At 45.6% G+C, this 72,089-nt stretch overlaps 2 pseudogenes; one reads left to right on the top strand and one right to left on the bottom strand.

Moving 5' to 3' along the window:
* Nucleotides 1–16,756: 16,756 nt before the first annotated feature.
* Nucleotides 16,757–46,388, bottom strand: LOC134381832 (selenide, water dikinase 2-like; annotated as a pseudogene).
* Nucleotides 46,389–63,446: 17,058 nt separating this feature from the next.
* On the top strand, nucleotides 63,447–64,582 carry LOC134381831 (olfactory receptor 6B1-like; annotated as a pseudogene).
* The last annotated feature ends 7,507 nt before the right edge of the window (nucleotides 64,583–72,089 follow it).

Genomic DNA, 72,089 nt, shown 5'->3' with positions numbered 1-72,089 from the left:
AAATCAATTATTTCTCAGGGAAATATAAGAAAATTATAAAGAGTTTCATAAAACAGAAAGAAAGTCCCAAAAAGGGATTCCCCAGAAAAGAGGGGTTGAAGCCATACAGTGAATGGCTTGTTTAGCTCTTGAATATCTCGTGGGATCAAAACATCAAGGCCAAATAGTTCTGCTTTATACTGTGCTGACATGGTGAGCATTTGTTAAAATTGTTTATTTATTTCAAAATAAAATGGAGGAGAGGAAGAAGGTAGGACATAGATAAAGCAAGATTTTCCATAAGTTAATAAATTGTTGCAGATGGTAGTTGGTACATGGGACTTCATTATACTTTCCTATTTCATTTAAAACATTCTACACTAACCTATTTTTAGATTTTAACTATGCTTTTTAATATATAATATAACATTTGAGAAGAAAGAATTTTTAAGAGTATATAACCTTTTTTATATTAATGCTCTATTAAAATCTAAATATATATATTGTTAAATTATAGACCAGTGAACACATTACTATGAGGAACTAAATTAAAGTTGGTCAGGTGTTCTGATTTCTTATGATGAAATGATCTGTGTATAATAGGGAAGAATATTGGGGCTGGCCGGTCAGCTCAGTTGGTTACAGCATGGTGCTGATGACACCAGGGTCCAGGGTTTGAGCCCTGCACCTGCCAGTCGCAAAAACAAACAAACAAACCAAAAAAACCAGTATTATGTAGGTGTATAACTAATAAAGGATTTTATCATCTATTAAGGAAGGTGGCGTAATGCCTGTGAATCAGGAAATACACCCCTTTGCTGCTCTCTCCCCTTCACAAAGACTAGCCAGAGCAGGGAAAGACAGAATTTTTAAAGTGTGGTCCATACTTCTATACCACTTAAAAAGTAAAATCTGGAGTAGATAGTCCATTATCTAGTTAAAAGCTTATGTATGCAACTTTGGATATAAAAAAAAATTTAATTCAGAGCCAAACTAGTAGTAAAGTGATCAGCTGCTGTTCATGAAAAATAAAAGTTTTTCGGAGCATAGTAGAAGGCTCAGGCAAACAAGAGATTTCTGATGGTAATGGTCCCAAATATGAGCAAATAGAGTTTCAAAAGGGTCCCAATTCATGTAAATACTAGAGGACAAACAGAAATGATATATATTCAATTTCACATCACTTTTATTACTGCCATATGAATCATCTCTAACTTTCTTCCTTTTCTGTAATGTCCAATATGCTTATAAAGGTCTTGTGTGTATGGTGAGTTCTGGTAAAAAAATGAAAAGACTAATTTCTATGTCTGAGTGAATGTGAGGCAGAAAACAAGAGATGACAAGCAGGTATAGAGTAGACATTTTGAATTTCACAGAAGGAAAAACTGAATGAAAAGTGACCAGAAGTGTAGTATTGTGTGTGAAATATTGTGGTTTAAGGTTTTGAGGGACTGGGTGCTGCTGATAAGTAGCATAGAACCAAGACAAACTACATAAATGAAAGACAAAATGTTCTCTTGAACTGTTTCAACTTTGCTATGGCAAGAGGTGGATGGTAGTTACCTACTGCTTTAAAACTATGAAGTTGGGATGATATAATATATGTAGGCGTGTCTGAATATAGTGTATCTCTTCCACTCCCAATTCCCATAAGCCCTTTGTATTGTAACAACATAAAATAAGTTTTTTCCTTGTTTTTAAAATTAAAAGAGGAAAGAAAGAAAAGCTGGTATAAAGACAGGAGTAAAATATAAACACCATCTATAAGTTGAACATCTTACTAGAAAGAAACACATTAAAAATTAACTACCTTTTCTCCATGCAATGTTTTAGAATGTTTGCAGCCTGCAAAGCAGGGAGAAAAATATTCAATATCATCTCTTCCACATACAGAAGAAGAGGATGAAGGTGAGCATTTACATTTCTCATTGCAAGGAGCTGTGAGGTTTCCCAACTGCCCTGTTCTGAAAAAACAAGATTGAATGTAATTACCATTGTTTTATAATGAATAATGTGTACGTCAAGGGATCAATGAGATCCATAAAAATATGCTTCTTGAAATAAGTTCCCTTGTAACAGGTTTACTGAGGTATAACTCATATACAATGAAGTATACATATTTAGATTGTGCAAGAATTTTAGGCTTCAAAAAGACAAATTTCCATGGAGGTATTTTATGTAAGCTGAGTGCAATTAAAACTAGGTCGATTCATACTGAATGTCATCTAGGCAAAACCCAAATACCTGATTCTTAATGTTTCAGGTTATTATTCTGTATCTAAACTTTATTTGTAGACTCATAAATAAATAATTTTTAAAAGTTAGAATTTGGAGTGGGTTATTGCTCTAGATTTATAGAATATGACAGGCAAATAAATCCAATAATGCATGGTTTTTATCACTATTTTAGGAATGTAATGGACATCTACATAGGGTGACCATATTCTTTTGTTTGCCTGGGACAGTCGCAGTTGGTGCCTTGTGTGCTGTCTTAATTATTAGTAGAATGTTTAACTCTCAAAAATGTCCAGGATTGAATGATAAATAATGTTTCCATTTGTTTTAAATTAGGTCACTAACCATTGTAGTAACATAATCACTAGATTTTGTGATAAACTGTCATACAAAAAAATAAATAAATCACAAACATTTAAGAAAAGATATAGTGAAAAGAAATCTAGACCAAGAATCAATAAACTCTAGATTTTAGTCTTGGATACACTCACTAAATAGCTATTTTCTTGATTTTTTGTTTATTATGTAAAGAAATTGGACTCAACAATTAGAAATGTTCTTTTCTAGAACTGGACATCACACTCTTACAAGTCTTTAATTCAAGTTTATGGGAAAACATTAGCAAGTAAGGAATTCAAAATCATAATAAGGATTTCATAGTCACATTATCTATAGTCAAGGTATATTGTCTCCAACCCCATATACAAATACTACGAACATTGTCCTTTGTGTTCATGCTTTGGAAACAATTTTAATGAAAAGCAATAAGTAAAATGAATTTGTTGTGTATTTTGCTTTTGACATCATACAGAGTAAAAAAATAAGAATTTTGGAAAAAACCTGGTGAATAAATGTTTGTGGCAAATCTCCTTCAAATTCTGTACTTCCCTCTTCCATACTAGAGATACCTGCTTTTTCACTTGGCACATGGCTGCCGAGAATAAGTACTTTTCCATACTAAACATGTAGTGTGGCCATATGTCTAAGACCTGGTCAACTATGTAAAGCAGCGTGTACTAGCTCTTACTGATTTCTTCCTTGTCATATAACAGCTGGAGAGGAGAAATAATGCTTTGATCCCTAACAGCCAGCCATCCTAATTCATGAAGCGATGGTAGTAATTAAAGCAACACACGGTACAGCAATAAGACTGAAAGAACATGGTTCTTTGATACCACACATACTCCAGCCTCTAACTTTCTGCAGCTTTCATGAAGAGACAAAAAAGCACAATGAAATTCTGTTATTCAAGCCAACCTTTTTTATTACTGTTACTTGTAGCCAAGCTAAATATGTTACACCTCTGAGAGTAGGAAAGATTGGTTATATCTAAGTGTGTTAGTCAGGGTTCTCTAGGGAGACAGAATCAATAATTATATGAGAGAGATTTATTAGGGAGATTAGCTCACGTGACTATGAAGAAATGTCCCACGATAGGCAGTCTATAGACTGGATGCCGCTAGCGTGACTTGGTCCAAGTCCAAAGGCCTCCAAACCAGGGAAGCTGATGGTGTCCTTGGTGTTAAGTTCTGGAACCCGAAAGCTGAAGAGTCTCGAGCTCTGATGTCCACGGACAGGAGAGAAGAGTGTATCCAGCTCCAGCAGATTGAGAGAGAGAGAGCTTCACCTCTTTCCTCTGTCTTTTGTTCTCTCCGGACCCCCAGTGGATTGGATGGTTCCCACACACATTGAGGGTGGGTCTTTCCCACCCAATCCAATCAGACTCTCATACTAATATCTGCTGGAAATACCCTCACCAACGCACCTAAAAAAATGGCTTTACCAGGTTTCTCAGCATTCCTTCATCTAACCAAGCTGACACCTAGAATTAACCTTCACACTAAGCATTACCACCTTTTTGTTCTATTGATGAAACATTGCAAGCATTCACAAAAGAATAGAGAATACAGAACACCCATATATCTAACCCCCAATTTTCTTAGATCTTAAGTAGAAAACCCCTGTGCACCTCTCCGCATCTCTTTTTTTGCTCTTCCACTCAACAGTAAATATTCTTCTGAATTTAATGTTATAGATTTGAATTTATGGTGCAAATTTAATGTAATCAAATATAACAATCTTTTTATTTTAAAGTTTTAGTGTTTTGTGTCTTCTTTAAGAAATCTTGTCCTATAGTAAGGTGAAAAAATTATTTTCCCTCTGTTTTTTCCTGAACGTTTAAAGTTTTATTTTCACTCTTTCATAAGCTGCAGTGAAACTGTCGTGCACTGTGAGAGGCTGGAATCTGTTGCTGTTGGTGCTGTTGTTTTTCCTGTTGGATTAGTCAATGCCCTGGCACTAGTTTTTGAAAAACTCAGGCATCCTCACAGATTTCTAAATTTTTTATTCTAAATTATTTTTTCTAAATTTTTCATAAGTCAAATTTCCAAGTTTTCGTGGATATATTTCTGGGCTCTTTGTTTTGAAGTCTTTGTTCGTCTCTACAATTAAGAATATACTGTCTTCATTGTTGTGTGCTTACAATAAATTTTAATATCAAGTAAGGAATTTCTCCACCTTGGTCTTCTTTTTAGGAAGTGTATTATTCACTCTTGGTCTTTTGCCCCTCCAAATGACTATGAAAAATAAGCTTTCAAGATCCATGAAAAATTCTATTAAGATTTTCATTAGAATTGCAAGAAATTTATAAGTTAATTTATAGAAAAGTGACGGCTTTATAATAGTTAGTCTTCCAATATATGAACATCCTGTAGCTTTTCATTTATTTAGGTATCACTTTATGCATATCAGTGAAGTTTTATTTTCCTTCATAAAGATTTTATACATCTTTCATAGTTTTATTTCTAGATACCTCATCATTATATTAATTTTCCATCAAAATTCTTTCATAAATATTATATTTTGTTCCCTTTGTTTGTTGCTAGAGTGAAGGAACAGTTCATGCTTATTTTGTGTTTTTGTATCCAGAGATTTTCAACTGATGTATTATTAATTCTCCAACTGTAGATTCTCATGAATTTTTTACAAGCAAAATTATATTTTTGGAGAATGAAAGTTTTCTCTTTCCAGTATTTATAACTTTGATGACCAATATGCGTGTTACTACAATGACTAAGCATTCAATATAAGGTTGAATAAAAGTAATAAAACTCATCTTCTTCCTATCGTTGAATTAGAAAGACTATGTTAAATAGAAGTGATGAGAGTGAGCATTCCCATCTTGTTCCAGATATTAAAGGAAAAGCTTTCACCCATCATCGAATGTGATGTTAGTTACGGGCTTGCTGTAAATGGCTTTTATTGTCTAGAGGTACATTTCTTGCCTAATTTGTTGAGCTTTTTCATTAAAAAATTTTATCAAATAATTTTTCTGCATCCTTAGAGATAATTTTATGGGTTTTGTCCTTCATTCTGTTAAGATGGTGTATCACATTTACTGATTTGCATATGTTAAACCATCCTTGCATTTCAGAGATATACTCCGCTTGATCACAGTGAATGATCCTTTTAATGTGCTGTTGAATTTAGTTTGCCAGTACTTTGTTAAGGATTTTTGCATAGGGGGTCATCAGGGATACTGGCCTGTAATTTTCTTTTCTGGTAGTGTCCTTTACTGGCTTTGGCATCAGGATTATGCTAGAATTATAAAATGAGTTTGAAAGTACTCCCTCTTCTTCAATTTTTTGGAAGAGTTTGAGAATAATTGGTGTTTGTTCTTTTTTAAATATTTGGTAGAATTCTGGTGTGAAGCCATCTGATCCTGGGCTGTTCTTTGACAGGAGACTTTTTATTGTTGATTCAGTTTTCTTACTCTTTATTGGTCTGTTCAGATTTTCTATTTGTTGGTATGTTGAATGTATCTAAGAATTCATCCATTTCTTCTAGGTTATCAGTTTTTTTGGTGTGTAATTGTTCATCATAGTCACTTATGATCCTTTGCATTTCTGTGGTATCAGTTGTAACATCTCTTTCATTTCTGACTTAATTTGACTCTTCTGTCTTTCCTTCTTAGTCTGGCTAAAGGTTTGTCAATTTTCTTTATCTTTTCAAAGAACCAATCCTTAAGTTTTGTTGACTTTAGTTTAGTTTCTACTGTCTTTCTATTCTCTATTTCTGCTCTGATCTTTATTTCCTTTCCTTCTACATACTTTGAGCTTAGTTTGTTCCTCTTTTTCTAGTTCCTTGAGGTGTACTGTTAAGTTGCTTATTTGATATCTTCTTTTTTGATATAGGCACTTATTGCTATAAGCTTGCCTCTTAGAACTTCTTTTGCTGCATCTCCTAAGTTTTGGTATGCTGTGTTTCCACTTTCATTTGTCTGAAAATATTTTTTAATTTCCCCCTTAATTTCTTCTTTGACCGTTGGTTGTTCAAGAACATGTTGCTTAGTTTCCATGTATTTGTAAATTTTCCAGAGTTCCTCCTGTTATTGATTTCTAGTTTTGTTCCATTATGGTTATAAAAATACTTGATGTGACTTCAGTCTTCTTAAAATTGTCAAGACTTGTTTTGTGGCCTAACAAATGATGTGTCCTGGAGAATGTTCTGTGTGCACTTAAGAAGAATGTGTATTCTACTGCTGTTGGACCAATTTTCTGTGTGTTTGTTAGGTCCATTTGGTCTAAGGTGTAGTTAAAGTTCACTGTTTCCTTATTGATTTTCTGTATGAGTGGTCAGTCCATTGTTGAAAGTGGAGTATTAAAATTCCCTATTATTATTGCATTTCAATCTATCTCACCTTTCATATCTGTTAATATTTGCTTTATACATTTAGGTGCTCCAATGTTGGGTGCATATATATTTAAAATTGTTAGACTCTCTTGATAAATTGAACACTTTATTATTATAGAAAGACCTTGTCTCTTTTCACTATTTTGTCTAAGTATAGCCACCCTTGCTCTGCTTTACTTATCATTCTCTTGGAATACCTTTTTCCATCCCTCACTCTATGTGTGTCCTTAAAGTTAATGTGATTCTCTTGTAGGCAGTTTATGAGTTGGATCTTGTTTGTTTTTTCTTTTTTCATCCATTTAGCTTCCCTGTGTTTTTGATTGGAAAATTTAAACTATTTGTATTTAGAGTAATTATTGATAGGTAAGGACTTACTACTGACATTTTGTTGATTTTTATTTGGCATATTGTAAGTAATATTTTAATTTTTATTAAGTTTTTGACTATTTTGTACTTTTTTTGATCCTTTCTTCCAATCTTGTTGTCTTTCTTTGTGATTTGTTGTATCTTTCTGTCTCTTTTTCTTTTAGTATATCTACCAAATGTTTTTTCTTTATGGTTACCATGAAATTTACATAAAACTTCTAATAGTCATAATATTCTGGTTTAAGCTAATAGCACCTTAACTTCAATTTCATACAAAGATTCTGCACTTACACTTCTCTCCCCTCACACATTTTTTTGCTGTTGATGTTGTACATCTATTTATATTGTGTATCTGTTAACCAATTCTTTATAGTAATAGTTGTTTTTAATACATTTATTTGTCTTTTAACTGTTAGAGTTACACACCATCTTTACAGTATTAGACTATTCTCAATTTGACTATTTATTTGCCTTATTTTTTTTCATATTGCTACTAATTGTCCTTTCATTTCAACATGAAGAATTTCCTTTAGCATTTCTTATAAGTCTGGTCTCATGGTGATGAACTCCCTCAGTTTTCCTTTGTCTTGTAATGTCTTTATCTCTCCTCCATTATCTCTTCTCCAAAGAACAGCTTTGAGGGGTGTGGTATCCTTGGTTGGAATTTTTTTTTTTCCTTTAGCACTTTGAATGTTATCCCACTCCCTAGTGGCTAGTCAAGTTTCCATTGAGAGGTCTCATGATAGCCTTATGAAAGCTCTTTTATATGTGGTAAATTTCTTCTCTCTTACTTCTTTCAGGACTCTGTCTGATTTTGACAATTTCATTAAAATGTATCTCAGGGTATTCCTTTTTGAATTGATCTTGCTTGGAGTTCTTTGTGATTCCTGAAACTGTACAAACATAACTCTCCCAAGATTTGGGAAGGTTTCAGACAGTATTCTTTTAGATAAGCTTTCTGCCCCATCTCTCTCTTCTCCATCTGGTACTTCCATAATTTATATATTCATACATTTGATGGTGTTCATATGTCCCTTGGGCTTTCATTACTCTTTTTCAGTCTTTTTTCTTTTTGCTCCTCTAATTGGGTAATTATAAAAGATCTGTCTTTGAATTCACTAATTGTTCTGGATGATTAAGTCTGCTGTTAAAATTCTCTATTGGGTTTTTCATTTCTGTCATTATATACTTCTGCTCCAGTTTTTTAATGGTTTGTATTTCTTTATATATATTATATAATAATCATAATAATTTCTTATATATATATATAAAGTCTCTGGTAAATCACATTGAAGTAGATAGATTTAAATATATATATATAGGGATATATAAAAAATATACAGTGACATATGTGTGTGTGTATATACATATACATATACATATATATAGTGTGTGTGATATTTTACCACTCCTCTTAAAATGTAGAAACCTTACAATCATATAGGTGATTTTACTTCCCCCTTTAAGTTATAGTTGTCACATGTATTGTATTTGCATTCCTCGAAAACCACACCAAAAAATGTTATAATTTTTGCTTTCAACAGTCATAAATATCTTAAACTTAAGGTGAAAAATTAGACTATTTACTCGTATATTTATTTCTTTTATTCTTCCCTCACCCTTCAAGTTCTAAGTTTTGCTTTTATAGGAGATGAAGAGATCAGACTGAAGAGATCCCTTTATCATTTCTTTTAGAGCTCTGTTTTGTCTCAGTTTGAGGACATGTTCTTGGTCTGACTGGTAATTTTTTTTAAAATACAAACTAACAACAACAACAAAAGAAACAAAAACAAACAAACAAAAATGCCTTTTCCTGAGACAATTTACAGTTTTGGGTGATATTATTTTTCTCTACTAGAAAGAGTGTTGTATGACCCCTCTGATCCAATTAGAGACCAAATTAACTCCCGGCTAGGCTACCATACTTTAGGAAAATCTTCATACCTAAGTCTTAGCTTTACGTAGATACAGTTGAGATCATGTAGTGTTCACCAGGGTTCTTCCACCCAGTACATTCTAACTCTTATCTACAGAGCATCACAATACTGCTGAAAGTCTTCTCTGCCTTTTATGAGTTTCTGCTTGATTTCACATTCCTAGTTTCATAATTCAAAAAACGTACTGACTACAAACCTAACAGACTGTTTTATTATTGTTATATTTTTCTTTTCTCTGATATTCTGGCATCTCTGTATCCTAATTTTTGTTTCTTTAGGCTCATGCATTTGTTAAAATATTAAAATATTTTGTTGGTTTCCTGTCATGTTACTAGATGCTTTTTGCCCAATGGAGTTTGCCCTTCTCCAAGACTTTGGCCTTTAAATTCATAGTTGCCCGAACAACTCTCTGATACCTTTGAAGAACTTTAAGCTTTGTTCAGTTTTTCTAATTGTTATAAGTGGGAGTACCAGTCTGCCATAAGCTACTTGGTTGTAGCTGGAAGTAGAAGTCTTATTCTCTTTACTTATTTTACTAGCTCAGTCCTTTGGTTTCCAATTCCAGTTTTTTCCCTGGTTTTTAATATCAATCTCTGCCCAGTTCTTTGAATTTTTGCACATCTTGCTTAAGGGAGATATTACCCATGTATACTTTCAAATACACTTCAGTTCCATTCTTTCATGTGTATTAGAAGGAAAACAAACTCATTCAGGGACACAAGGTAAGACTGACTTTGTACAGACAAGTAATACCATCTCCAGTCAGTATCCATTGTAATACAGAATTTTACTTCTAGATTCTGAATCATTTCAATGTGGTTTTTCTTTAGTACTTTATGAATGCATGAACAGCAATATACTATTATAACATTTGTGCCCTTAAAATGAAAGGTGAAACTATGCCTTATATATATTTTACATGTCCAATAATTTGAAGAATGATATAAACATATACAGGATACTGCATAAATAACTACTAGTTGACTGAGAAATATGCTGTTTGATTTTGATGTAAAAATCTATTACACAAGATTATATTTACCCATCATAATTTTCATTGATCCCAGCATATATCACTGGATCACAGCATACAAAAACTACAAACCAAAGCAGTATAAGTGATACAGTTGATGTAACTATTATAAATTTCTTAAGGCTTTTACAAGACAATTCTAACTGGGAAATGATGACACCTCCCAGAATCTGGCTAAGTGCTCCTCCTGGAATTAAAAAAAGTCCTAAAAAAAGGGAGGGAGAGAAAAACACAGTTAAAAAATAATCAGCTGATAGTATGGAAAATTCACACATTGATGCAATTTCCTCTGCTCTAAACATATAGCAAACATAGATTTAAGAGACAGAGAGAAACTTAAAATCATGATAATTATCTGAACAAACCTGAACAATAGGTTCAAAAGCAATTCAAACCTATGGAGTAGGGCTAATACTATAAGCCCACTGGACTCCAAGGCAGTGATGGTGAAGTGTTGCTACTACACAGTAATGGCACCTCAGACAAACCAGGAACTTAATCCACACAAAGCAGAAGACGGAAGCTGTCTTATTGATAGCTATTATTAGTTAGCTTCCTGGATTTATCATTCATCACTAGAGGCATGATTATAGTGAAAAGAGTTCACAGAGACTTGTTAACAAGAATTGAACCAACCCACCCATAGGCTCTCAGTGATCACTTATTGGATTGACTTGTCATTGTCGTCTAGTTATCCTTAGGGATCCTTTATAGCTAATGACCCTAAACAGGTCTGTCCTGTGAAAGCTCTACACTTCTGTCAGTGTTACTTCCTTTCTGAAGACAAAAACATCATTTTCAGGTGTCTGGCTGTTGGCTTTTTCCAGGTTCCAATACAGGCAGAATTCTGCCCCCACACCACATCCCTAAAGCATTTGAGCCATTAACTCAGTTTACTGGTTGGTATTCTCCACTCACTGCTATCTTCTAATCACTTATTTCTAAGGTGAAAACTTGGATGTCCTGTTACATGCAGTTTGTACTGTGTGGTAAACGACAGGGCTCTTCTGAGTCCATCTACCTGTGCTCGAATGCTGACTCCTTTACTTACCAGATGTATGACCTTAGGCACCATTTCCTCACTTGTTAAACAGGGGAAATAATGATACCTGGCTTGTGGGATTGTCATGAGGATTAGTTGTGATAATTCATGCTGCAAGTTTCACATAGTATCTGGCATATAGTAAATAATCGTTTTACATTTGAAAAAAAAGATGTGATTTTCTATTCAAGCGTGAGAGATGACAAAGTGACAAGCACAAGAAGAAGAGAAAGGAGGAGAAAAAGGATGAGAAGGATGCTGTGGATTGGATGTCCCCCCAGAGCTAACTGAGACTTAATCCCCACTGTGACAGTGTTAAGAGGGTGGGAAATCCTGGTATGGTAATTGAAAGGTGGGGCCTTTAAGAGGTGATCAGATTGTGAGGACCACTGTGAGTGGATTAATCTATTGATGGTTTAATGTTGGTCATGGGCATGGTCTGATGGCTTTAAAAGGAGAGCTCATGAGAAGCTCTCTCCCTCTCTAGCTCCACCATCTGCCGTGGGAGATCCTGCATTGCTGTCACCACCACCAAGGCCCTCACTAGATATGTTCCCTAGATTTGGGACTTCCCAGCCTCTGAAACTGTGAATAATAAATATTGTTGCTTTACAAATTACCCAGTTGCAGGTATTTCTGTTATAAGAGAAACAAACTAATACAGAGGAAAAGAAGAAATGTAGGTAGAAAGTAATCAGATGGAGCTAGCACAGTAAATTCATACATTGTTGCAATCACCTCTATTCCAAATAAACAGCAATGGTAGACTTAAATAAGAATACAGCAAGGGAAATATAAGACAAAAAAAAAAAAAAAACATTGACATCAGATTAAATTTATATAAGCACCTGACAAAGACTTGAAAAGAAGCAATTTTAGAATGCTCAAAAAGATAAATGACATAAAAATGAAATGTGCCATAAATGAAGAAGAAAAAATAAAAAGAGAAAGGATTGATACATGCAGATTAAAAAAACAATGAAAGAAGATCTGGATATTAAAAATATAATTGTTGAGATAAAAACTCAAATCTCAGAATAATCTTTAGACTGGAGGCAGTTGAAAGTAAATTAATGAATTGGCACCGTGTTATTCACACAGTAAGTAATATAAAAAAGAGTAAAAGAAGAATCATTAAAATAAGCAGTTAAAAGACAATGAGCACAGTGAAAACACCTGGTAAACACTACTTTAGCCAGGTGATCAAGGTCAAATTGAAAAGCAGTCAGTCATGCAGTAGTATGTCCCTTTTGATGTGATGTGATGAAAATGGCACTTTACTTCTATGATCTTCCTTCCAAATGCCATAACCCCAGTCTAATCACAGTAAAAACATCAGATATTTTCTGACAGAGAAACATCCTACAAAATACATGAGCAGTAGCCATCAAAACTGTAAGGTCACACGCAAAGAAAGGAAAAAATGAGAAAATGTCATAGCCAATAGGAGCCTAAGGAGACATGACAGTTAAATATAATGTGGTATCTTGAATATTCGAATAAGTTCCTGGAACAGAAAAAGACATTAGATAAAAATGAGAAAATCTGAATTAACTACTGACTTTAGTTAGTAATAATGTATTAATATTGGTTCACTTATTGCAAAAAATCTACCATATTAACATAAGATGTTAATAAGAGGGGAAACTGAGTGTGCAGCATATGGGAACTCTCTGTACTCTGCTCAAAATATTTCTGTAAATCTAAAACTGTTCTTTTAAAAAGTTGTTTTTAAAAAAGAAAAATATAATGAGAATAGAATAATAGGATCCGCAAAAAGTTTTATAACAGTAGAGTAAAATATAATGTAAAGAATACCAGAAAATAAATATTTGAAAAATTACAGCTGATAAGAAATTTACACAATTTAAGAAAGATTAGTCCTGGGAATAAAAATACACTGCAACTACTGAGAAGCATTTTAAAAAATTCATCTTTACACATAAGGAAACAAAGTAGGAAAATTGCATAATATCAAAAGTAAAGCAAAAATAGTAAAAGCTACTAGAGAACGTATTACGTGCAAAAGAATGATAATTATACTGAGAGCTAGTGTTTCACAAGATATAAAATTAATAAACTAGACCAAACACACACACACATATATACACAATCCTGAGGAGCTAGAGTAGTGGAGGAGTTAGAGCAGTTAAAATCTCCTAAATCAACCACGGGGGAAAGAATGAACAAAAAATTAGTACATTAAGAAAAGACAGGACGAGGGGAGGGCAGGGAGAGGAGCAGAAGCAAAATAAAAGTGTAAAGTGTAGTAAACAAAAAATACAAATAAGAAGTTAAATATTATTTAAATATATCAGAATTCCCAATAATGGTAAATGAACAAAGCTCAACTATTTTTTTAAATTAAGTTGGATATTTTTTAAAAGGAAAGATTGAAAATAAAATAGTGAAAAAATATGAACCACAATGTTGTATATCATAAATTATGTCTAGTGACAGTGTATAAAACAAATCATATAAAAACTTTCCAGATTTCAAGGAGAAATTTTAAAATCCATAAACAGAGTATTTTAATTCACCTTTCTCAGGAATAGAAACTTATCTTACAACACTATTACAGATACGGAAAGTATTAACAGATTTGAAAGATCACTTATTTTAAAAGAGAAACAAAAGCATATATTTTAGAAACTCAAAATCTCTTCTAAATTCATGGCTTAAAGAATACTATGATTATGAGAATTAAAGATACTTAGAATTGAATAATAATTAAAATAATTATAATAATTGTATCTAAATGTGTAGGATGCTACTAAAGAAAATCTTTAACTAATGATACCTCCATCATAAAGTTGTTAGGAGAGTTAAATGAGTTAATATTTAAGTGCTTGAACATCATCTGGACACAGAGTAAACACATGAGTGTGTATAAAAGGTAGACATTTATGGACAAAATAATTTGTTAGAAAGCAAAATTGGACAAATAGAGTTGGGGCAATATTTCCCAAGAAAATTTTGTGAGTTGGAACTGAATCAGGAGACTTCAGAGGAGTGAGCAACAAGCTGCAAGTAAGGACATCAGGAAGAAGCAAACCACATTTTATCCTAAACTCTCAGACATTAGGGGCACTAGATATCAATGAAGGCAAGGGTGAGGTAGAGTTGAAAACAAGAGGATTGGGTGGCAGTCTGCACAATGTTTGATCCTCATTTCTCATCTCCACCCATTTGCCATATGACTGCCCCTCTCCCCCTCAGCAGAAGACCTTAGGTTTATTTGGAGTTTGAACCAGACAACTGTACATTTGATAAAACCATGCATATCTTTGATCAGAAAACTGAGAGCCCGAGACTTCTTATCCATCTCAGCTAAGAAAATATTGGCTGTCAGGGTTACTGCCCCAGGCAGAAGACTGCAGGAATTGTGACTGAGAAAACTGTCGCAAGAGAAAAAAGTAGAAAACACTGAACACTGGGGGTTCAACAATTAAATAGTTGAGTCCTTGAAAGACCACCTTAAATACAAGACAACAGAGTTGAAAATCCAACAATGCACAGAACTTCCAATCAACTTTTAATGTAAATATTTTAATGGTGTACATAAAAGTACATGTATCATAACTGTACATGCTGATGAATTTTCAAAGCGAACATCCCTGTATAACCACCACCCAGGTCAAAAAACAAACATTAACAGAAATCCAGGGGTTTTTTCATGAACTTAGGATTTTATCTTTAAAATAGATCATAAAGTATGCCTAATACATTGTGGCTTCTTTGGTTCAACATGAGGTTTGAAAAATTCACCTATATTTTTACGTAACACACCTTAGATTGTGCCTTCTCATTGCTGAATATTCTAGTGATGCATATACGCCAACTTATTTATTCACTATGTTGTTGTGAACTGTGCTATTACTATAAAAATTCATGTAGACGTCTTTTTGTAAACACCTGCATATATGCTGAGTACAGTCTTCAGAGCAGAATTTATGTTGGGTTTATAACTAGGAGTGAAATTTCTTGGTAAGGGGATGTGTATATGTTCAGATTTTGTGGTACTGCCCAAAAGATTTGCAAAATGGTTAAACTAATTTATGCTCTTACCAGCAGTGGATAAAATGCCCATTGCTGCACACCTATGCCAACATGTATCTCTCCTTTTCATTTTAGCCATTCTGGGGAATAGGTAGCAGTATTGCACTATGGTTTTAATGTGCTTTTCTCTGAAAACTAATGAAGGTGAGCACGTCTTCATAAGAATAATGGCCAAGTTCTATCATGTTTTATAGAGTGCCTGTTCAAGCTTTTTGTCCACTTTTCAAACTGAATTACCTGCCTTTTCATTACTGTCTGATATTTTTACATATTGTCTACAAGTCCTTTTTAGAATATTTCTATATCTGAGGAGATTGTATTGTTTGCATTTTCACACATGCTATTTGATCTACAAGAGATTTTTATTTTAGTGTAATACCACTTATTTTTTCCCTTTATGGTTATGTGATTTGTGTTTTGTTTAAGAAATCTCTGTCTTCTCCAAGCCATGAAGATATTTTCCTATGCCTTATTTTTAAAAGTTTTATTGTTTTACCATTCACATTTGTATCTACAATCCATTTAGAATTGGTGTTTGTATATGTAGTGAGGTAGAAGTAAAACTTTACCTTTTTAAATAAGGACATCTAATTGACCCAATATCACTGTACTGCAATATTACCTTTGCCCCCAATCAGGTGACCTTAACTATGGGGCCCTCTATTCTGTGCCACTGATATTTATCTTTGTACCAGTCACGTCAGATGGTGGCAGGTGCTCCTTTCCCAGTCATTGGACAAACTGCTCAATTCTTGTCCATAGCAGGAAAGAGCCAGTACTTCAGAAAAATCTAATAAAGGGGCCGACCCTGTGGCGCACTCGGGAGAGTGCTGCACTGGGAGCGCAGCGACACTCCCGCCGCGGGTTCGGATCCTATATAGGAATGGTCAGTGTGCTCACTGGCTGAGTGCCGGTCACGAAAAAGACAAAAAAAAAAAAAAGAAAAACCTAATAGAGAATTTGACATTGCAACCTAAGATCTCTCTTAACAATTTAGATTTATCAACGGAATTCGTCCAAACTCATTTGCTTCTGATCTAAGTTGTTTTCATTTTGTCATTTTGTGTATGTGTGTAATTTTAACAAATAATCTCATTCCCTGTGCAGAAAGGAATCACCCAGTGCAAAGAAAAATCCCTCATACTGTAACAGCCTCATCTTGCTTTGGATGGAGGAAACAGGTTTCTCCACTGCTACCCAAGAGATGAGCAAACACCCCCCCAAAGTCCCTGGCCTTGGAATGTGCAGAGGCAGAATTTGATGGGCTGATTCAATCCACCTAGAAAGGGCAGCTGGAAGCACCATGCATGTGGCCTTCTCTGAAAATTTCTTGAAGTCAGCTCTTGAGAATCGTTCATGGTTGAGTGCAAAGATTCTCAGGTCCAAACAACTTTGGCTATTCCATCTCACGACCTAGGCTGAGAGGAGGTGCTGGATTGTCAGAAGCAAGAGCCGTTGTGGTGGCCCTAGTGGTAGGATCTGGATGACTCCAGGATTATCAAGGATCTAGGCTGTCTGGCTTCCTTTCCACAATGACCACAACCCATGCTTGGTGACCCTCTCCACACTCGGAAGATTCGATTTCAGAACAAACACGAGCCACGTGTTCTCTTGGCAGACAAAATCAGTAATCCCCAGAGGTTTCGGCTGAGGTTCCTTCAAGAAGTCCAAACCGCCCTGGCCTTGCCGATGGCAGCCATCCTGGCAAGGATCAGCAAGTCGTTAATGACAAGGAGCACTTCGTTTCTTTGTTGTTTCTCCAGGTTCTGAGAGTGTCCTAGAATGCCAAAGCCTGTGACATCTGTGGCGGCATGGGCATTTGATGCATGCATTCATCCAGCAGCAGCTCTGCATAGGGACCTCCCTGAGAGGCCAACTCCACCTCTTCCTGGAGACCACCATCTCCACCTTATTCCATTTCATCCAGGACCATCTGCCATCGGTGGACACTGACCACAACCTGGGTTCCTAAGGGCTTGGTTAACAGAAGCACGTCCCCAGCAACAGCACTGTCAGGAATTATGAATTCACGTGGCCAATGCACCACATGGCAGCTCCGCTGATGATGGCCCAGGGGTTGACCACCTTGCCCACCAGCCACTGCAGTCCCTCCTTCCTTGTCAGCATCTCAAGAGCCCTTGACCATGAGTGTGTTACCTCTTCTTGCTCCTCATCACTCAGACCCCGGCTGACACTGAGCACCATCAGCACATGTCACATCAGTAATGCCCACGGCAAAAGGCCACTCAGCTTACTGGCACAGCTCTGCTTCGCATTGTGTCAGGATCTTCTACCAGGGGGTCAAAGAAGTCTGTAGTCTGCACCAGGATGGCCCCCCTGCCTCAGGGGTGATGCACGAGTCCATCCCAGTGCTTGGGGCTGGGAAGGCTGGGATGGCAGGTCGGCTTCCTGGGCTGCCTCTTCTGGCCTCAACCGGGACCCAGCCTGTGGGGGCCACACGTCCGGATGCATCAGTCTGGCCAGGAGTTCGAGCAGCATCTGCTGGGGACCCTGCAGCCTCAGCCCTTCATGCATGAGAAGCCTCAGCTGCCAGCTCAGGCTGAGGCCCAGAGCTGGGGTCTCGAAGAGCAGTAGAAAGAAGTCCCAGCTCCAAGACCAGACCAGCAGCTGAGGAACCTGCTGCCACCATCGCCACCATCACCGTGGCCATCATGCCCACCCGGCAGATAGGGAGGAGAGGGCCTTTTACTTTCTACTTAGTTAACGTGAAGTAAGTCACATGTACCCACAGGTTCTCCCAGCATGACTCAAGCCCCACGATGCCCTACTGGCCTCCCTCTGCTATGGCTTTTTAAACCTTGCAATGTGTTATGATTTCTCACTCTTATAATTTATTTTGAACTTAGTTGAAAAAAAAAAAACATTTTGTGTTCTTTTACTTAAAGAGGTCCTCCAAAGTCTTCTCAATGTCAACTCTATGGCCCTGGCTGTGTGCTCAAGCTGTGTGGACATCCATCCAGGCACTGGGGACAGCATTGTTAGCCCAGCACACACACCTCTGCCCCTGGGTATTGCCAGCACCAGGGACAGAGCTGGCATTGGCTAACACCCAGTGAACATTGACCTAAACCCAGTTGCACCCTAAAAGAGTTGGCTTCTCAGGGGGGCCCAAGGCTGACCCCAGCAGCACCCAGGTCACAGGGTCAGGCTTTCAGAACCTCCCAAAACCCTTCAGACAAGCAAGGCGTCCACTCTGGCAACAGCAGCCCCTGCAGCATAGAATAATACAGAAGCCCCTCTCTCCAGGCCTCAGGAGGAGGGATGGGCCAGCATCCCACAGCCCAGCCCCCAAACAGCTCCCACTAGCCCATCCCATGTCCTGGAACACTTCCAAGGGACAACACTTACCATCTGAATGTTTCTGTCCCCAAAACTTCATATGTTGAAACCTAATCCCCAAGGTAATAGTCTTAGGAGGTGGGACCTTTGGGAGGTGACCAGGTCATGAGGGTGGGGCCCTCATGGTGGGATTAGTGCCCATATAAAGGAGGCTGATGGAGTCCATTTTCCCTGTTGGCCATGTGAGGACACAGCGAGAAGGCACTGCCTGTGAAGCAGAGAGTGAGTCCTTGCCAGACACCAAATCTCCAATGCCTTGATCTCGGACTTCAGCCTCCAGAACTGTGAGCAATAAATTTATGTTGTTTATGAGCCACCCAGGCTATGGCTGGTTACATAAATATATATTAAATTTTATAAAAATTAAGGAGCTTCAGGACTGATGTCTAATTGAACAAAAGAGCAAAACATGTACTGTGTAAAAAAGAGGGCATAATAGAGTTGTGGAAACAATAATTACATGAATTAGAATTTCATAGAGGGAGACTCTAGGGCAGGGTTTTTGCTAATTCTCAGCAGGGACTGATGATCACATTTGGCCCATGTCGGGGAATGAGAAACTGGGGAAGTATTGGTTGGTCACTCAGGGCTGGTGCTGGCGTGAGAGATCACAGAACTCAAGAAGCACTGACATGGTCGGTGTTTTCCACAGGACACTGTCTGTGTTCCGGGGATGAACATGGAGGATTGAGGAGCCAGGCCAAGCGGTCCTAAAAGTCAGAGTCAAATCTGCCTGAATCAAAGTCTTAGGAGATAATGTTTCCCCAGAGGGACAGGGCTGCTGATAGGTCCAAGATTTTTGCCACATTTGAAAGCTGCAGGACGTGGGTGCTAAAGCAGTGAGCTGAAACCTCCAAAGGTCACAAGTGGATTTGCCACAGTTGTTCATGCTTGACCAGTGACCTACTAGAATGTTCGTCCAAATCCCTGAAGGGCCGGCCCTGAGGAAAACAGAAGAAGAGATGGACGAGCCTCATGACAACTGAATGTGTGTAATTGGACTCAGAGGGGGACAGAGAGGGGAGAGAGAAGGGGGCAGAGAGAAGCCATCCCTGAAGATGTAAAAGCCACGAATTTTCCAAATTGAGTATAATATATCAATCCACAGATTAAAGAACCCCAAGTAGATCAGCAAACCCCAACTGGGAACAAAAGAGAAAAGAGGAGAAAATCATACTAAAGTCCATCATAGTTAAATTGCTAAAACAAAGCAAATAAAGTCAAATTTATTTTCTAAAGCAAATTCACACTCTTGCATGTCATTATTAAACAATAAATATCACAATATTCTAAAACTACTTCTTCGTCATAAGAAGGTAACAAAATAGTAACAAACCCAAGGTTCATAGGAGAATGGATGTACTAAACACAAAAAACGAAATCAAATTATCAGGGGAGGGGAAAATGACAGAATTGACAGACTAATAAACCTGAAAGCTGTTTATTTCAATAATAAAAACCGAACAAAAACCATGTATTCACTTTCACTGTTTATTTTAATGAAATAAATTTGACTCAAATAAAAATACACAAATGTGGGAGTGAAAAAAACATAAATGTAGATTCTGAAGAAACTATAAAAATAAGGATAATTATTAAAATAGACATTTCATAAATATGTTTGATACTTAATGAAAAAGAAAAATTTCTGGCCAAGTATAAATGATAAAACATTGCTAAGAACCCCCACCGGCCTGACCTGCCACTAAGGAGCCCCCTCGAATGGCCTGCCCTAAGGCTTCCTTGGCATGTTTGGTGCTGAGGGACCCCTGGCCTGTCCTGGCCTACCTCTAAGAGACCCCCTGGCCTGGCCTGGCCTGGCCTGCCCTCCCACTAAGAGTGCCCCTGGCCTTTCCTGGCCTACCACTATGGGCTGCCCTGGCCAGATCTGCTGCTAAGGACCCCACTGCCACTAAGAGCAGGCCTGTCCAGGCCTACACAAGAGACCCACTGGCCTGGCCTGCCTCAGGGCCCCTGTTTTAGTCCATTTTGTGTTGCTATAACAGAATACTTGGAACTGGGTAATTTATAAAGTAAAATGAAATTTATTGCTTGTAGTTTCTGAGGCTAGGAAGTACAATGTCCATCTGGTGGTGGCAACAGTGACCCAGGTGTCTCACATTGCAAGATGCAGGAAGCAGAGAAAGCAGAGACAGATTCCCATGTGCTCTTCTTTTAAAGCTCTCAGAACCATACATCTGACCACCATTTTTTTTTTTTCTTTTTTAAAAGATTACCGGTAAGGGGATCTTAACTTTGACTTGGTGTTGTCAGCACCACGCTCAGCCAGCGAGCTAACCAGCCATCCCTATATAGGATCCGAACCCGCGGCCTTGGTGTTATCAGCACCACACTCTCCCAAGTGAGCCACGAGCTGGCCCTTGACCACCATTTTTAATCAATACAATTGGACATGGTCTGCCCCTGGCCCCCCCAAATTCATGTCCTTTTCACATGCAAATACAGTCATTTCATCCCCACAGTCTTAACTTGTTTCAGCTCGAGTCCAAAGTTCAAAGGCCCATCTGTGAAATCAATACAATTTATCTATTTCCATGATACAATGGTGGGACAAACATAGGGTACATAGTCCCATTCCAAAAGGGACACATAGGCCAAAAGAAAGGGTATTGGGTTCTGATCAAGTCTAAAATCCAGCAGGGCAGGCATTAAATCTCAAAGATAGTGAATCATGTACCTTGAGTCCATGTCCTCTGCACGCTGGTGTGGGGGTTGGGTCCCTAAGTCCTCAGGAAGCTCTGCTCCTATGGCTTTCCTGGTTGCAGGCCACACTTCAGCAATCCCAGGCTGTCATACCACTCTGTAGCTCCACAGGTCTGGGGTCTCCATGGCAGTCCTGCTCTCATGGCCCCACTGGACATGGTGCTGATGGAGTTTCTCTGCTGCAACTCCGACCCCACGTTTCCACTTGGCATTGCTCTAGCAGAGGCTGTCTGCAGTGACTCTGTCCCAGTGACAGATCTCTCCCTGGGCCCCCAGACTTTTCCATACATCCTTTGAAATCTGGGTGGAGGCTCCCAAGCCTTCTGAGCTCTGGCATTCTGTGAGCCTGAAGACCTAACACCACGTGAACTCCACCAAGGCTTCTGGCTTGTATTTTCCAAAGCTGTGGGTCCAGCCACACCTGAGACCAATTTAGCCACAGCTGGAGCAGCGAAAGCAGCCAGGGTGCTGGTGCTAGAAGCAGTTTCCCAAGGTGGCCCTGAGCAGTGAGCCCTTGGAGGGCTCCTCAAGCCAGTTGCCCAAGACAATTTTTTCTCCCTAGATCTTTGGGCCTGAAATGGAAGAGATGGCCCCATAGCCTTCTGCAATGCCTTCAGGGCCTTTTTCTCCTTCTCTTGATAATCCCATTCTTTTGTGTTAATCTTCTTCGTACCATTGAATTTTCCTTCTGAAAATTCTCTCTTCTTCTCTACCACATGGCCAGGCTGCAAATTTTCCAAATCATGACACTCCACTTCCCTTTTAAGTTCTGCCTTTATGTCACGCCTTTGCTGCCATGACTCAGAGCAGGCTCTTACAAGTAGCCATGCAGCTCCCTTAATGCTTTGCTGCTTAGAAATGTCTTCCACCAAATACTCTGGTTCACAGCTCTTACGTTCCAACTTCCACACAGTCCTAGGGCATGGACACAATGCCGCCAAGTTCTTTGCCACTTCACAACAAGGGTGATCTTGGCCCCAGTTTCCAAAAAACTCCTTATTTCTATCAGAGACCTCCTTCGAATGGTCCTTACCGTCCATATTTCCATAAGCATTCTGCTCACCATCATTTAAACAGTCTCTAAGACATTCCAAATATTCCCTCCTCTTTTTGTCTTCTTCTGAGTCCTCCAAACTCTACCAAATTCTCAACACCCAGTTCTGAAGCCATTTTCACATTTTCAAGAGTCTGTTACAAGCAACAGCCCACTCCTGGAACCAATTTTCTGTGGCTATAACAGAATACTTGGCAGTAAGGGCCTCCATGGCCATGTCTACTATTCTGAGCCCCTTGCTGTTAACAGACCCCCTTCTGCTAAGGGCCTCGCTGGCCTGGCCTAGCATTAAGAGGCCCAGTGGCCTTGCCTGTCCCTAGGGTCCACTGCCCTGACCTACCTCTAGGGACCCTATAGGGTGGGCTGGCCTGCCATTATGGCTCCCTGGCCAAGCAGGCCTATCCCAAGTGCCCCCTAACCTGGCATGGCCTGCTCCTAGGGAAACCCTGGCCCTTCCTGGCCTTCTCCCAGAGATTTTCTAGCCTGGCCTGGGCTGTCACTAGGACACTGCTGGCCTGACCCAGCCTGGCTCAGAGCCAAGGACCCCCTGACCTCTCCTGGGCTGTCCAAGGGACCTGCTGGCCTGTCCTGGCCTGGCACTTTGGGCCACTTCTGTCCTGGCCTGATCTGCCACTAAGGGCACCCATGGCCTGACCTGATCCGAGGGCCCCTGTGCCCTCACCTGCCACTAAGGGCTTCCCTGGCCCCTAGGCTGCCAAGGGCCTCCTACTGCTATGGGCCAGCATGGCCTGGCCCACCCAAGGAACCCACAGGTTATTCTGCCATATGGCTCCCCTTTACTAGTCTGCCCCTAGCAGACCACACCACAAGGGCCACCCTGCCACTAAGTGCCCCACTTGACTGGCCTGTCCCTGGGCCACCTTGGCCTGTCTTGCTGCTAAGAGCTCCTTGGCTTACTTCTAAGAGATCACCTGGCATGGCTTGCCCTCCCACTAAGGGCCCTCTTTGAATGGCCTGGCCCAAGGTCCCCTTGGCCTGCTTACTGCTATGCCCCACCTGTCCTTGCCTGCCTGTGTGTAAGAGACCCCCTGGACTGGCATGGCCTGACATGGGGGTCTCTTTCAGGCAGGCCAGGTCAGGTCAGGACAGACCTGAGGCAGGCCCAACCAGTGGGTCTCTTCTCTACACCTGGTCAGGCTCACCCATAGCGGCAGTGGGGCCCTTAGCAGGCCTGGCCAGGGACCGTTAGTGGCAGGCCAGGAAAGTCCAGGGGCACCATTAGTAGCAGGACAGGCCAAGTGAGGCCAGGGTGTCTCTTAGAGGCAGGCCAGGCTGAGGGTGCCCTGGTGGAGGGGTCTTTCTTTCTTGGGGGCTCAAGGGGAGGTCAGGACAGGACCTCCTGCCTGTTAGTGGCAGGGCAGGCCAGGAGGGACATAGGAGGGCTAGAAGAAAGAAGGAAACATGAAAGAAAGGAAAGAGAGAGAGAGAGAGAGAGGGAAACAAAGGAAAGAGAGATAGAGAGAGAGAAACAGACCCCAAAGAAAGGAAGGAAAGAAGGAAGGAAAGGAAGGAAAGAAAGAATGAAGGAAAGAAACAAAGAAAGAGCCCCCCCAAAAAAAATAAAGAAGGAAGGATGCAAGGAAGGAAAGAAAGAAAGAAAAGGCAGGCAGGAAGGATGAAAAGAGCCACCCTAGTCACCCCTGGCCTGGACTGACCTGCCTCTAAGTAGGCCCCTGTTCTGGCCTGGCCTAGCCTGGCCTTCCAGTAAGGGCTCTCCTGGCCTGCTGTCCCCTAGGGCTCCAACGAAGGAAGGAAGGAAGGAAGAAAAGAAAGAAAGAAGAAAGAGAGAGAGAAAGAGAGAGAGAGGGAGAAAGAGAGACAGAGACAGAGACAGAGACAGAGAGAAAGAAAGAAAGAAAGTGAGAGAAAGAAGGAAAGAAGGAAGGAAACAGGAGGGGAAGGGAGGGTTAAGGGAAGGTTAAAGAAAGGTGAAGGGAGGGTTAAGGGAAAGTTACAGAAGGTTAGTGAAAGTTAAGGGAAGGTTAGCGAAGGTTAGCGAATGTTAGCAAAGGTTAGTGAAGGTTAGTGAAGAGAGGAGGGAAGGAGGAAGGAAGAAAAAGAAAGAAAGAGCCCCCCTAGGGTCCCCTTGGCCTGGCCTGGTCTTCCTCTAAGAGAGCCCCTGGCCTCACCTGTCCTGCCACTAAGGGCACCTCTGGCGTTTCCTGGCCTGCCACTAAGGGCTTCCCTGGCCAGGCCTTTTAATGGCCCCATTGCCACTAAGGGTGGGCCTAGCCAGGCCTGCCCTAGAGACCCACTGCCTCAGACCCACCCTGGCCTGGCCGGGACTATCCTTAGGATCCTGCAGGCCTGCCCTGGACTGGCACTATAGGCCTTTCTGGCCAAGCCTGGCCCAGATCCAAGGACCACGCTGGCCTGTCCTGGATTGTCCCCAGGGCCCTTCTGGCCTGTCCTGGCCAGGCACTATGAGCCACCTCTGTCCTGGCCTGGTGCTATGGGCACCCCTTCCAGGCCTTGCCTTCCACGAAGTGCTCCCATGGCCTGGCCTGACCTTAGGGCTCCTGTGCCCTCGCCTGCCACTAAGGGCTGCTCTGGCTCCTAGGCTGCCAAGGGCCTCCTACTACTATAGCCTCCTTGGCCTCGCCTGCCTGTGTGTAAGAGACCCCCTGGACTGGCATGGCCTGACATGGGGGTCTCTTTCAGGCAGGCCAGGTCAGGTCAGGACAGACCTGAGGCAGGCCCAACCAGTGGGTCTCTTCTCTACACCTGGTCAGGCTCACCCATAGCAGCAGTGGGGCCCTTAGCAGGCCTGGCCAGGGACTGTTAGTGGCAGGCCAGGAAAGTCCAGGGGCACCATTAGTAGCAGGACAGGCCAAGTGAGGCCAGGGTGTCTCTTAGAGGCAGGCCAGGCTGAGGGTGCCCTGGTGGGGGGGGGTCTTTCTTTCTTTCTTGGGGGCCCAAGGGGAGGTCAGGCCAGGGCCTCCTGCCTGTTAGTGGCAGGGCAGGCCAGGAGGGACAAAGGTGGGCTAGAAGAAGGAAACATGAAAGAAAGGAAAGAGAGAGAGACAGAAACAAAGGAAAGAGAGAGAGAGAGAGAAAGAGAGAACAGATCCCGAAGAAAGAAGGAAGGAAGGAAGGAAGGAAGGAAAGGAAGGAAAGAAGGAATGAAGGAAAGAAACAAAGAAAGAGCCCCCAAAGAAAAAAATAAAGAAGGATGCAAGGAAGGAAAGAAAGAAAGAAAAGGCAGGCAGGAAGGAAGAAAAGAGTCCCCCTAGTCCTCCCTGGTCTGGCCTGACCTGCCTCTAAGTAGCCCCCTGTTCTGGCCTGGCCTAGCCTGGCCTTCCAGTAAGGGCTCTCCTGGCCTGCTGTCCCCTAGGGCGAGAAGGTGAGAGAGAGAGAGAGAGAGAGAGAGAGAGAAATGTAGGGCCCCTAAATAAATAAAGAAGGAAAGAATGAAGGAAACAGGGGAGGGGAAGGGAAGATTAAGGGAAGGTTAGGGAAGGTTAGTGAAAGTTAAAGGAAGGTTAGGGAAGGTTAAGGGAAGGTTAGCGAATGTTAGCGAAGGTTAGCGAAGGTTAGTGAAGGTTAGTGAAGAGAGGAAGGAGGGAGGAAGGAAGAAAAAGAAAGAAAGAGCCCCCCTAGGGTCCCCTTGGCCTGGCCTGGTCTTCCTCTAAGAGAGCCCCTGGCCTCACCTGTCCTGCCACTAAGGGCACCTCTGGCGTTTCCTGGCCTGCCACTAAGGGCTTCCCTGGCCAGGCCTTTTAGTGGCCCCATTGCCACTAAGGGTGGGGCTAGCCAGGCCTGCACCAGAGACCCACTGCCTCAGACCCACCCTGGCCTGGCCTGGCCTATCCTTAGGATCCTGAAGGCCTGCCCTGGACTGGCACTATAGGCCTTTCTGGCCCAGCCTGGCCCAGAGCCAAGGACCACCCTGGCCTGTCCTGGGCTGTCCCCAGGGCCCTTCTGGCCTGTCCTGGCCCAGCACTATGGGCCACCTTTGTCCTGGCCTGGTGCTACGAGCGCCCCTGCCAGGGCTTGCCTTCCACTAAGTGCTCCCACAGTCTGGCCTGACCCTAGGGCCCCTGTGCCCTCACCTGTCACTGAGAGCTCCCCTGGCCAAGCATGCAGCCAAGGGACTCGTACCACTAAGGGCCAGCCTGATCTGGCCTGTCCAAGGAACCTACTGGTCTGGACTGCCACATGGCCCCTCTTTACTGGTCTTCCCCTAGTGGACTACTGCCATAAGGGTCACCATGCCACTAAGGGCAGCCCTACATGCCCTAAGTGCCCCCTTGACTGGTCTGTCCAGGGACCACTTGGCCTGTCTTCATGCTGCCCTGGCTCTGAGACTCTCCTGGCCTTGCCCAGCTTGGCAGGCCTGCCCTAAGTGCTTCCTTGGCCTGCCCTGGCACTAAAGGACCCCTGCCCTGCCCTCACTGTAGGGCCCGCTGACCTGGCCTGCCCAAGGGACCAATTGCAAGGGTCTTCCCCTACAGGCTCCTGAGACTGGACTACTGGTAAGGGCACCCTGCTGCTTTCTTCTCTCTCTCTCTTTTTTTTTTTTTTTTTTTTGGTTTCTCTTTTACGGTAATTTTTCTTTCTTGTTTGCTTTCCTTTTTTTTTTTCTCTATTTTTCTTTGTTGTATTTTGGGGGTTTTATTTTTAATTTGTTTTTTGTATTTTTCTTTTTTTTTTGTTTTCTCCTTTTTTTGGCACTCTTTTTTTGGTTTTCTTCTTTTTGTTGGGGTTTTGTTTTGTGGGGGTTTCCTTTTGGGGCTTTTTGAGGGGTTTTCATGTTTTCGTGGGGGTATATTTTTCTTTTGTGGGGGCTTTTCTTCTTTTCATGGGTGGTTTTCCTCTTTCTGTTAAGAGTTTTCTTTTTTTTTTTTTTTTTAATTATTTTCTAAAAAGATGACCGGTAAGAGGATCTTCACCCTTGACCTGGTGTTGTCAGCACCACACTCTCCCGAGTGAGCCACGGGCCAGAACTGGAGTTTTCTCTTTGTTAGGCTTTTGTTCTACTTGGGTTTTTTTTTTTTTTTTTTTTTTTTTTTTTTTCCTTCTTCTTCTTTTATGGGAGTTTCCTTCTTTTTGTTGGGGTTTGCTTATTTGGGGGGGATTTTTTCTTCCTTCTCTTGCATTCTTTTTGTTGGTGTTGTCTTCTTTTGGGGATTTATTCCTTTGGGGTGATTTCTGCTTCATGTTGTGGTTCTCTTCTTTTTGTTGGGGTTTTCCTGTTTGGGGTGTTTTCTTCTTGTTGTGGGTGTTTTCTACTTTTGGGGTGTTTATTTTTGAGGTGTTTTCTTCTTCTTTTGGGTGATTTCCTCTTTGGGGTGTTTTCCTATTTGGTGTGTTTTCTTCTGCTTGCAGTTTTCTTCCTTTTGGGGGTTGTTTTCTCCTTATTCTGGGTGTTTTCTTCCTATGTTGGGTATTTTCTTCATTTATGGGTGTTTTGTTCTTCTTTTGAGTGTTTTCTCCTTCATCTTGGTGTTCTCTCCTTCTTCTTGTCTTTTTTGTTTGTTTTCTGACTTTCATTTTTTTCTTTTCTGGCCCAACTTCTGAGCCAGCTCTGTCTTCTCATGCTGCCCTGACTGCAGCGCACTGGTAACCTCCATGTTCTAATTGGTCTGGATGGAGAGAAGCAATCAGCAGCCCCCTGATGCCACTGGAGACCCACGGCACAGGGAAGGGGGCACAGGGCACTGGCTCGCAGGTTCCTTCCCAGGTACCATTTCCTGTGAGGTCTCCAGCACCCCAGTTTACAGGTGGGGAAACAAAGGCCCAGGGGGCAAGTGTGTAGGCAGGCCGGCAGGGTGGGTGGCACACCAGGCAGATGAAGCCAGTCTACAGCTCAGCCAGCTGCTCCTAGAGCTCATGGGCCTGGGACACATGCAGCTGGTGGTGGCATGGTGGCACTGCGTGCCCTCCAGCACCTGCCTGTGCTGCTTGTCTCAGAGCCCAGCAGCTGCTCCAGATCTAGCAGCTGCTCCTCCTGCTCCCGGTTCAGGTGGCTCAGATCCTCGTTGTCTTTTACCTGAGCCATAGCTGACCCGTCAGGCTCTCCAGCTGCTTCTGCAACTGCTCAGCCTCCACCTGCAGCCCCCATTCTTCCTTGCTGGGTCCTGCTGGAGGCCCCAGGGGTGGAGGCTCAGCTGAGAAAGGAAATGGTTTATGAGGGATTCTGGCCTCTGGAGTTGGACAAAACCCTCTTCTTGACCCACAACTACTAATTCAGCCTCACCCCAGCCCATGGCTTCCTGTCTAATCATTCCTCATGCCCAGATGATGGTCAATCATTCAAACCACTTTCAAATAGAGTTCTTCACATTCCTATGCTCAAGACAACTGTGGGTGGCTGACAGTGGGCACCCCACCCCTCTTTGCAGATGGGGACACTGAGGCTCAGGTGAGCAGACTTGCCGTCTGCTGGTGCACACCTCTTTCTCTTCTCCCTGCCTGCTCCCAGGACAAACCAGCCCCAGCTTACCTGTCCACCTGCTTACATAGGCCTAACAGGTCTCTGGCTCCTGGACCTGACCTAGGCCATGCTCCTGCCTTGAAGTGCGCACCTGCCCAGAGCACAGGGGGTGAGCCATGGAGGGAGCGGCTGTAGAACGGACAGGCTGTCACCTCCCTCTCTACCCCACCCCTATAAAACCAAAAGCCTGTGCTGCAGCGGCTCACCTGTCGTGGCAGGAGCTTGGAAGTCTCGAGCTTCTTCATCTGGAGCTGCAAGGCCACCTTCTCCCATCACAAGGACCTGAAGCTTCCTCTTCAGTTGGGGCTGGTGACACTTGTTGTCCTCATTGCTGTTCCTGTGGCCAGAGGTGGAGGAGAATGTAAAGAACGAGGAACAGAAAGGACCACTTTGGTGATCGATGCACTGACTTTGTCACACAACCAAAGGTCCATGGTGTGGGATGGACCAAGGAACCAAGAGTCACAAGTGCCAGTCCAGAGAGTGGACATGAACTGCCTGAGGGCACACATGAGTCACCGGCACAGCTGGGGCCAGAGCTTGGCTCTGCACATGTCCAAACCTGTGAGACCTCCTCATTGTGGTCACCTGTCCACCTCCCACCTCCCCCCACATCAACCACGCTGAGACCCCCAGACCCACCATCCACCATCCCCCCCCCCTGCTTATTGTCCTCCAAATGCAAGTGGAGAGCATCTCGCTCTTTCTTCAGGTCACGGTAGGACTGCAAATCATTGGCAGGGAGAAGATGTAGTCAGAACACACTAACACCGACACCTACAGCAGTCATCCCGCAGTGACATTTCCTCCCCTGAATCACACTTGACATCTTTTTCAAGCATTTCCAAGCCCATGTTCTCAGTTGGTTTTACTAAGACCTCAGTAAGGGTGGAAGAGGCAGGGAGAGAGATTTGATTTGCAGCTGGCTGACAGAGGCCCAGGGATATTTGGTCATATTGTCATTGTTATGACTGTCATCACCATCGTTTGACTAATGTATTGAGTGCGTCACCAGGCCCCATGCTAACAATGCGCTGAATCCTCACAACCACCATAGGAGGCAGTTACTATTACTATCTCTATTTTGTAGATGAAATAAAGTATTAGAGGTTGACTGCTAAGATCACTTACAGCTGGGATATGAACATCTGGGTCTATCTAATTCTCTAAGGCCATTTTTCCCCCAGGGGGTGGAGATGCAAGCGTGAGGGCAGGTGGCTGGACTCACCCTCTCCACCTCCTTCTGTTGTGCAGAGACAGTGTTCAGACTCCACTGCAGCTCTTTTATCTGCACTCAAGTGAGCACAAGCAGCTCGCCAGATGTTCACACTCCCCTGGAATGACAGAGGTCAGGATGGAGCCCAAAGGACTCCCCCAAAGGCCTGCCAAGGCATCAGGTTGAGGGAGGAAGGGTGCCCAGATTCACACCTGCTTTCTGCCAGACCCCATGGTGAGTGTCAGCCAGGGCTCTCTCTATGCCTTTTCGGATATTAAGATGTCGGTGGTCCGAATCTGAGCCTCTGGGAGAAAAGCCAAACAGGTGCTGAGAGAGGGAAAGGAAGGTTCTCCAGGGGACATGAGGGATGCCATACAGTCCACTCACCTGCAGTTATTCCTGCAGGGAGTTCACGTGCTGACACCTACTCTCCTGCGGGAGGAAGAGGAAAGAAACATCTCTTACCAAGAAGGCAAAGATGCAGCAGCAAGGGACAGGACCCCAGAATGCCAACAATGGCAGAGGACAGGCCCACCAGTGAGGCCAGATTCTCAGGGACCTTGTGGGACTGAGGGTGGGGTGCAGGGCTGAGCCTTTTCCAGGTTGGGAGTGGGCAAGACAAGCCCGCAGTCTCCCCATCTGAGTCTTTCCCCAAACCCATCAGACATGGAATGAGCGAACAAAGAAATCTGTTGATCCAGAGTTTCCTGGTGCTGTTTTTTCTGTGTGGAGAATCACAGGAAAGTGACTGAGGTTGTCCCCCTCAGCTCCATTCCCCAGACCAGAGTGGGGGGCAGGGGACAGGAATGGATTTTCAAGGAAAACCTCTCACACCCTAGGGGGATGCAAATTGACAAACTCTCCTCAAACTCCCAAGGAAAGAGAATTTGGATCTTTGTTGGTTTTCACTCACAGCTACAGAACTGAACATCTGAATCTGGATTCTGTTTAAAGGACAGCCATGGAAACCTCTAGAAATGGAGGCTGAGAAAGGAAAGACTACCCTTCTCCCAGCTTGTGATTCACAACGGTGCACGTCTTCACCACAAACCACACACTACAGGACTGGAACTGTTCTTAATTGCAGGGATCCAGGTATGAAAAGGACAGGCAAGATCCCTGTGTCCCTGATGTTTCAAGTGTGCCTAGAAATCTTTCATTCTTAGAGCTGAAAGGGGCCTTTGACACCCTCTAGTTCTATCTCAGGACACTCAAGCCCCAGCAGGAGAGGTGGCTTGTCCAAAACCAAAGACAAAGCAAAGCAGGAACTAAGTCAGGGTGGGAACACAGGACTTCTGACAACAGTCAGCCTAGTGTTTCCAGCACAGGGACAGACCAGGGCACATGTGGCGAGGAGTCAAGCAGGGGTGTCTGGAGAAGAGGAAGTGGGCAGACAGGGCAGCAACAGAAAGAGCCATGCCGCATGGTCTGGGGTCCCTCCTGCTGAGAACTAGGCCCCCCCCAGCACCCAATTCTCCCCTGGCATCAGGGGTCCCCAGCCCTTTTCTTCAGATCCCCAAGGGGAAATTGGAGCCCAGGATTGGCAGCGTGGAATCAGAAGACCCCACTGGACTCTTACCAACTCCTGGATCTTGCTCCTTCAATGTTTGTTTTCTACGTAGCTGGAGTACCGGGCTACTGCTAGATCTAGGCATCTGCTCTGAGGCACGTGCAGAGAGGAGAAGGTGGAGGAGGTCTGGGGGGCGAGGTAGAGAGAGTAACAATTAGGGGTGGGGTGGGGGCTGTCTCAGCTGGCAGAGGGGCACCCAGCCCCCACCATGGGAGTTGGTCAAGAGGCTGACCGGCAGGGCACTTACCTCCAGCTCCTTCATGTAAACTGATGTCACAGAGGCATCCCCACTGATGTCACCAAGGCCTCTCCACTGATGTCACCAAGGCCTCCCCACTGATGTATGATGTGGGCTAGAAGAGATGAGAGTGCACATGGAGATGCTCTGTCCCCCTCAATGGCTAAGCCCTCTGCTGTCCTTTCTTCCCCATTGGCAATCTCTTAACATGAAAAGGAAAAGCAGTGATATTCAGGAGACCTATAAGCCCCTATCTTCCATCCTACTTTACAGTTTTTACAAAATATTCTTCCTTATACCATCTGATTTAATGCCACCAGCAGCCCTACAAGGGGTTGTAATGATCACTAAATGGCTGAAGGAATGGACTGATAACATGACTAAAAAAAGGCAATAATGGAATTTCACTTCAGTCTTCTGGGGCTTTGTCATGAATCAGGAGCTGCCAGGTGGCAAAATACAAATCAGACATTGGGGTCCTGTCTCACAGAGCTGTGAGAAGTGCACACTAGTGCTTCTTAAATGTTTATGTCAATGTATACTAATGACAGAAGTCATGAGGGCACACCCCTAGGGATCTGGGGACCTAACAGAAAGAGGACAACCCAAGCATCATTTCAGAGAGAAGTCTGTTACGATCTTGCAAATCTAGATTAATGTCACACCTGAGCTCATTAATAGATTTTTCCTCTCTCAAAAGAATCAAGCAAATCTCATTCTTTAGAAAGATGCGCCCTATGAATCCTGTGGCACCCCAGACTGAGATGATCTGGGCAAGATTCAAGCTGTGAAGTTCAGTTGCCCAGGATTTGTCCCACAGAAGATAAGCACATCTCCCTCCAGAGGGCCCTGACTGACAGGCGCTCTGGTCCCAGAATCCTAGGGGATTCTAATGTGAGATACAGACTTAGAAATAAGATCTAAAGTGTCTCTAGAGAGTAGAAACCTGGGAGAAAACCAAACCAAACCCATTCTACCAATTGTCACCCAAAGATATTGTCAACATTTCAAGCCCACTGGTGATATGTAGGCTTTTCAGGTAGTAAATGTCTAAGTAAAGGGAGTGAGGAAGACAGAAACCTCTCGGTCCTGGTTCCCCTAGTCCTGAGTGCCCTTCCAAATGGAAATTTGTGCCACGACCAGAGAAGCTGGAATGACGGTGAAAACACTTAGGGGACTGGGCCATCAGGTCAAAGGCTGGGCTCCAGGCAGTAATGACGGGACGGCTGGCGAGGGCAGGGGCTGGGATGGCTGAGGGCGCAGGGATGGCTGAGAAGACTTTGGTGAGGGGAGTCAATAGGCTCAGAGGGACCCCATGTGCCTCAGAAGTGACACCAAGTCCTGCCCCTGTCCCACCATCAGAGGGGCCTCGGGCTGGGTCCGGGGCCTGTGACCCAGCATGCTATACCTTATTTTTGGCCACAGCCAATTTCCTCTGTCAGGTTTTCTCCGACATCTCGAGGCAGGGAAAAGTAAAGGGGCCGTGTCACCACCATCCAGGCACTGGGGACTTGCTTCCTTCAAGTGACAGCGCAGATGTGCAACTGAGCCAGAGCTGGTGGGAGCGGGCAGTGCCAGGCAACACTGCAGTGGGCATGTCCTCAATGCCCACAGCTCATTGGTGAAGGAGAAAGATGGAACAAATGGGGGCATGCCCAGGACACAAGGAAGGATGGGTCACAATGACAGCTGCAGGTCACTGGTCCCGCCCACCCCAGGGAGAGACACCCCTTGGGGAAATGGGCGGGGCTCTCGCTTGGTGTCCTCCTGTGTGACCCTTCATGGCAGTTGTCAGAGAATTCAAGGCACCTGGCAGAGCAGAGAGGCCAAAGTCCAGCCCCAGCCCTGGCCCCTCCCATGCCAGTTCAACCCCTGACCCAGGGCGTAGAACCCCAGGGCTCAGGAGGTGGGTGAGGAATGGACAGCAGGGGACAGTGCGTCACTTCACAGTCCCTTTCCAGACTCCTCACAGTTCTGTCCCAGACCTTCTTATCCAAGAAACCACCTCCAAAGACCCCCATCCAGTCCTCCAGGTGTTTCTCCACTTGCCCCCTTCCCCGAGGGTCCCTTCACTGATCCCGGGAGCGTAGCTGCCCCTTCCCAGCTTGGTCCCATCCAGGTCACTCCTGCTTGCCAGCTGCTCCTCCTCTCACACCCCACAGCACCCCCTTCCTCCCAGCACGGGCTCTGGGTCCCATCAGACTTTCCCCTTGGGTGCCTCAAGACCACACTGGGGGGGGCTAAAACTGTAAAACTCTCAGAAGAACCCATAAGTGTAAATCTTCATGATCTTAGATTAGGCGATGGTTTTCTAGGCGTGACATCAAAAGCACAAGTGACGAAAGAAAAAATGGATAAACTGAACATCATCAAAGTTAAAAACTTTTGTGGTTCAACGAATGCTACAGAGAAAGTGAAAAGAAACATGAAAGGAAGTGAAAAGAAAACCACAGAATTGGAGAAAAATTTTACAAATCTTATATCTTATCAGTTTTTTTTTTTAAAGATGACCGGTAAGGGGATCTTAACCCTTGACTTGGTGTCATCAGCACCACACTCACACAGTGAGCTAACCGGCCATCCCTATATGGGATCTTAACCCTTGGCTTGGTGTTGTCAGCACCACACTCACCCAGTGAGCTAACTGGCCATCCCTATATGGGATCCGAACCCGTGGCCTTGGTGTTATCAGCACCGCACTCTCCCGAGTGAGCCACGGGCCGGCCCAATGTTACATCTTAGAAGCAGCTTGTATCCAGAATATATATAAAAAGATTAGAACTTGATAACAAAAAGATAAATATCCTATTTTTTAAAATTGGCAAAAGATCTGAATACATAGTTTTCTAAAGAAAATGTACAAATGAACAATAAGCACATAAAAAGATGTTTGACATCAGTAGACATCAGAGAAATGCAAATCAAATCCACAATGAGATATCGCTTCACACCCACTACCATGGCTATGGTCACAAAGATGCATAAAAACAGTGTTTAAGGATATGAAGAAATTAAAACCCTCACACACGGCTGGGAAAACCGTACAGTGGTGCAGCCACTTTGGAAACGGCCTGAAAGTTCCTCAAATGATTCAGTGTAGAGTCACCATATGATCCAGCAATTCCACTTCTAGGTATATGGCAAGAGAAATAAAACTATGCATCCACACAAAACCTTGAATATAAATGGTCATAACAGCATTATTCACAACAGTCCAAAGGTGGTACTAGCAAAGTGTCCATGAACCGATGAATGAATAAACAAAATGTGGGATATCCATGTAAATAAACATTATTCAGTCACAAAAAGCATCGGAGTGCTGACACATGCTACAACTTCACATGAACCTTGAAAACATTATGCTAAGTGAAAGAGGCCAGTCACAAAGGACCTCATAATGTATGATCCCCTTTTTATTAAACGTCCAAAATGAGGAGATTTGTAGGAAACTAAAGCATATTAATGGTTGCCTAGGGTTGCAGGGGATGGAGTAATTGGGGATGATGGCCAAGGGATTTAGTTTTGGAGTAATGAAAGTGTTGTACAATTGCTGTGATGATTGCAAAACTCTGAGTGTACCAAAATCCATCAAATTACACACTTTATATGGGTGAGTTGTATGGCATGGACATTATATCCCAATAGAAGATGTTCAAAAACAAATGTGGGGGCCGGCCCGGGGCTCACTTGGAGAGTGTAGTGCTGATGACACCAAGGCCTTGGGCTCGGATCCCTATATAGGGCTGGCCTGTGGCTCACTTGGAGAGTGTAGTGCTGATGACACCAAGGCCTTGGGCTCGGATCCCTATATAGGGCTGGCCCGTGGCTCACTTGGAGAGTGTAGTGCTGATGACACCAAGGCCTTGGGCTCGGATCCCTATATAGGGCTGGCCTGTGGCTCACTTGGGAGGATGTGGTGCTGATGACACCAAGGCCATGGGCTCGGATCTCTATATAGGGCTGGCCTGTGGCTCACTTGGAGAGTGTAGTGCTGATGACACCAAGGCCATGGGCTCGGATCCCTATATAGGGCTGGCCTGTGGCTCACTTGGAGAGTGTAGTGCTGATGACACCAAGGCCTTGGGCTCGGATCCCTATATAGGGCTGGCCTGTGGCTCACTTGGAGAGTGTAGTGCTGATGACACCAAGGCCTTGGGCTCGGATCCCTATATAGGGCTGGCCTGTGGCTCACTTGGAGAGTGTGGTGCTGATGACACCAAGGCCACGGGTTCGGATCCCTATATAGGGCTGGCCCGTGGCTCACTTGGGAGGATGTGGTGCTGATGACACCAAGGCCATGGGCTCGGATCTCTATATAGGGCTTGGCCGGGGCTCACTAGGAGAGCCTGGTGCTGACGACACCAAGTCAAGGGTTAAGGTCCCCTTACCGGTCATCTTTTGAAAACAAAAACAAAAGCAAAAACCAGAAATGTGCCTTCAGCTTCTCGTCAGGATATAGATGTTGCAACAGCCCAATGCCCAGCACAATGACCAGGGAAAAGCCGGATAAAGCATAAAAATACTATTTTGGAGGCATAACAGCATTGTGGAAAGGGCAGATAGATGACCTTGAATGTCACAGTGGGTCACGTCCCCGGAGGCCCGGCATCCCAGGCTCGGGCGCAGAGGCTGCCCGTCGTCCCACGTCACCAACCGCCAAGTCCGCCAGATTCAAACGGAGACGGAGGTTCGAATTCTGGCGCTGAGCCCTGTGATTGGGCGGGAGGTGCAGCAGCAGCCAAAGGGAAGGCGCGGAGGGTGGCGCGGAGGCGGGGCCGGGCCAGCAGCAGACAGACAACCGAGCAGACAGACACACTTCCCTTGTGCAGGGATGCTAGGACGGTCTCACAGAGGACACTGCCCTGGGACAGCAAGAAAGGTGGCACTAGCCCTGACCCCCCCCTTCCCCCTGGCACCAACTCCTGCACATACCTGGTCCCCAGGGTCACCCGCCAGTTTCCCAGCATTGCTCGCAGACAGCTCATCTCCACTAAAGTGCTGGTCTCCTGGGTGAACGACAATTTTGAATGCTAATTCTTAAAAATTAAAGGCTTCTTAGGATTCAAGCAAATGAGTGTCTGATGCTAACACCCTAAGCAGCAGCAAGTGTCTGGAGTGTGCCTCAACGTGCTGTGGGCAGGGCTGCCTTGTCCTCTTCAGTCCCCCCCATCTCCCTCTGTCTCCCCACCTGCTCTTTCTGCTCCTGAAGGCAGTCCTGGGGACACCACAAAAAGGACACACCTGAAAGTCATAGTGTGGGAGAGGCATGGGCCCAGAGAAAGGAGTTTGCAGCCACAGTTGTCACGTGACTGTGTGTCGGGAGGGAAGATAAACCCTTCGCAGCACTGAGTGCACTGGTTTCCCCGCACACCACGTCAGCCTGAGTTAACATGCCCTTGTCTCACTGATGTCACCCCTCCGACAAAGCAGGATGTGACCTCTTCCTGAATAAGACACACTGGCCTATGCTTCGTGGGTCAGCCCTGGGGCATCAGCACCAGAAGGCTGGACAGTCAGAGTCACCCAAAGAGCTAAGGCCACAGGCATGAGCAGAGGGAACCACACCACACATATGAGGTGGGAGCTGTGAACTGGGTGTGAGTTCAGAAAGTGGTGGGAGGCTGGATTCAGCAACACAGACCTTACCCCCCAGTCAAAGGTCAGCACCATGGTCAGAGGCCCAAACACCCAAAACCTGGCGTCAGCACCAGGGCTGGCAGTAAAAGCCATGGTTAGAGGTTAGAGCCACAGCCCAGGGCCACAGTGGCCTTCCAGGAAACAGGAACATGCCTGCGCATCTAGGACACTGCTGCGTGTGCTCCTGCGGGCTCCTGGGAAAGCCGGCTGGGGATGCAGGGACTGGTTAGGTCTCGTGGCTTTTAGGTCTCCCTCAGGGTTTCCTGCATTGGACCATCTGGGGAAGGTGAGTGTAAGTCTGGGGAGAAGGTAAGTCCTTTAACCAAAAACAGACCAAAGTTTCAAGTCCTGGGAGCAAGAAGAGAGGAAGACCTGGAGCTTGATGTTGATTGAAGACAGAAAGCAGGGGGCGAGGGGACAAGACCGGGAGCTCACCCTGGGGCTGGAGCTGCTTCTGGGTTTCCCACAGCCTCACCCCCGACTCTGTCCCTTAGGCCTGAGCTCCAGCCACAGTGTCTTGCTTGTCCTGCATGAGCGAGCTTGCTGCTCATTGTGCTCAGCCTCACAGAGGCGTCCGCTCCTCTCCAGGCTTCCTCCACTGTGTCCCCTTGTCCCCTGCTCTCCCTCCAGCACTGCTGGTCACACTGAGAGGAATGCGTGCCCTCTCGTGCTCTCACAGCACCTGGACTATTGAAAGCACCTTTGAGCCCACAGGCACTCATAATTGCCAATTCAGTCTTTTTAAAATTTGCTCTTTTATCTGGGAAGATGTGAATTTTAAACTGTTTTGATATTCTTTTTTAATTTTTTAGACCAGAAGTCTTAACTTTTTACTACTTAAAGGTTTTTTTCCTGTCATATAATATAAACTTTAAGATAATTTTTGTATTTTTCATTACTGCATTTTATGCATTTACTTACCTGCACATTTGGGAATAACTTGTATGTTCCAGGCCCTGTACTGAGTATGGGTAACCATGACAGAGCCTGACCTCCACAGGACTGAATTTCAACAAATGGAGCTAGTTATGTTAGAAAATAGTGGGGATAAAAGTGAAGAAAAGCAGAAAGTGCACTAGGGAGTGTGGCAGGCACACCATGGAAGTGTAGAGAGCACATTTTTAATGTTCTAGAATTTTCTTAGCTCTACAGCTCACTGAATTTGTATAAGATGAACATAGCCATGTAACAGTCACTGAGCCAAGACAGGGGAGTGTTGTCCGAGACAGTGCTGACAACATGTGACGTCCCCAGCACCCAAAAATACCCCTCGTGCTGCAGTCCTTCCCTCACTCCTTCCCGAGAGACTCAGCTTCCTGCACTCTAATTCCAAAAGCTGGTTTGCCCAGACAAGAAAAGGACTCGTGCAACCCTGAGTGTGCTCTCTGTGGCTGACTTCTGTTACTCAGTATCACATCTGTCCAGACTAATTTCCATGTGATTTCCTCTGTGACCCATGAGGTATTTAGTTTTGTATTGCTTCATTGCCAAAAGTATAGAAATGTTAGAGTTATCTGTCAGTTACTGACTTCTACTTAATCATCACTGTGGGCAGAGAAGATAGTGTGATTCACTCCTTTAAAGTTTGCTGAGATGGCCTTACAGCTCAGTACCTGCTCAGTTTTCGGTAAATATTTCATGTGCACATAAAAATAGTGTATTCTAAAGTTGCTGGATGAGAGACACATATATCTCCTATACTTTTTTCCTTTTTACATCATTTTGTTTCTCTGTGCTTTGGCCATGTTTTCTTTTAATCTATCTTTCATTTCACTAATTCTCTGTTCAACAGTGTCTCATCTTCTGGCAAACCCATCCATTTAGTTCTCCATTTTACTTTTTTGTTTTGGGGGGGGTTCTCTCTTTTTGTTTTATTCTTTTTTCTCTCTTTTAGTTCTCTATTTTAGTTTTTGTGTTTTTTTGTTATAGAGTTCCTGGGAGTGGGGAGCATTTTGTTTCATTTTTTGCTTTTGTTTCCCATCGTCTGTCAAATATTTCAGCTTGTTATTTTAGTTTTTTGCACATATTATACATATACACATTAACTTCTGTGTCTGGTTGCTCCATTGCTGAATCCTCTGTGAGTCTATTTCTATTACCTGCTATTTTTCTTTCTTTTCTGTATGCCTCATCTCCTCATATGTTTGGCTCTTTCTGATTGGGTTCTGCACATCATTTTTAAAAAATTATTTGAGGCTCTGAACTAGGCTTTTGTCTTCTGGAGATTTACTTTTGCCCCAGGCAGGCAACTGGAATGGGTCACTAACAATTCCAAATCTCCAGGATCCTCCAGAGGGCGAGGAGATGCAAAGCTGGCTCCGTAGCTGAGAGGCTGGTCTATTCAGTTCACCCTCACTCCCTCGGGGCTCCCAACCCAATTCCTGAATAATTAACAGAGCTCTCCTCCTTAGCAGACCCTGAACTCCAATTTCTACCTCACCTACCTCCAGACCCCCAAGTCTGGCAGAAACTCTCAGTTTTTCAGCTGCCTGTGCCAGAATCAGCAGATATCTCCAGGGGACAAATGGGCCCAATTCTAGGATCACCTTTCTGGACTTCCCTAACCTCTTGGGTCTTGGTCCCGCAGTATTCACTGTCTTACTAGCTCTCAAAACCTTCAAACAGAGGTGGCTTTTATTGTTATTTGACTCTTCCAGTTTTCTCAGATGAAGCATAGTCTGAACGATTAAGTGAAACCAGAACCCCGAAGTTTCTATTTGTAAGTGTTAAGCATTGTGCCTGAAATTCCATTTTCCATTATCAAGAAGAAGCACTGGGGTTAGCAGGACCGAGAGGAGTCAGAGCCACCGTGACTCCAGGCTTCCTGGACGCAGCACTGACTGTCCAATTCCAGGGCTCGCCTCAGACGTAAACGACTCGGTCACGGGCCTGGAGCTGAAGACAGTACCTCCCACTCACTCTTCTTGACGCCCGTGTTTGAGACATGCAGGGTGCTGTGAGGACTAGATAACGCCATGTCTTTGGGAGTGTGTGGCATACAGAGGACCCTTGACATCCCTGGAACCGATGAGGGTCACTCAACTCTTTGGAACCTCAGTCTGTCTAATCTACAGAAGGGGACTATCAAGAGCGTCCATATTCTTGGGCTGAAATAACGCCGTGTGCGTGAAGGCCACTGTGAGAACCACGAAGCGCTGTGCACATCTGTGCTGTTTCTTACCGCTGACACCCTGGGAAGTGCTGTCTCTAGAAGAGAAGGTACAGCACAGGGGCTTGGAGCAGGAACCAGACTGCCCGGGTCAGCCCTGCCCCATCACTTAGAGGCTGTGATGATTAATAATAATCATCTCTGTCCTGTACCACCTTAGACAGTTGTGCTCTACCCCAGCTTCCATTCCCCACTTGTAAACTGGCGACACCACCTACCTGTGGAGAGAGTGCAGGGATCGATGGGCCAATGTATGTAAGGAGATGTCATGGGGGGCTCCTCTTCCCTACCTCCAATGTGTACAAAATATACATGAAATAAAATCAATGTTCTCTTTCTGAAGTCAGTTCAAACAAGGGTTAAGACACTTTCACACAGTGTATTTTCTTCTCTGCTGTTTGTAGTTATTTGAAAGCATTTTTGGCTTTTGGAAGCACATCTGTATCTCACAGAGAGCTGTTATCTCGGGAGAAGTGAGAGGCCCACGACTGGGCAGGTGCAGTGCAGGAAACCATAGCACTGCTCAGGCGGAAGCATGGCGGCCACTGTCCCCACCCCAGGAGGGCACTTTCTGTCCTGCAGGCCATGTCTCCCTGGCATCTCCAGGCCCCCTTTCAACTCTCGGGTCCAAAAGGCACCTTCGAGCATGAGGAAGTAAAGACTTGAGAATTTACAAAAGGGAAATGACAAGAGGGCTGTGAGCATTTGGTTCCAGCTCATTGGTTCCGAAGGTGGCCCCTGAGGCTGCACAGGTACACCTCGCCTTCACCTGTGTGCATCAGGGCAGCGACTCCCCACCTCCACTCAAGCCCTGCCTTCCTATGCCCTTGGCTTCACAGAGCCCCTGAAAGGAGACAGGACCCCACCCAGGCCTCTGGCCACGGGCAAGACTGTGTTGCCCAGTGGCTGGCCTGGAGCAGGCACAGTCAACCATGAGCCACTCACAGCTGACCTTGGCCCCACCTAACATCTTAGGATTTAAGAGGAGCTTGTTAGCCAATCACAGCCTTTTCAAATGGTGGAGAAATTTTGGAAGGCTTGTCTGGGGATCGATATAACCACTGGTCCACCATCTGCAAGGTTGACACTCAGTCCTGGGCACTGCTGACCATCAGCAGAACTGAGTTCAGCCCTCCAGGCATGTGGGAATAAACTATCCTGGTCTCCTGAATCCAGGATCAAGGGAGATCTATTCACATTCCAATGGCAAATAAACAAAGAAATCTTAACCACATTAGTCATCAGGAAAATGCAAACTGAAACCACAGTGTGATACACCCCTCCAGGGTGTCTAAGATGGAAAGACAGTACTGGATGTCGACAAGGACAGAGCACTCTCCACTCCTGCAGAGGCTAGAGAGCAGGACGACTGCTCTGGACGACTTTGTCATCACCTACTGAAGCTGTCCACACACATACCTATGGTCCAGCAGTTGCACGCTCAGGTAGACTCAGAAATGCATGCTCATTTTCCCCAAAAGACATGTGTAAGAATGGTCAGAGCAGTGTTATTTGTAATATCCCAAGATGGAAACAACACAAATATCTGTCTACCATCAAGCCCCACATAGCACCATGGGAGGCCACACACAATGCTGAGTAAAAAAGCCAGATGTGAAAGAGCACGTTCTGTGTGAAGACAAAAACAGGCAAAAGGAATCTGTGGGGTCAGGAGGCCAAGACCCTGGTTGTCCTCAGGGCGGGGGTGGGGACAGTGCTGGGGCCCTGGGTTCTGGCCACACCAGGTTCTTGATTGGGGTGCTGGTTTCATGGGTGTATTCAGTTTATGAAAATCCACCAAATCAAACACTTATGACTTGGGCACTTTTCTATAAGTATGTTATATGTCAATAAAAAGTTCACATACCACAAAAGGAAGCATCTAATCCCTTTAAAATATAGATTGTGAGAGAATGCAGAAATGGCTGAAAATGAAGACACTCCAGAATGGAGTCCAGACCCCTTTACATGACTTGGGCGTGTCCAAGGTTTGGGTGCAGGAAACGCTGGCATCTGGCCGTGACTGGGGTCTGGTGTCTGAGTCATGTGGTGAACACAAGCCCCCAGATCCTGTCAGCCAGAGGAGGCAGGGAAATTCCACACAAAACAGGAAATGAGGAGGTACTTGACCTGCCGCATCCCCACGGCTCCTCCTCTGGGTCAAATTTTGAAAGAGGGAACTTCGTCCAGGAAACCCAAGCCCACCTCTCTCCTGTCTCTGCCCCCAGTTGCAGACACCCCATCCCAAAGGGAGGTGTGTCGCCTGATACATAATTGCTTGTTTGAAATTAATCGGCTCCTCCGAGCTGAGCCCCACAGCAAATCTAAAGTCATTAATTGATTGTGGATAGTCTCCACTGTCCGTGACGACGCCCTGGGCCCCCCTTTCCCTCCCCAAGTCCCTTTGCTGCCCTAATGAGCCAGAATCACCAACTGTCTGACAGACCCAGAGCCTGGCAGCCCCCACCCCTACACCCTGCTGCTCAGCCTCCCACAGCCCCCCGGCCTTCTTTTTAATGATGCCCCAGGGAAAGCGACATGCGAGTCTCCCGGCTCTTAAAACTCCTTGCATCAAAGTTGGCTGGAACTTTCGTAAGCTGTAAAGTTGATTGGGTATCAAGAGGTTTATGCTCTGTTCCCTGATGGCCTGAAGAATACAAACTTTTTCTCAGAAACAGGACTCAGAACAAAAACACTCCTTCTGCAGTGCTGCGGGCCCCTCAGGTGGAGCGGGTCCAGGAGCTGTCAAAGGAGAGACACACGCTCCTGGGGGCAGCTGCCTGAACCACTGACTGTGGGAGTGTGGCTGCCACTGATCTAAGCTCTCCATGGGTGAAGCGACTGCCATCTGCTGTTTAGAGAGGCCTGTGGGACAGGTCTGCAGGAGGGCTGAGTTCCAAGGCATGAAAGTCAATCATGGGCAGAGACCCAGGAGAGCCCAAGGCTCTCTGACCAGTTAGGGGCAGGTGCCCCCTCAGCAGGTGCCTCTCAGCAGGTGTCACTCAGCAGGTGTCCCTCAGCAGGTGTCTCTCAGCAGATGTAACTCAACAGGTGTCCTGTTAGCAGGTGTCCCTCAGCAGGTGTCCCGTCAGCAGGTGCCTCCTCAGCAGGTGCCGCTCAGCAGGTGTCACTCAGCAGGTGTCCCTCAGCAGGTGTCTCTCAGCAGGTGTCACTCAACAGGTGTCCTGTTAGCAGGTGTCCCTCAGCAGGTGTCCCGTCAGCAGGTGCCTCCTCAGCAGGTTTCTCTCAGCAGGTGTCCCTCAGCAGGTGTCTCTCAGCAGGTGTCTCTCAGCAGGTGTCTCTCAGCAGGTGTCCCTCAGCAGGTGTCTCTCAGCAGGTGTCTCTCAGCAGGTGTCTCTCAACAGGTGCCCCCTCAGCAGGTGTTCCCTCAGCAGGTGTCCCCACAGCAGGTGTCCCCTCAGCAATGCCCTTGTCAGGTGCCTCAGCAGGTGTCTCCTGGCCCAGCACCTGCTCGTCTTGCGGGCTGAGGACTGTCTTCCTCATGTGCTGGGCATTGGTTGGCAGGTCGAGGGACTGATGGGTTCGGGGCCCCAGAAGCAGCCAGAAAATGTGGGGTGCGTCCGCACCTGGCTGCTCCTCCTGATCTGGGTGTCAGCATCTTGTCTTCCTGCTGCTTTGAGGCACCTCAGGAAGCGTCGGCAGCCCCACCATGGAGGCAGGATCCCTTTGTGTGGAGCCGCAGTTCCTTCAAGGGTCCTCATCACCCCCAAGGTGTGAGCCCTGCTCACATTCAGACCCCCCGGCCCACCAACCAGTGCTCCACAGCACCTCCAGTTCCATGTTCAGACGGCACATGCACCCTACATGCTGTGGTGCCGTGAAGTCCCTGTGTGTGGACTGTGTTTTGATCCTGATTCAAGCAGTTTGAATGTAAAGGCAACCATGAGACCACAGAAATGTGAGCACAGATGTTATGTAGTGCGGTTAAGGACCGTTGATATTTTTAGGTTTAATGATATTGTTACGTTTTCAAAAAGTGCCTTCATCTCTTAAAAACTCTATGTGTGAATCAAACTATATTATGTATCAAAGTTGCTTTAAAATAAACCAGCAGGGGAGGGGGAAGGGAGGTGCAGACACGATGCGACTGGCTGTACATCAGTAATCTAATGACGAGCTATGGGAACGGGGGTTCGTGGTATTATTCTCTCTACTGTTTTGTATGTTTGAAAATGCCCATAGTAAATGGGTTTGTTTAAGCCGAGTTCATGGCGCTGCCCCCCAGACCTGCCTGGTCCCTGGTTAACCTCACCACAACCCAGCAGCGCCCACCCAGGCCTGGAGGTGACGCTTCCCACACCTTCCCACATCCTCCCACCTCTGGCCGGTCACCAGGTCATCCAGCCATGACACTGAGGTTCTATAATACTGAGAGACAAGAACCCAAAGGTGAAAAAGAAGAAGAGGGGAAGAGAAAAATGGAAAACGTGACTCCAATACAAGCTCGTCACATCTTGGATGATTCACAGCAGACACAAGACAGGGGCCATGGCCACTCGCCCCGCAGGCCTGGCTCTGTGCTTTCGCGGGTCACACTTCAGATAAGTGAGGACAGGCTCTGCCATCGCCTGAGGGGAGCTGCTTCTTTGTCACAAGGGTCAGCAAATGCCACGGAGGGGACCTGACTGGAGAGCTTTGCCCCGGCGGGACCTGTGCTCCTGGGCTTCCCCGGCTGGCAGCACAGGGCAACCCTCAGCCAGGAGCTGAGCCAACCGCTCCCCTGGCGCCTCTGCTCGTCATCCTTTGAAGAAGGTGCCAGCGTGGTTCTGTGTCCACCGAAGCCGCCCGTGGATGCGGGGTTCAGTGCAGTCCCCGTGCGCCTGGCAGGCAAGGCTCGGAAGCGTTTGAGAAGCCCGTCCTCAGTGCCCAGGCCCAGGCAGTGCAGAACCAGCTCCCCAGAGGGGCCCAGAGTGGGTTGTGGTCTACGGAGACCCCCACCTCCTCCCAAGATCTGAAGGCCCAGCCTCTTGGAAAGGGATCAGGGCCTGTTGCCCGGGAGGACACAGGCGTGGCTTCTACAAGTAGCTCTTGCGGCAGAGGATCAGGGCAGCCTCTTGGGGTCTGCCGGGTGGGAGCTGCCTGTGAAGGGCAGAAGTTCCCAGGTCAGAGCCCATGGGCGCCGCAGGCTGCTGTGGCCTGCAGGGCTGCCTCTCTTACTTCTTTCCTTCAGTCTTCATTTTGGTTTTCAGGCTAAGTCTTGAAAAGGCTATGTGTGTAGACAGTTATTTGTTCTAATAAATTAAACAAGTGTTTAATAGCATAACTCTGGGGGCAAAGCAAGACCAAGCCCGCATGCCGTAAAGGACAAGGAGTGACCACCGGTGCCCAGGAGACCCCAACGGCACCCCTCCTGGTGTGAGACTACTTCTGGGAAGAGGCCGAGCTGCCAGCCCGCCCCCCTCTTCTGCCTGTCAGCGGAAGGGGCCATGTGGAGCCCCCTGGCCAAAATGGTGGCCTGGGGGCCTCCTCACCCTCTGCCTACCTGACAACCCCGATGGAGGCAGCTGGGCCCCTGGGTCTTGCACAGCATAAGGCTGCCTGGAGAGTCCTGCCTGGGCACATCGGTGGACTTTGCACGAGTGAGGAATTCTGCCTGCATGTTAGGCTGAGGCCTGGGCTCACCAGCCTACCCCTGAGCAAGCATGAAGAGGGATTCAAGGAAACCTGGTCGCAGAAGAGCCAGAGGAATGATACCTCAGAGCAACTGGGCTTATTCCAGAGATACAGGATTCGAGACTAACTAATCTACTAATATAATGTCCATATAACCAGAAAAAAGAATAAAAATGGATGAACACAGCTGGGAAGATTGAGACTTACTGTGAATTTCTATATAAAACATACATCCCAACATTCCAAACTGAAAGGCCACAGAGTGACACATCCAGAAAAAATGATGGGAGGCAAGCACAGGCCTTCCTAACTCTTAAAATCTAAGAAAATCAGATTAGAGCATGTGATTTTCACAGGCCCCCAGCATTTGTGAATGTTCAAATTAATTTACAGACCTTATGAGAGAGGGACCCATAGCCAGCAGCCGTCAGACCAGGGACTGACAAGAGTCACATAAGCCCAGACAGAGGAAAGGCAAGACTTGAAGGGCAGATGCTGGGTAATGCTGGGCTCTGACGGAGAGATCCTCTGAAGCACAAGACAGGCACCCTCCTCTGCCCACAATCCCAAAGGCTGCCATCTCGTTCCGAGCACAGCAGAGGCCTCACCATGACCTGTGAGGTGCTGCATGACCTGGTCCGCTCCACTCTCTGACATCACCTCGCCCAGCACAGGCTCCCAGATGTTCCTCAAACACATGAAACACTCCTGCCCTGGGTGCAGCAGCAAAGGGAGGGTTGTACAAATCGGGAGAAGAGGGAATGGACGGATGGATGTAGAGATGGACAGATGTATAGATGGACGAATGGACCGCCAAATGGCCACATGGGTGGGTAGACAGATGGATGAGTGGATGATGGACGGTTGGCAGGTGGATGACAGTGCTGGTGATGGGGACACAGATAAGAGTCTCTGCCCTCTGCCCTCAGGAGCTCACAGTCTTGGGGTCAACACTAACAGATCAACACTGTGGTGTCCTCTTGCCAAGAAGAGGCCCTACCTGTTGCTTCCCTCCCCACAGTGGCTGGGATGGAGTCACGAATCACCCAGAACAGTTTGGGGATGGGGCGTCTTAAACACAGGCTCAGAGATGGTCATGCTGACCAGAGATCTGGAAGAGGAACCAAGTCTGGATGCAGCTGAGTCCATGTAGAGGATTGAATTGTGCCCCCTCAAAACTCCCTGAAACTTGAATTGTGTCCCCCAAGTTTTACATGTTAAAAAGTTAGCCCCCACTGTGACTGTTAAGAGGGTGGGAAATCCTATTATGGTGATTGAAAGGTGGAGCCTTGAAGAGGTAATTCGATTGTAGGACCGTGCGGCAGTGAATGGATTAATAGTGGTAGTCGGGGGCGTGGTTCTGAGGGCTTTAAAAGAGGAGAGTCTGTTTCTCTCTCTCTTTTCTCTCTCTGCTTCCACCATCTTGCAATGTAGACCCCTGGGTCACTGTCACCACCACCAGATGGACTTTGGACTTCCCAGGCTCAGAAACTGTAAGCAATAAATTTCGTTTTCTTTATAAATCACCCAGTTCCACGTATATTGTTATAAGCAACAAAAATGGACTAATACAGAAAATTGGTACTGAGAGTGTGGTTTTGCTTATAACAGATCCTGGAAAATGTGGAAACAGCTTTGGAACTGGGTGTTGAGGAAAGGTTGGAGGAGTTTAGAGCACCCAGAAGAAGAAGAAAAGAGAAGGTAAAGTCTGGACTGTCCTAGAGACTGGTTATGTGGTGGCAAGCAGGATGCTGATAGAAATAGGGACTGTAAAGACCATTCTAAGGAGGTCTCAGATAGAAATCAGAAGGAGTTTACTGGAAACTTGGGCAAAGATCACCCTTGCTGAGAACTGGAAAGAAACCTGGGTGCATTGTCTCCATGCCCTAGGACTTCGTGGAAGCTGGAGCTTAAGAGTTGTGAACCAGAACATTTGGTGGAAGAAATTTCCAAGCAGCAAAGTATTAAGGAAGCTGCATGGCTACTTGAAACAGCCTATGCTGAGTTGTGGTGGCAAAGGCACAACCTTAAGCCAGAATTTAAAAGGGAAGCAGAGTGTAAAGATTGGGAAAATTTGCAGCCTGGCCATGTGGTAAAGAAGCAGAGAGCATGCAATGGTGCAGTCCAGTGACCATTAGCTAAGAAGATTAGTACAAAGGAAAAGGATTATCAAGAGAAGAGAAAAAGGCCTCGAGGACATTGCAGAAGCTCTGGGGCAACCCTTCCACTTCAGGCCCAAAGACCTAGGGAAACAATATGGTTGGGGAACAGGCCCGAGGCACCCTCCATGGGCTCGCTGCCCAGAGTCACAGCAACCCCAGCTGCTTTGGCTGCTCCAGCTGTGGCTAAATTGGCTCCAGGTGTGGCTGGACCTGCAGCTTTGGAAAATACAAGCCAGAAGGCTTGGCAGAGTCCACGCGGCGTTAGGTCTGCGGGCTCACAGAATGCCAGAGCTGTGGAGGCTTGGGAGCCTCCACCCCAACTTCAAAACATATATGTAAAAGTCTGGGGGCCCAGGAAGAGATCTGTCACAGGGGCAGACCCACTGCAGACAACCTTCACTAGAGCAATGCAAGCAGAAATGTGGGGTCAGAGTTGCAGCAGAGAAACCCCATCAGCATCATGCCTAGTGGAGCCATGAGAGCGGGGCCGCCATGGAGACCCCAGATTTGTGGAGCTACCAGAATGGAACCCCAGCTGAAGTGTGGCCTAAGACCAGGAAAGCCATTGAAGTAGAGCCGCCTGAGGACTTGGGGACCCAACCCCTGTACCAGCGTGCAGAGGAGGTGGAATATAAAGTCAAGGTACCTGATTTACCAGCTTTGAGATTTAATGCCTCTCCTGCTGGGCTTCAGACTTGTTTGGGACCTGTTACCCCTTTCTTTTGACCTGTTTCTCCCTTTCAAAACAGGAATATGTACCCTATGTTTGTCCCACCATTGAATCTGGGAAGTAGATAACTTGTATTGATTTCAAAGATGGGACTTCGAACTTTGGACTCGAGTTGAAACAAGTTAAGACTTTGGGGATGAAATGGATGTATTTGCATGTGAGAAGGACACGAGTCTCGGGAAACCAGGGACAGAATGTACTGGATTGAGTTGTGTCCCCCCCAAAACTCCCTGAAGTTTGGATTGTGTCCCCCAAGTTTTATGTGTTAGAAACTTGTCCCCACTGTGACTGTTAAGAGGGTGGGAAATCCTATTATGGTAATTGAAAGGTGGAACCCTGAAGAGGTAGTTAGATTGTAGGACCATGCAGTAGTGAATGGGTTAAAAATGGTGGTCAGGGGTGTGGTTCTGAGGGTTTTAAAAGAAAAGGAGAGTCTGTCTCCCTTTCTCTCTGCTCCCTCTGCTTCCACCATCTTGCAATGTGAGACCCCTGGGTCACTGTCACCACCACCAGATGGACTTTGGACTTCCCAGCCTCAGAAACTGTAAGCAATAAATTTTGCTTTTCTTTATAAATCATCCAGTTTCAGGCATTTTGTTATAAGCAACATAAATGGACTAATCCAGTCCACAAGATGAAGCAGCCCGGAGGCCAGCAGGTCAGCATGGGGTGACCCAAGGACCCTCAGGCAGGGATGCACCCCCAGGCCGGGGGAACAGAGAGCATGTGCCCTGCCAGCTGCCCCTATGACTTGCCAATGAGAGTCTCCTGATGGCTTTCTGCTGCCCACATCCTTCTGGAGAGGGGACAGGAGGGACAGGTGTGGGGGTCACAGGCTGCTCTTGCAGTCCATGGCAGTTGCTGGAGGCAAGTTTCGGCTGTCCAGGAAGGCGCCCTGACTGCCTGCCAGCACCGGACCCAAGTACAGTTCCTCGGCAGACTGCCTGGCCCCATGTCTGCAAGACTGCTCTGCCCAAGCGACCCTGGCTCTGGTCACTCAGAGCAGCCAGCACTGGCTCTACCGGGTGCAGACCCCAGGGTGTGGGGCATTGAGGCTGCCCTGGCCCCAGCCATGTGGGAAGGGAACAGACAACACCACGCAGCACCTGCCACCGCGCGCTCCTGTGGGGCAGAGACGTGAGTATGTGTTTCACGACTGGCATTTCATCGCTCCATATTGTTTCCTGTGAGTTGGTTTTGTTTTTTTAAATAACACTTAAGTACATGCTCTTTGGGGGGAAAGGGAACTGTGAGAAGGCAACTTACAGCAGTTTTGCTGAACCTCTCTGGCACCCTCTGCTGATGTGTTGTTTGGGCACTGGTTGGCAGGGTCACACTATCCTGGGACACGCCTGCCTCTCCCTGGCACCCAGGAACACACCCCCAGGTCCTGCACCCTGACCCACCTCCCCCATGCGGCCACCCCCATACCAGCACCTCTTGGCTTGGGTCCCAGTGATGTATGTTTGGGCTGCCCCCAATTTGTCTGGTTACAAATGATGATGTTCTGAAGATGCTCGTACGTGCCTCCTTGTGTGGCAGGTGAGAAGTGGAATTTCTGGGCCAAAATCAATAAGGATAATGAGAGCTTTGCGTGTTCATAGATCCCACCAAGTTGCCCTTCGAAACTCTTTATTTTTTTCCAACTTTGACGTCCTGATGAAGTCGCCACGCTTCTGTTATCTCCATTAGGCCCTCTTGTTTTCACTGTCAAGCCCACCGTCCTGCTGCAAAGGGACGAGCGCTGCATGTGTGCCTGGCAGGCCCCGCGTGCATTGAAAAGGCGGAGACAGGCACCAGGAAAGCAGAAGTCCCGGCAGGAGAGAGGTACGAGGTCTGCAGGGCGGTCTGTGAGCAGCTGCTTATGCAGGTGCAGGATCGGAAGAGAGAGCCCAAGTCCCTGAAATCCTCAGGAGTAGACACAACTGGAAAATGCCCATTAAGAAGATGCCAGAAACGTCTGGAAGGCCACCTAGCCACCAGTAGACATTACTCTGGAACATGTCCATTGTACATATGAACTTTAGGCAGAACTTCTCTTACGTAAATAGACCTAACCCCTTAACATTCCCCCGTCGGCGAATGGGGGAAGCCACTTAATATGATATTTGAAACTCAAAGGGCAACACTGTATAATGTTGTTTTAAAATGTGTCCTTTAGGTTTATCATTCACCAGGTAGCTCGATCACTCGAGTACTGGTATTAGTCTAATTTAGGCAAATACAACTTAGACGAGTCTGTGTATGTGTGTTTAAGCTTTAGTTTAGTTTTAGGGAAATTCATTGTAAGTGAAGTAATTTAAGGTGGATGGCACAGACCTGTTTGCAACATTGCCCACATGCAGCTGTGTCTGGGTCCATGTGTCCACGATTGTGTAGACGTCTGTGTGTGTGTCTGCCTGGATTTTCATGTCTGTGTGTGAGAGACAGCATGGTTTGCACATCTTGGAAGAATCCATTTCTGCCTGAACTGTCTGCTTTCTGATGACCCAGGGCCCTGCCAGGAAAAGCCTCCTTTGTCCAGGTTGATGCCGTCCCGTGTGCTGGCGACTCTAACACCAGACCTGTGCTGACCAGGACCTGACAGCCTTGCCTTCAGGGCTGGCCCTCACACACACTCAGAGCCTCATGCCTGACAGCCTGTTCCACCTCACCCAGTGCACACCTGGGAACCCAGGGCCATGGTGAGGTCCCAGAGTCGCCCCACGCCGGGTGCCTAGATGGGCTTCCCCCTCTGTTTCTGAGTCTCGTTCTGGCAGAACCACCCTCTGGCTCCCCGCCTTCTCTGCTGACCCTGTGCCCGAGACCCTGCATGGCCCTAGCCACCTGTGCCAAGCTATCTCCCTCCAGACACTGCATGGTTGGAAGAGTGACCTCTGGGAACGTGGACACCTGGCTGCTTCCATCCCAGATGGTTCTGGGCTTCCCTGAGCCCAGCTTCTGGCACGGGACTCCCAGGCAGGGAGAAGAAAGCACACACCCCACAGGCATCATCTGTGAGGAGGCCCATTGTCTTTGTCAACAACGATGTTTTAAGACAAAACCTGAGGACAGGCAGGGCTCTGACCAGTGGGAAAGGTGGAGGAAGCACATCACTGAGAAACCCTCACTTGGAAAAAGACGAGTCTTACGAAGAACTAGAAAACTAAAAGTGAAACTGATTAGAGTTTAGTGACTGTCTTAGTTCAGGCTACTATTACAAAATACCATAAACTGGCGGCTTACAAACAACAGACATTTATGTCTCACAGTTCCGGAGTCTGGAAGTCCAAGATTTGCTGCCTGGCGAGGGCCTTCCTGGTTCACAGAAGGTGCCTTCTCACTGTGTCCTTAAATGGTGAAAGACAGCCAAAGAGCTCCCTTGGGCTTTTATAAGAACACTAATACCATTCACAAGGGCCCCACCCTCATGACCTAATCATTTCCCCAAGGCTCCACCTCCTAATATCATCACTTGGGGGGTTAGGATTTCAACATATGAATTTGGGCAGGACACAAACATTCAGTTCACATCAGTCACTATGGATATGCCTGTGCACAAGGGGAGCCCGCTTCTTAAATGCTTACTTACAAACACCATTTCTAAAACAGAACATTGGGAAACAGTCAATTACTCAGAGAATTTTGATATATAACAGAGGTGACAGAGCAGGTAACTGGGGAAAGAAAGCACTGTTCAAGGAGTAGAAAATTAATGTGAAATGGACACCTGCCTCAAATCATGACAATGATAAACTCCAGATACAAATTTTTTATGAAAGAAGGAAATTTTTGAAAATAAAAACACAACATACCAACTTAATGGGTGCAGCAGAAGCAATGCTCACAAAAAGAAAAACATAGCAGTAAATGCCTACATTAAAAAAGGATAAAAATCTCAAATCAATAAAATAAGGGGCTGGCCAGTTAGCTCAGTAGGTTAGAGCATGGTGCTGATAACACCAAGGTCCAGGGCTCAGATCCCTGTACAGGACAGCTGCCAAAAAAATAAATAATACACCTTAAGGAACTAGAGAAAGAAGAGCAAAGTAAACTCAGAGCTAGCAGAAAAAGGAAATATTTAATAAGATCATAGCAGAAACAAATGAAATAGAGAATATAAAAACATATATTTGGTTTGTTTGTGAATCAACGAACCAAAAGTTGATCTTTGAAAAGATCAACAAAATGGACAAGGCTTTAGCTAAATTGACTTAAGAAAAAGAGAGAGAGAGATGCAAATAACTTAATAAGAAATGAAAGTGGGGACGTTACTATTGACCTTATGGAAATACAAAAGATTATGAGAGAAGACTATGAACAATTGTATGAAAATAAACTAGATAACCTAGGTGAGATGGAAAAATCCTAGATACACAAATTACAAAACTGACTCGAGAAGAAATAGAAAATCAGGGCACACCTTTAACAATTAAAGACATTGAATCAGTAATCAACAACCTCTCAGAAGAGAAAAGCCCAGGACCAGATGGCTTTGCTAGTGAATTCTACCAAACATTTTTAAAAGACTCAACACCAATCCTTCTCAAAATATTTCAAAAAATAGAAGAGGAGGGAACACTTCCTAACACATTCAATGAGGTCAACATTGCCCTGATACAAAAGCCAAAGACACCACACACACGCACGTACACATACACACACACACACACACAAACACACACAAAACTATATGACCGATATCTACAAAAACAGATGCAAAAATCCTCAACAAAATACTAGAAAGCTAAATCCAATAGCATATTAAAAGGACTATATACCATGACCAGTGGGATTTACCCCAGGAATACAACAGTGATTCAACCTAATTACCTTCAACACAATCACAGAGGACAACAAATGCAACTCAATTAATGCAGGGAAAACATTTGACAAAATTCAACATCCTGTCATGACAAACATACTCAGTAAACTAGGTATGGAGGGGACCTTCTTCAACATGCTAAAGGGCACTTATGAAAAACCCTGAGCTAACAGCATATGCAATGGTGAAAGACTGAAAACTTTCCTGCTAGAATCAGGAAACAACAAGGGTGTCACTCTCACCACTGCTATTCAACGTAGTACTGGAAGCTCTAGCCAGAGCAATTAGGCAAGGAAATGAAATAAAAGGCATCCAAATTGGAAAAGAAGCAGTAAAATTATATCTATTCCCAGATGGCATGATCCTTTATATAGGGAAACCCAAAGAATCTGTACCCCTAAAATTACTAGAATTAATAAATGAATTCAGCAAAGTTTCAGCATACAAGATCAACACACAAAAATCAGTTGTTTCTACATACCAGCAATGAACAATCCAAAACCTAAATTTAAAAAATGATTCTATTTACAATATCATCAAAATGAATAAAATATCCAGGAATAAATTTAACCAAAGAGGTGAAAGATTTGTATGCTGAAAGCTACAAAACAATGCTGAAAAAAATTAAAGAAGACCTAAATAAATAAACGGAAAGATAGCCTGTATTCATGGATTAGAAGACTCAATATTGCTAAGATGGCAATACTGTCCAAAGTGATCTACAGATTCAACAAAATCTATATCAAAATTCCAATGACCTTTTTACGAAACTAGAAAAGCTGATCCTCACATTTATATGAACTAGCAGTGATTCAAGAATAACCAAAACAATCTTGAAAAAGAACAAAGTCATAGGACTCATACCTCCTGATTTCTAAACTTATTTATTACAAAGCTGTAATAATCAAAACAGTGTGGTGCTGGTATAAGGATAGACATATAGACCAATGGAATAGAACTGAGAGTCAGGATGTAAGCCTGTATGTTCATAGCCAATTAATTTTTAACAAGGGTGCCAACACCATTCAATGTAAAAAGAATAGTGTCTTCAACTAATGGTGTTAAAACAACTGGATACTCACATGTGGATCCTTACCTCACACCATATACAAAAATTAACTCAAAATGGATTAACTACCTAAATATAATAGTTAAAACTATAAAACTCTTAGAAGAAAACACAGGGGTAAATCTTTATGACCTTGGATTTGGCAAAAGATTCTTAGACAAAAAACCAAAAGTATGAGCAACAAAAGAAAAATACAGATGAATTGAAAATCATCAAAATTTAAAATTTTGTGCATTAAAGTACATAATCAAGAAAGTGAAAAGATAACTCACAGACTGGGAGAAAATTTTTGCAAGTCATATATCTGATAAGGACCTAGTATCCAGAATATTTAAAGGATTCTTAAAACTTTACAACAAAAAGACAAACAACTCAATCTAAAAATGGGCAAAGAATTTAAATAAACATTTCTCTAAAGGAGGTATTCAAATAGCTAAGAAGAACATGAAAAAATGAATCAATGTCACTGAAAAAAATGCAAATCAAAACCACAATGGGAAACCATTTTACACCACTAAGATGGCCATAATTTCTTTAAAAAATAAAATAAAATAGATGTTGGTGAGAATGTGGAGAAATTGGACCTCTTGTACATTGCTGGAGGTAATGTAAAATGGCCAAGCCTCTGTTGCAAACAGTTTGGCAGTTCCTCAAAAAGTTAACGTATAATTATCATATGACCCAGAAATTCCACTCATAGGTCTATATTGGAGAGAATTGAAAACCTGTATTCAAACAAATACCTGTACACGAATGTTCATAGCAATATTATTCACAGTAGCCAAAAGGTGGAAACAACCCTAATGTCCATCCACAGATCAGTGGATAAACAAAGTGTGGTGTAGTCATACAATGGAATGTTACTCAGCAGTAAAAAGGAACGAAGTACCAACACATCCTGCAATGTGGATGAACCTTAAAAACGTCATGCTAAGTGAAGAAGCCAGTCACAAAAAGCCATATATTGTGTGATTCTACTCATATAAAATATCTGCAGTAAGTAAACTCCGGAGACAGAAAGCAACTTGGTGGTTGCCAGGTTGTGGGGGTGAGGAAGGAAGAATGGTCTGAGTACTGGATAGGTGCAGGGTGTGATTCTGCAGTGATGAAAATGTCCTGAGACCAGATAGAGGTGGTGGTTGAAAAACACTGTGAATATAATAAATCCACCAAATTGTGCATTTTAAATCATCAATTCTACGTTACGTGAATTTTACCTCAACGAAAAGGGGTAAAAAGAAGGAAATCCTGAAAATGTTTCCATGAATGTATAAGTGAATACTCTGACCTCAGACTAGCCAAGAATTTCTTTCAAAAAATGTGAGTCATAAAAGAAAAGATTGAAAATTTTGACTATATTAAAATTAAGACCTTTGACAACTCACCAAAGAAGATACACAGATGGAAAATGAGCACATAAAAATGTCAACATCATTTGTTACTAGAAAATGATGGCTCATGTATTTCTTTAATACTTTGGGTTATAATCCACTACTGCTTTATTTATTTTTTTGCTCCAATTTTTCTAGCTTTGGCCCGTTTGAGTACCTCATCACCGGTTTTGCTTTGGTTTGTTTTCTGTACTGTTTGAATGCTTATTAACTTTCTGGCACAACAAGATGATCCAGGCTCATCTTGTATATTTCCTGCCTCGGTCCTAGAATCAGCCATTTCTCCAGGGAGCCCTGGCTCCTTGTATTAGACAATGATGTTAGAAACGAAGTTGAGGGCACTGGTGTGGTGCTTGCTGCTGCCCGAGTATGTTACCTCTAGGCCCTGCCTGCTGAAGAGCAAGGAGAGAACGTTTGTGTACCAACCCACGTGTACACACACGAATCTATAAATACATAAATGTATGTAGCGACCTGCGCTACATGGCAGTAAACATGCGCTCACACTGACTGTCCGCATCTGGTCCACCACCACGTGGGTCATCCCAGCCTCCTCCCCTCCAGCAGTGAGAAGCTGGCTGCTGCCATTCACCGTGCACTCACTTGATTATTTAATTCCAGTGTACACGCATAGCAGTATCAGCACTGTCCATCTGTACCCCGTCAGGAAAAACCTTTATGCAAGGTACCAGAAGGAAGACAGCTGAGCAGAGGAGTTCCAGAAGTCTGCACAGGTCCTCCTGAGGATTTGGCTAGAAACTAAGCTGTAAATGCGCGGGGTGAGATGTTATGAGGTGGACAGAAAATAACCATCAGAGACTACACCTGTGAGTAAGGGAGCTGACAGCTGCACACAGGCTGGGAGATATTCTGTCTCTAACTAGCCAGAGCACAGAGAAATTGTTGAAAACCTTGAGCATTCACTGGAGACTTCAGAATGCCATGATTTAGAGTAGCCTGAGAATAAAAGCTACTCTCAACTTGCCTTCCAGAGGTTAAAAGGAAGCCCTGAAAGGACCGAGGTGATCCCCAAATAAGTTGACTGACTGTCAAAACAAATGACCACAAAGTCCACACATTCAATGACAGAGAATCCATAATACCCAGCAGCCAATCTAAATTGACTAGCCATATGAAGAAGCAGAAATATGACAGTCTTCACAGAGTTCAAGGGAATGTTCTTATTATCTTTTAATTCCATTTTTTCATGAACTTTTTGAAGTATCTTCGTATATGACCTAGAAGCAGGAGAAAAAAATCTATCAAGAGAAATAAACTATTAATGACAGGGATGATGGAATCAGCCATCAAAGATCTTCAAATTGCTGTCACGAGTATGGCCAAAGATTTAAAGAAACACCTGAATATAATAAGGAGAGAAATGGGAATTACATTTAAAAAACCAATCTGGAAACTCTAGAACTGAAAATAGAATTTATTGACTAAAAAATGCACTAGATGAGCTAATGTGTAAAATTTGTCCCCGGGATTTGTTTTAACCAGGTGTGTTAAGACAGCAGACACAGGAATGGTTGTCATGAAGAAGTTCATACTCACAGATCCCTGGGGACAGCAGGCATGGCACAGCACACAGGGCCACACAGGGAGGACCAGGGTGTTCAGCAGCAGAGGAGGGGAGACCGTGGGCCAGAGCCTTTCCGGGGGGTTGTAGGGAGGACCGGGTGAGGCGGGGCAGGTACACTGCAGTAGCTTAAGGTTGGATCGTTTGAATAACTTTGGTGGGCTTGGGAGTACAGGGGTGGTTCCTAGTTGTCTGGTGCCTGGTCCTGTGGTGATTTGGGGCAAGAGGAACATTGGCTTGGTGTGTGAGCATTTGATAGAGAAGACGGTTGGGGGCAAGAGCTCTGGACTTGTTGGTTTGAACATCAAAGGTGTCCTCATAGGGAGTCATCTGCGATTTCTAGGAATTAGCTAGCACAAGGGGAGGGCAGCACAGTCTCTCCAGGACCAAGGCCCCAAATGCTAGAGCATCAATAATACAGAAAATAAGAAGATACAATCAACACAGCTAGACTGCATATTAGACATTGAAAAAGAATACATCAGAGTAATTGATGACAAGACAATAGAAGCTATTCAAAACTGTATCACAGACATTATTTTAAGATTTAATATGTGAACCAAGTCTCAATGGCCTGTGGTTCAATATCAAGCAGTCCAAAATATGTGTAACTGGAGTCCCAGAAACAGTGGAAAGAGAAAAGAGAGGGAAAATTTTTTGAAAAAAATGACTGAAATTTTTCCAAATTTGATGAAAACTATAGGCCCTCAGGTCCAATAAATTCAATGAACTCTAAGGATAAACACAAGGAAAAGCACACCAAGTATATCATAATCAATATGCCGAAAAACACTAATATGAAGAAAATCAAAGAGAAAACAGAGCACACATAGGAAAACAAGGTTAATAATTATTAAGATTTCTTGTTTGTCACAATGCAAGAAGGATTGAATGCCATCTTTTTTTTTAACACTTACACATATTTGTGGGGTACAGTATGTTGTTTCACTACAAGCATGTACTGCACAATGATTCACATAGGGCAGGTGGCATAGTTTTGTGCCTGTTAGTCCACCTCCCCTCCAGCCTCTGGTAACCATGATGCTACTCTGTTTCTATGAGAACCACTTCTTTTTTTAGATCCCTCACATGAGTGAGATCATGTGGTGTTTGTCTTTCAGAGTTTCCATCCATGTTGCTGGAGTAATAGGATATCATTTCTTCTATTGCTGAACAGCAGTCCACTGTGTATGCACACCATGGCTTTTTACCCATTCACTCACTGATGGGTGTTTAGGTCGACTCCATCTCTTGGCTACCACGAATCGTGCTGCGATGAACATGGGAGTGCAGGTGTCTTTTTGAGGAACGGCATCTTTACAGTGCTCGAGAGAAATGATGCCCGGAATATTCTATATCTAGAAAAATTATCCTTCAAAAGTGAAGATAGCTCTCTTGAAAAATGTTCTTTTATGGCCCTAGTTGACCTTCTGTAGCATCCACATGATGGAAAGCCTGCTGGAGAGATCACACAGAGACAGGGATATCCGAGAACCACCACTGTCCCTGCAATGCAAACCCAGACATCAGACATGGGAGGGAAGAAGCCTCAGGTGACCCCAGCCACAGCCACCATCTGGTCACAGCATCACAAGATCCCCCAAGCCAGAAAAGTCAAGCCAAGATGCTCCAAAATGATTGACCCCCAGATCCTGTGAGAGAAAGTAAATTATCGTTGCTCCTTTAAAAAAAAAAAAGCAAGTGAAGACATTTTTCGATAGACAGATTCTGAAAGAATTCATTGCCAGAAAATCCACAGTACAGGAAATGTTAACAGAAATTCTTCAGGCTAAAAGAAAATGATACCAGATGGAAACTCAGAGTCAAACAAACAAAGAACAGAAATGCTGTGGACTGACGGAATTATGTCCCTCAAAGTTCAGACATTAGAAGTTTCATTCCCACTGTAACTGTGCAGGGTGGGAAATCCTGTTATGATAATTGAAAGGTGGGGCCTTGGAAAAGTGATTACGTTGATGATTTGGCGGTGGCCGTGGGAGTGGTTCTGAAGGCTTTAAAAGGAGGGTGCACAAGAAATTACCTCTCTCTGCTCCACCATTCCACGTGAGAAGGCCCCTGGGTCACTGTCACCACCACCAAGACCCTCACTTGATGTGTTCCCTGGACCTTGGACTTCCCAGCCTCTGAAACTGTAAGCAACAAATATCATTTTCTTACAAATTAACCCATTCCATTTTTTGTTATAATCAACAGAAAAAGACTCACCCAAGCAACCAGCAGAAAAATATAAAAGACTTTTTTCTTCTCACTTCTTAATGTCATTTTAAAAGTCATTGAATATTTAAAGCAAAAGTAACAACAGCTGCAGTATGTGGTTTATAGCACGAGAGAGGTGGAACGTGTGGCGACGCAGCACAGAGGACGGACGGGGCGTGAGCCCACCGCTGCAAGCCTCTCGCGCTGAGCTCGAGGGTGCGAGGCCCAGAGACAGACGCGAGAAGCCGGAGACGCGTGTTGTAAACTCTAGATCGAGCACCTCAAAGGTGACGCAACAACGAAGTGCCGCTGAAAAGCCAAAAATGGAGAGAAAATGGCATCGTTAAAAAACATTTTTTAAGGCGGGAAATGAGGAAAAGAACAGATGAGACTGATATAAAACAAACAGAAACAGAGGTGACCTCAACCTAGACCGATGGTAACTGCTTCAGCCGCCGTTGGACCGAAACAGCGATCCAAAGGCAAGTGCCACCCGATTAGGGAAAATCCAGATCCACCCACGTGCTGTTTACAGGAGGTAAATTAAAGTCACAGGCAGTTTAAAAGCAAGAGGGATAGAAAAGAAATGAAGCAGTGGTATCAATACCAGACAAAGCAGACTCTGGAATAAAGAATATCACCAGAAATAAAGACATTTCCTGAGGAAAAAGTCAGTTCATCAAAAAGGCGTGACAATACTAAGCATATATGCACCTGACAGAGCTTCAAACCACCCAAGGGAAAAACTGGCAGGAGGAAGAGAAGAAACTGACGAATCCACAAATGGTTTGGTGTCTCAACACTTCTCTCTCGCGAACTGATGAGACAAGATGATATAAAACAAACAAGGACGTCGTCGGAGGCTTGCACACTGTGAACCGGTGCACCTGCTCGACGTTTCTGGAATACTCCACTGCAGGATCGCGGAATCCACGTTCTCCTCAGCTGCAGGTGGCACGCGCCACGTCCCCCATGCTGGGCCACAGAACGGGTAACGTAAAAGGGTTGAAAGAACAGTGTTCTCTGATCACAACAGAATTAAATTAAAAATTAACAACAAAGCTCTGAAAACCCCCGATACCTGGATATCTTTTTAAAAAGCCATTTAAAAAACACTTCTGAATAATGCCCTGTCACAAAAGCGCACTCGTGGGCCCCTCGTTCCCGGTGGGTCTCCACGCCCATCCGCACCGTTTGCTCCGTGAGGGTTGCCTTGAGTATTTCACGTCGGGCTGGTCTGTTAGTGGGACACGAGGGTTCTTCAGAAAGTTCGTGGAAAGATGGGATTAAAGGCTAACAGGAGCCTCTCCGTGGACGGTTCGAAGACCCCTCGTGCTCCTTCAGCTTCTCTGTGTGCGAAAAGGTCCTTGTGGATCTTGTTTTTGTTTTGAAAGGTGTCTTCCCTTGTACGCGATTCTCGGCCGACAGTGTCCCCCTTCTGTCCTTAGAGGACGTCCCGCCACCGTCCCGCACGGTCCCCGCTGTGTCGCTGGTGTCGAGCGCAGGTTTGTGGTCTCCCCGTGTGACGGGGCGAACGAACGAATGACCGAAGCCTTGCCTGAAAGGACACGGAATGAAGTGGCTGTTCTGAGCCGTGGCAGGGTCCACGGAAGCCCCCCTGTCGCCGAGGGGACGTGGCCTCGTCCCTCCACGACCCGCGGGGCGCCTGCGCGGGGCAGAGCGAGGCCACCAAGGAGCCTTAAAACACGCTGAGGACAGAGGCGGCGGGGACCCCGCGAAGGCTGCGGCGGGACGTGGCACCGCGAGCCTCAGCCCCGAAGCAGCCCGGTTCACATCGCCCGGGTGCCGAGAGGGGACCTGGGGGACAGTCCCCGGTCTGTGCACCTCCGCCAGCCCCGGGCCGTCGCTGTCCCAGCGCCCTTCCTACCCCCCAGGCTCCCTCTGCAGCCGCTGTGACCGGGCCGAGCGCACGTCGCTGTCCACGGGAGCCTCTGACGCCGGCCGCAGGCCCCTCCTTGGCTCGCTGAGCGAGTTCACCTTCGCAGGTGAGCCAGGTGAGCCAGGTGGGTCCTGGAAGCGACGGGCCGAGGGGACTCTTCCCTCGCCTGTCCAGGCACAGACAGACCCCGCAGCGGAGCGCGAGGCAGGGGTCCGGGGCCAGTGGGGACCCTTCTCCGGCCTCTGTTCCAACCCCTCCTTCCCCGCAATCGGCCCATCTGCCCTCAGACACCCAACTGCAGGGATGACCTGGCACGAGATCCCCAAACTGTGCGGGGCCACTTGAAGCTCTGAGCCGACAGCTCCCACCACCGCAGCCCCTAACAGCCGCTTTGCTGCTCAGAAAGCTCAGGACAGAGACGTCAGGCTGGCCCAGGGTGGGGCCCACATCAGGACATCAAAGGTGGGACCAGCCTCCCATCAAAGGGTGGCCCAGCCGTGTGAGGGAGACGGGGGCCTCTCACTCCGTCCTTCCCCAGGCGTGAGGAGCCCCTGACCACACTGAGCAGCACGAACCAGCTGTGCCTCAGGAGCCGACAGGATGAGGACGGAAAGTGCCCCATGCACATGGCCCCGTGAGCAGGCACACAGGTCAGGACACGTCTTCCCTCGTGCTGTATGTGCCTGCGCCTGAGGTGTGCATGTGTGCACTTGGGAGGTGGGTGTGTACGTGCACTTGGCCGTGTACCTGTGTGTCGGGGCAGGGAAGATTATTCACCTCAGGATGCATATGTAAGCGTGTAAGTGAGAGCTGTGTATCTACTCACACTGTGTGTACAGGCCTCGAGGCCCCTTGGCCAGGTGTTAGTTCTGGGTACATGTGCACGTTGGGCTGAGAGGTGGGGTCAACAGGAGAAGACCACAGCAGGTCCCAAAGACACATGGCAGGAGTGTTGTCCTCTCTCTGCCCGTGAGCCTAGTCAGCCCCAGGAGCCCTGAGAGGGAATCCCCTGGGTCCTCAAGCAGCCACACAGGTGTGGCAGCCCCTGCCTTGGAGACCCCAGCAGAGGTTATGGTGCACCCACCAGCTCTTAGCGTGGAATGGAGGGCCCGGCCACCCCACACAGCACAGCTGAGTCTCTCTGCTGTTCCAGGTAGCTCAGAAGTGATGTCCCTTGCCAGGGAGGGTCATGAGCAACTTCAGTGACACCTTGGTGGCAGAGTTTGTATTGCTGGGCTTCCTGGAGCTGTGCCACCTGCGAGGGCTGCTATTCAGGTCACCCTTCATCATCTATGTGGCAACTGTCCTGGAGAACCTGGTCATTGTGGGGACTGTCCAAGCCAGCCGTCAACTGCACAAACCCATGTGCTTCCTCCTGGCCAACCTGTCGGTGCTGGAGACCCTCTACACCTCCGTGACCATCCCCAAGCTGCTGGCCTGCCTCCTGGCACAGGCGGGGACCGTCTCCTTCCCAGGGCGCCTCACCCAGCTGTTCCTCATCCTCTCGCTCGGCTCCTCTGAGTGCTCCCTCCTGGCCACCATGGCCTGTGACCGGTACTTGGCCATCTGCCACCCACTGCACTACCCAACCATCATGGACTCGGGGCTCTGCTGCACCTGGCCCTCAGCACCTGGCTCCGTGGCTCCCTGGCATCCTTATGTCCCCGGTTCTCATCTCTCACCTCAGGTTCTGCGGCCCCAACGCCCTCAATCACTCCTTCTGTGACATCTCCCCCCTGCTGCGGCTCTTCTGCTCCGACCCCAGCACTGAGACGCTGGATTTGGTGGCAGCCCTGGCAGTGCTCGCACCCACCCTGCTGGTGACTGCAGCTTCCTACGCCCACATCTTGGCCATGGTGCTGAGGATTCCAGGAGGGGCGGCCGCCGGAAGGCCTTCCCCACCTGTGCCTCCCACCTGGTGGCGGGGGCAATCTTCTACGCCACCACCCTCTTCATGTACACCCGGCCACACACCATCAGCCTCTTCAACTTCCACAAGCTGGTGTCCCTGGTCTACTCGGCTGTGACCCCCTGCTTAACCCCGTCATCTGCTGCCTGAGGAACCGTGACATCAGGGAGGCCCTGGCCAGACTCTTCGGGCACCTGGCCCCCCGTGAACGCCTCTGCTCTGCTCAGACGCCGCCCACCGCTCCAGGCAGGCCACGGCTCCCTCCCACCAGTGCAGCCAGGGAGTTCCTCTCCTGCTCACCTCACCCTGAGCCGGGGCTGCCAGGAGCACAGAGTGGCCGCAAGCTAGTACCTGAGCGAGCTGGGAAGCAGCAGCACAGGGACCCCAAACCCGTGCTTTCACTGCCTTTCAAGTGAGCGTCACCATCTGACTGGGGGGACAGCTCCTCAGTTCAGCCCCTGAAACGCTCAGTCCTGAGCTTGCAGGAAGCTCTCTCTTCATGGTCACTCCTCTGCCCACCTGAGGTCTGACCAGTTTTTGTCACAGCCAGCCCCTCTCATGCCCCCGAGTGCTGCATGCCCCATCCCTGAGCCCCCGTGGATGACATTCTTTCCATGAGGTCCCAGCTCCTCAGGGTAGACCCTGAGACCAACCTCAGCCAGCTTGATCAGGTGGACTAAGGACCCCCAGACCAGGCGAAGGAAGAGTTCCAGCAAAGCCAGGCAGCACCGTTGCACACACAGGTGCCACCATTCCTCAGAACAAGAACGTCATTTTATGTCCTTTTATTAAAACTGATGGGTCTAATGGACAGATGGCATGCCTGTACCAGGTTTTTCTGATTTTTCGGTGCTCGAGGGCAGAAACTGAGTTCATCAAGCACTTCCCTTCTTGTTGGGCTATCATCATCGGGCAGGTAAGGTCTTCTCTCACTTGATTTCACGGTTTTTCCACATTCCAATCAAATTTCCTTCATCACAGCCACCCAGTACGATGTGCTTGTGTGTGGCTTTGAAGATACGTATATTCAATGGATGTATCTTGTTGTGTAAGAGTTTTAAATGTATGTAAATGATTTGTGCTACAAATCTCCTCTTTATTTTTATGCTTTATATTTTTTGAGGTTATATCATTAAGTGCATACAAATTTAGAACTGTTTTATTTTGGTAAATTTAACCTTTTATCACTATGAAATGAAACTTTGTCTCTAGTAATGCTTTTTCCCTCAACCTTTCAGGCTTAGAGTCTGCCTTGTCTGGCATTAACACAGCTACATCAGCTTCCTTTTAGTTAGTACGTGCATGGTACATATTTTTTTATCTGTGCCATTTATTAACCTACTGCCTCTGAACTTCTAACCACCCTCCTGGGTCAGCTCTGTGACGCTGGAGCAGGAACTCACCAAACCACATTTCTGCTTGCTCAGCTGTTCCCTCTTTCTGTTGAGAAGTCAGCTGTCTGTCTTATTTTTACTCTTTTGTAGGGAATTTGTGTTTGCCCTGCTTCTGGAAGCTTTTAGATTCTCTTGAGTTTGGTTTCCAGCAGTCTTCTCTAGGTATGCTTCTCTTTGTATTTATCATACTTGGAGTTTGTAATGCTCCTATGTAACACTAAGGCTTACAGACCCCTCAAGTCTGTTACACAGATTGGGTCACAAACCCTCCACACACAGGTCTGTGAGCTAGGTAATAGAAAAACAAAGGTTCTGGGAGCTGTGGGTATAGAAAAATAAATGGGTTTTAATCAGACCTAGGAACAACTGTCCTAGAGGCTTCTCTGAGAGTTCTGAGAAGCGCTGTGTATCAGAGCTGTTGGTCTTTCATACTTAAGTCCACAACCCTGGACACCTGGGTGCCCATACACACTTACATTAAGCAGTAACAAGGAAGACCTGAGGATATTTACAGCAAATGCTTGGCAAGACTCTGAACATCCGAAGGGCCCTGACATTTTCCTATTTTTCCCAACAATCCACCCCTTCAGGGTCCCTCGTGTATAATCTATGCATTCAAACTCTTCTGCGATGTTCCCTTAGCAAGGATAAGTGACCCTTACATTCATACATCCTGTCCTCTGTCCAGTATGCCTTAAGGCTTGTCCTAAAGGTTTGTCCTGTAGTTTTGTTCTTTCAATTATTAGCCACACATGTCCGGTTAGTAGTCATCATTGGTATTAAGTTCAGTGTATATTCAATAAGCCAACACATCGGTCACACGAACATATGTCTGTATCCAGTTGACTCTGGTGCCTGCAGCCAGAACACTATGGGCGAAAAGACAGAAGGGTTATTGGTACCAATAGGGGGAGTTCTCTCCCCCCTGGTAAGATGCATGCCAGTTCGCCATCCTGGGAAAGGATGGTTGCAGGAATAGGTGTCTTACCTGGTTTATGATACCTTACACTATCAGCTACTACTGTTGGATCTGTAGGTTCTACATGTAACTGTATAGGGGAACTCATAATTGGCCATAATGATAACACAAATGTGTCCTTTGGAACTGAGCACCTATCTGTTCCAGGCCATGTCACTTTAACTCGAGGAGGCCATGTACTTGTCACCCAAGGTGAAATTTGCAAGTCTGCTTCTAATCCTTTCCCCCAAGGCCCTATTAGGCCTACCCAGCGTATATGGGGGGCTTCTATTCTCCAAGGCCATTCCCATTGTACTGTCTGTTCCTGTTGTAAACAGGGTGGGGCCAGTAAGAGAGTATTTCTATTCTTGCTATATCCTGGCTTCAAAAGCTTATCTTTAGTAGTGACTTGCAGTTCTATAGGTGCAACAGAGCTCCCACTGGAGAGGGTCTGCCCTTGTGGGGTCTCTCACTTAGAATCCTGTCAGCCATAACCGCCATGTCCACCCCTTCAGGGATAGGGGTTGGGTAGATAGCCTTAGCCCCTTTTTTAAAAGACTGTTGTACCGTTCAATCATTTCTGCCTGGGGATGATATGGCATATGTAACTTCCACCAAATGGACAACTGGCAAGCCCACTTCTGAACCTCATGTCCAGTAAAGTGGGTTCTATTGTCACTCTCTATGACTATAGGCTGGTCATACATGGCCGTAAGGCTATTCAATGCCTTCACAGTGCTTACCTGGTCTGGGGCCTTACAAGGCCCTACAAGCAGAAGACCAGTAACCATATCGACAGCTGTGAAGATGTATCTGAAATTCTCTGACCTTAGCAGTGGTCCAACAAAGTCCACTTGCCATTGAGCCAGGGACATCCTTCCTCAAGTTATTTGCCCATCTACATGGGGTACCCGCCAGGGGTGTGGACTCTCTTGAGCACACACTGGACAAGCATGACAGGCATTTACTACATCTTCCCATTTTATAGGCAAGGCCCATCTTTGAGCCACCTTCCACATGGTTTTGCTGCCAACATGCTACATTCATCGATGTAACCATTGGACTACATCAGTAGCTGGTGCTCTCTCCAGCCATCTTACCTTAGCCAAGCCATCGGCTTCATCATTTCCTGGACTGGCTAAGGGGAGGTGTCCAGTGACATGGAAAAGAGTTATTTCTTTCTCATGCCCCAATTCCCATAACTCTTGCCACACGGTTTGTCCCTACAGGGGTCGGCGGCCTACCATCCACTGTTGATATTTCCAAGTAGAAATCCAAAGGGTTAAACCTTTGTACACAACCCAGCTGTTAGTACAGATGGTTAATGACCCAGGCTTATTTTTTTATCACCATCCATACTGCTCTCAATTCAGTCCATTGACTGCTTTGCCCTATACCATTTTCATACCACATGGTATCTGTTAAGGACTGGACAGCAACCGCTGTCCATGATGCTGAAGGTCCCATGCTAGAGCCATATGTATACCAAGCTTGCTCTGTGATAGGTCCCTATCCCTCATGGAAAGGTGTAGCCTCCACCTCCATGGGTAAGGGTTATGCCAAAGTTTCCTCCACAACCTTTACTGGGCCTAGCACAGTTTGCAGCTCTTTGGACAGAGGACTCGTTGACACAGTGCTCCTTTGTTCTATATATGCTCCCCATTTAGTGGGAGTCTGAGCTACACCTGTTTTAGGGTTGGTGGCCCACATGCACAGCCAATCTAGTATGTGGTATGTCATCCTTACTAGGACTTTGGCAGTTCCTGTGATAGCTTCAGTGGCCATTAAGGCAGAATACACAGCTGCTAACTGCTTTCCTATTAGGGTGTAGTACACTTCAACCCCCTTCCAGAGCTGAGACCAGAATCCTACAGGTGTGCAGAATCAGTCTTGTCTTTGCCACAAACCCCATTCTAACCTCTCTTGGGTGATATTTATGTCTAACTCAAAAGGTTTAGTGGAATCTGCCTTGTAAAGCTTGTACTTGCTGTGCTGCCCTTTTTGTAGCCTGGTAAGCCTGTTCTACTTCCTCAGTCCAATCCCAGAGGGCTCCTTTCTTTGTCAGTGCATACACTGGGCATGACATTTGGGCAATATGGGGTACAAAAGCTCTCCAATACCCCAGAATCCCCAAACACATCTGTAGCTGAGCTACAGTTGTGGGTCGAAGGTATGCCTGTATCTTGTCTACAATAGCTGCTGGGATAACCCTCATCTTACCAGACCAGACCACTCCCAGGAATTTGACTGACAGCCCAGGTCCTTGTACTTTGGCTGTGTTCACAGCTCACCCACATTGTTCCAAATGGCTTAGCAGCATTGAAGCTGCCTGGGTTAAATCTGTAAGAGAATCAGAGGTTAACAACACATCATCAATGTAGTGAAACATTGTAACCACACTGGGCCTAGTCCACTTGGCTAGGTCCCCAGCCACCAAACCATGACAGATGGTTGGGCTATGCAGATAACCTTGGGGCAATACTTGAAAGGTCCTCTGTCTTCCTTCCCATGTGAAGGCAAACTGATCTTGGCTATCGGCCAAGATTGGAATAGAGAAGAAAGCATTTGCAAGGTCCAATACATAATGATAAGTCCCCAGCTGAGTCATCAGCTGATCCATCAAGTCATGAACTGAAGGCACAGCTGCATGCAAAGGAGGCACTACTTTGTTCAATTCTCGATAGTCTACATTCATTCTCCAGGTATCATCAGGTTTTTTCACTGGCCATACTGAAGCATTAAATGGGCTATGAACTGGACAAATAATGCCAATTTTCTCTAACTCCAATATAGTAGCACCTATCTCTGCATGTCCTCCTGGTAGGCGATACTGCTTTACATTAACCACACGTCTTGGCTGGGGTAACACCTGCGGGTCATGTTTAGCATATCCTCATAACACAGGCTTTATTGTCCGTATTCATAGCTGAAATTCTCCTACTGTTGTTTGCAGGTGCAAACCATAAAGTACATCCATACCCAAGATGTATTCAGCTACAGGGGATATATATATACAGTGTATACATGAGGCGGTAATCTTCCTATGCCCAATGGCAATGACACAGCTTTGACTTCAATAGTCTGTCCTCCATAGCCATCTATATGAACTGTGGCCCCTGGAAACTTATCTGGATTGCCATATATCAAGCTACATTCTGCTCCTGTATCCACCCACACCAAAACATGCTGCACATTTGTCCTTGACGAATGTATTGCCAGTTCAACATGAGGCCTCTGGTCCTTGCCTGCCCCCAAAAGACAAATACCTTGGCCTACTCCCTACTCAAAATTGAACAGTTCATCCACTTCCTCGGGAGCAACTGAAAAATCCTTTAAATCCACTGAATGTACCTTGCTACCTGTTTATGGATGTTTAGCAAAATGCTGTTCAGGGCACAATTGCTGCCACAAGGCAAACAGAACCACATTTGGCTGCTGGTCAATTTTCTTCCTATCAACCCCTGCTGCAAGCAAGTCAAGCCACATCTGCTTATGGCTAGTCTTGCTTGGGCCCCTCTGGATAAGATCCTGATTATTTCTTAGGGGTTTGGTCTTAGCCACCTTTCGCACCCCTTTTGCTTATCTTTTCTCCTCTACTTCACCCAAGTTGGCTATCATGGTCATTACCTCATGTACAGGACGACCAATGTATGGGGCCAGTATGGCCATCAGTGACCCAGAGGACACTGATGGGGCATTTTGCAGCACTATGTCTCTCATGCTGCCTGTAAAGTTCTCATCATCTGGGCCATGAGTGTTCACATTAAACATGGACTGCTGCAGCCCCAGCTCCCGAATGATTTGAACTAACTCAGCATACGTTTACCATTTACTCACAATCTTGGGCAGTTCTCCAGCATTTGCCCACATGGTTCGGGCAGTTGTACTCACCCATTCCATTAAGGAGTGATTACCTGGCCCTTGTGCATATCTGCAGCTATTCTGCATCCGCTGCATCAGGGACAGGTGCATGGTGATGGAGTCCAATTTTTCCATCTCCTCATCAGAGCACATCACACTATCCACCCCTAGGTCCCATAACTGCAACAGCCAAGCAGCGAGGGGCTCCCCCTATTCCTGCTGAAACTGTCTCCCCAAGTTAACTAACTCCACCTGAGTATATGGGACATTGGTGGTAAATTGGGTCATCTGTGGATTGCCCACTCATTGTCCATCTGGCCCCTTAGGCTGCTCACGTTTCACTTTCTGGTGCACAACAGGTCCTGCCTGGCGATGCACAGTCTCCCCCAACTCACCACTGGGTTCGTCGTTCTTCCAGGTGTGAGAGGCAGGGGTGCCCAGTCACTGCACGTCATCCTCCAGACAGATTATCTGTGCTTCCAACAGCTCTGCTTTCTTCTTTAAATCTCGATCCATTTGTATCATAGTGAGCAGAAGCCAGGCTCCGGTCAGCAGAAAAGTGGCCACTGGACACCATATACTCAAGGACAGCCACATTTCCTCCCCTCCCAAGTGGCTCTCCGAGGCCGCACTGCTTCATAGAGAGCCTGGTCTATGTTGACTTGCAGTATGGTAAGCAGCAACCAGATCCCGGTCAACAGGTAAGTGGCCAGAGAGCACAACATATTCAGGAGTAGCCACATTCCCTCCCTCTCCAAGGGGCTTTTGGCTCCTGTACCTGCTCAAATATCCTGCCTACTACACCAATTGTAAAGTTAGGGCTTACAGACCCCTCAGGTCTGTTGCACAGATTAGGTTACAAACACTCCACATGCAGGTCTGTGAGTTAGGTAATAGGGAAAAAAAAGGTTCTGGGAGCCATGAGTATAGAAAAATGAATGGGTTTCATTCAGATCCAGAAGCAACTGTTCTAGTGGATTCTCTGAGAGTTCTGAGAAGCACTGCAGATCAGAGCTGTCTTTTATACTTAAGTCTACAACCCTGGACACCTGGGTTCCCATACATACCTTACATTAAGTAGTAACAAGGAAGACCTGAGGATATTTACAGCAACTGCTTGGCAAGGTTCTGAACATCCAAGGGGCCCTGACATTTTCCTATTTTTCCCAACATTCTAGAATTCATTACTTGCTTTCTATCATCAGTTTTTTAGAAATTATTGGCCATTATTTCCTTAAATGTTGTGTCTACCTCATTCTTTCTCTGCAAAATTTGGTTCCAAAATTACATGTGTGTCAGACCTTTTCATGGTGTTCCCTCTGCCTCCTTTCACCTGTTCTGTATGCTCTTTTTTTCTGGATATTTTCCTCTGATCTTCCAGGTTACTAATTCTCTCTCTAGCCACATCTAATCTTCTGTGTATTAAAATGTATTTTTTTAGTTCTATAATTTCCTTTTCTTTCTTTCTTTCTTTTAAAGTTTCCATTTTCTACCAAAATTCCCAATCTTGTTTCATTCCTGTAGACATGGGCAAGTTCCTGTGGATTCTGTTCATGGTATCCTTCTTCCCTTGTACTGGTCTCTGTTCCTTACCAAGACTGGATAGTTTTATTACCATGATCTTGCTCAATGTCTTAATATTGGACATGAAGAGTCCCTCTTCTTTATCTTTTTTGAAATTATTTTAGTTACTTTAGGCCTTTATTTTTC

This window comes from Cynocephalus volans, chromosome 7 (assembly GCF_027409185.1).
Source record: "Cynocephalus volans isolate mCynVol1 chromosome 7, mCynVol1.pri, whole genome shotgun sequence".
Classification (NCBI taxonomy): Eukaryota; Metazoa; Chordata; class Mammalia; order Dermoptera; family Cynocephalidae; genus Cynocephalus; species Cynocephalus volans.
The sequence above is the reverse complement of the archived record's forward strand: the minus strand, read 5'-3'. Positions and strand labels throughout refer to the sequence as shown.